The 72,089-nt window shown below is 31.6% G+C and overlaps 1 protein-coding gene across 1 annotated transcript; it reads left to right on the top strand.

The window, feature by feature from the left end:
- The first annotated feature begins 28,982 nt into the window (after window positions 1-28,982).
- On the top strand, window positions 28,983-40,299 carry LOC123660865 (kynurenine formamidase). The gene is made up of 4 exons (XM_045595895.1): window positions 28,983-29,100; window positions 30,829-30,930; window positions 35,624-35,837; window positions 39,568-40,299. The coding sequence occupies exons 1-4, from the start codon at window positions 28,983-28,985 to the stop codon at window positions 40,025-40,027; spliced, it is 894 nt and encodes a 297-aa protein (XP_045451851.1). The 3' UTR covers window positions 40,028-40,299.
- The last annotated feature ends 31,790 nt before the right edge of the window (window positions 40,300-72,089 follow it).

The raw sequence follows: 72,089 nt of genomic DNA on the forward strand, positions 1-72,089 counted from the left end.
TGCCATAGTGAATGATATTTTAGTAAACTAAGTTTATATTTAATTCAAATTAGTCAATCTAATTAGTAAGAAAAAGGTAGTACTATTTTATAACATTTTATTTTCATAATATCGTCTATCGTAAACAAAACAATATACAATAACATTGGTTTGTTCCAGTCTGTGTATTAATAGTCTGCCTTTTTATTTTTTCACCGTGGGATTTTCTGAATAGCTGACCAAAGATTAAATATTATTATTGTCATTTTTTACAAAGTTGAATATCAGGGGCCATCATGCATTGTATACAAGAGATGTGGAGAAGTAAACGGATTTAATAAAAGAAATATTTGTTTTCTATATTCAACTCTATTTCCATGTTAACCATATACCTATATAACTAAAAAATAGTATAGATTTAAAATGTCATTAAAAGCTTAACATTACTTGGCTGTATATGCCTACTTTCAATGGTGACAAAACATTATTTGACTCAATAATAAATTACGGAATCATATCTTAGTACTTACATCAATCGCAGATGTTTGTTGTCAACCCAACATATTTGTATGACATAAAAATACCCTTATCGTCCCTTTCTCTTTATGTAAGCTGGTTCTTGACATTGAAATTTTCATATATGTAAACAAAAGACGGAGTTACTCGCCAGCGTTTTCGTACCTATATCTACGAGTAGATTATTCTAAGAATTATGAAAAGAAAATATTTATGAACTCATCATTACAGCCTATACAGTCCAATGCTGGACATAGGGCTCCACAAGTTTACGCCAAAAATAACGTGAACTCATGTGTTTTGGCCATAGTCACCACGCTGGGCAGGCGAGTTGGATTTATGAACTCGTAAGCTCTAAAAATATTGAATTACTCAATATGCACTTACGACCGAGAACAAACTTAGGTATAAACTCATCACATTACAAACATAAAAATTAATTATAGATGAAGTTATGGAGTGGTCGACTTTTACTAAGTATATAGCTTATTTTGATATTTTTCTGATACAAAATGCCTGGCAATCAACGCAATACTTTTTATAAAAAAATGGAAAAACTTTTTACAAAAATATGGAATTCATAAAAGTAATTCCCTATCATGTTGGATATCGAATCTTCGGTACCAATAAAATTAATAAATATACAGTAGGTACCTACTTATTTGGAACTAGCTGTGCCAGCGACTTCGTCTGCGTGGAATTTAAAAAATAGTTATTATTGAGCATTTAAATTTTTATCATTTAAACGCCAATCAACCGTCAATTTTTAACGACGAAGAGATAGTGCAGTGGTCTCAAGTACGTATTGTTACCTAGTGATTACGAGTTTGGTTCTTACGAGAGACAAATCTCTGTATAGGAAATACAGATAGTTGTCGTGGTGCATACGACACTTGACTTGGACTTTGACATGTACCTACCATCATGTTACAATTTCATAACTCCTACTGGGGAGCATTTAATGTAAAGAGATTATTGAAGTAAAAGTTTTTTACGCTCGCTTGACTTGTGGAGTGGGCTGTGGCCTGTGTGATCAGGAGGAGTAAGAGTATGGCGGGCTGGCGTGTTCGGCGAAGCGAACGGAAGTTGAGTGGGAGATGTAAGTTAGTGAAGATAGAAAGAGAGAGAGAGAGAGTTAAGTTTCGTAAGTTTTTCTTAATTCGTGTGGTCTAAAGCACACTCGTTTTTTTTTTTTTGCTTAATTTCATGTGATATTGTTAATCGTGTGTGGTATATAACGCCAGTTTCTTAAAGTTTTATTAATTCCTAAGCTAATATTTCTAATTGATATAGCGCAAAATTATTATAGCATAATACTTTTCAAGTGCTAATAATTATTTCTTTAACGAAGTGCTTATCATTTTTTATTGTTAGTGAAGTTTCAGATAAGCAGCGTAATATATTTAATTAAATATAATATAATATATGTAATCATCATTACAACCTATACAGTCCACTGCTGGACATAGGCCTCCACAAGTTTACGCCAAAAATAACGTGAACTCATGTGTTTTGCCCATAGTCACCACGCTGGGCAGGCGGGTTGGTGACCGCAGTACTGGCTTTGTCGCACCGAAGACGCTGCTGCCCGTCTTCGGCCTGTGTATTTCAAAGCCAGCAGTTAGATGGTTATCCCGCCATCGGTCGGCTTCTTAAGTTCCAAGGTGGTTGTGGAACCTTGTTATCCCTTAGTCGCCTCTTACGACACCCACGGGAAGAGAGGGGGATAATATATGTAATATATTTAATTAAATATATTACGCCTGTCTTTTTAGTAAAAGATACCTTTGCCCAGCAATGGATTATTAACAGGTGATAACAATAGTATTATTATTTATTTCACTATCATTTTGTCTTTAATAAAAATAATTAAATGTTTCGTTCGTTTCGTGTATTAAGTAGCTTGACCAGTTACAGTACACCACTTATCACTCAGTAAGAACGGTACCCAGATACGAGTTTAAATTTAATAAATAATGCTCGATTCACACTACATGTACCTACAATCATCTGTAGGAAATATATATCTATCTGTTGATGGAAACATTACAGATAAATCATTATTTAATTATTTGTACAAAGCTTGGTTAAATCTCCTATAGTATAAAAACATCTCACTAATATGACGCTTAACTACATTGATAGTATAATATCTTAAGAGTTACTATATAACAGATGAATCACTAAACAGAATATTTTAATTTATGTTAAATTATGAATATTAGTCAAAAAACAAAAACCCGATTTTTTACGTCGCTTACGATTGCACGCAATAATGTTAGTTGCATATTTGAGCGCTTTGACTATCGCGTCGCTTTTGACGATGTGTTGGCGCAGCGGTCACAGCACAGCCTATTACGCAGGCGGTGGCGGGTTTGATACCCGCTCACGACAGACATTTGTATTGGTCATATAGACCTTTGAAGTGGTCTGGGTATTAATGCTATTCTAAAAAATGTATTGTTTTGTTTCTAGTTAACCGACATAGAAGAAAATACTCTACGCCGTTAAGTGTGAAGCGTTTAATTATTTATTTATTATTAATTATGAGCGGTCTTGCAGAAAAGCAAGACTACCCTTTTTGACTAAAGTTGTATACTTAATTCTAACCGACTTCAAAAAAGGTTGAGGTTTTCAACTTGATTGGTTTTTTGTATGTGTAAACATTGTTTGACTGATTAATTATGTTTGCTCGCAAACGAAAAAAAAACGACTTTAGTTACATTGACAAGTAATATAATGTAATACAAGAAATAGTCAAGTAAATACGCGTTTTCAAAGATTACTCAAAAATTAGTTATCAGATCCTGATCAAATTTAAATGGGACCATATGAGACGCACCACCTTCAATTAAAAAAAGTCATCGAAATCGGTCCACCCAGTCAAAAGTTCTGAGGTACCAAACATTTTAAAAAATACAATTAAATTGAGTACCTCCCCCTTTTTCGGAAGTTGGTTAAAATAATAAAAAAAATTGTCACAAAATTAGCTTAATGAAATTTACATTTCAAACTGTCGATATTTATGAGATTCCTACAACGACGAACCACAACGACATATCTACAAACGTTTTTAGATTTGTTTTATAATCTCGGTTCCCTATAGACTGACAATAATGTGTATCGAGCACGCTGCATGGAGTGGAGGCGTGGCTTCACGCACGTTCACGTTGTACAAGACTACAAGTCTCACTTCGACCAGCGGGAGAGGCGCGCGTGCGCATGTCCGAGCATTACTCTTTGTTTACAAACAACGCTTTTTATATTTAACTGTTGATTTTTTATCGCGCCCATTCACTAAAATTGTCATTGAACTGTGAATACGGATATTAAGAGGTAAGTGTTACTCTTTACTATCACAAAATATTTTTATCTAAATCAGGTTTTGGATTAAAAGTACACGGATTTAATGTCTAATTTATTCTATCACTTATTTATTTACACAGACAACATGTCAGGTTGAAATGTTTTTTACGCTTACAATATTACTTCCGATTTTATTGATGATCGAAATAATATACTACGAGTAGTTGCTCCCATTGGGTAACGGTGTACTCGGGTGCCAGGATTTTTTTATGATATAGGTATCAACGTCTAGTTATGTGTCTTCAGCTAGAATGCAAATAAATTAATAATGTAGTTACAATAACTTCTTTTCAAAATTTGTAAGTATGTGTGTGCTTAAATTGTTTAATTGAATAAAAATATAAGCATTGGTTAGTTTATTTAATGATAATACAATAATAGTATAAACAAAGTAACGGGCAAACTCTCGCTTAAATTACTGGATAGATTTTTTTTTTTGTTATTTTGTATTAATTTAATTTATTCGCACTCGTGTTTCTATCGACTTGTTACAATAGAAAGATGTAGAGGCTAAGCTCTAAACTAGGAAAAACCGAATTATGGGGTTTTTGGGGGTGTAGGGGAAGCTATACAAGTTAACACTGCCACACTTCAAAACCCCATGGTTATGGAGATATCCATGGTTTAAGTTTTGAGATTAGAGGAAGAATTTAAAGCTGTTATATTACCTTTGAGCTCCGCGTCTGACTTCACCTTAGCTCTGGTGCTATGGGGAGTGCCCCCCATGCACCGTTTCGCAACTTTATAATTTATTTTCGAACAGGAGTACGTAAAAACGATCTCGACTCCAAGATCAACAAACGATACAACTTGCGGTAACCATGCTTAGTTCCGTAGCTTTCAGATGTTATATTCACATTTCGCACTTGATATTAACATTTCAGACGTTAAGTTGTTGTTTTCACACGATTTTTTAACAAATGATATAACTGATGTTTAATGACTGAGTTATAGATGCTTTAAAAAAAAAATGGCGCGCCATTTATCGTTTCGCTCCAATGCAATGTAAGCATAAATTTATTATTTTTGTTTAAATAACTGTAAAGGCAAAGGTTTTTTTATTAAATATATTTTATTTTTATTTACTCATAAAATTACGTCGATAAACGGTGTAATTTTTAAATTAGATAGGTTAGGGTTTTTTTTGGCTAAGATCTAGACTAGGAAAAACCGAATTAGAAAAACCGAATTATGGGGTTTTTGGGTGTGGAGGGCGGAGGGTGTAGGGGAATCTATACAAGGTAACACTGTCACACCTCAAAACCCCATGGTTATGGAGATATCCATGGTTAAAGTTTTGAGGTTAGAAGAAGAATTTAAAGCTATATTAATACCTTTGAGCTCGTACTGTTTGCATTGTGTGACAAATCGACACTTTTAAACAAAATAACGCGTCAGACATAATATTCTAATAAAATTAGTAACATTGCGTGCTAGAATATAGGTTTAAAAATTCGAAAAATACCCAAAACCGAATCGGAGCACCCCACTGTCCACGTGGTCTTGGTCTGTCCTACCCCTAGAGTGTTTTTTTATGCCGCGGGTGGAAGGGCTGCACTTCCCGCAGCGCCGGAGCCAAGCGTTCCTCTAACTTTAAAGGTGGTAGATTAATTTGAAAAAACGCGTGTGAAATGTGAAAATAACGTGTGAAAGCTACGAAATTCTTCTTCTAACCTCAAAATTTTTAACCATGGATATCTCCATAACCCTGGGGTTCTGAGGAGTGACAGTGGTACCAGGGGTAGCGCGTCCCCCCCCCCCCCTTCCTTCCACGGTCCCGAAATTCGGTTTTTCCAAATCTAAAGCTTTACCGTTTTTTTTTAGTAACAAAACTGTCTATAAACAGTGTAATTTTTAAATTAGACAGGTTAGGGTTAATTTTTTTTTTGTAACAAAACTATGTCTATAAACGGTGTAATTTTTAAATTAGATAGGTTAGGGTTATTTTTTTTTAGTAACAAAACTATGTCTATAAACGGTGTAATTTTTAAATTAGATAGGTTAGGGTTATTTTTTTTTTTAGTAAGAAAACTATGTCTATAAACGGTGTAATTTTTAAATAAGATAGGTTAGGGTTATTTTTTGTAATGGAATTATGCCTATAAACGGCCCCTTTCTGAAGTCAGATAGATTATGGTAAAAAAAATTTATTCATGTCATGTTTTTCACTTCACTATATTTTTTATTTATTTATTTATTGTCATATAAAATGAACTAAAATATTGAGTATTTTTCGTATATAACAGTAAATAAATAAAAATAAAATATATTTCAGTAAAAAACATAACATGAAACAAGGCTGTATGGTCTTAGACCTTTGTCTTTACAGCTATTTAAACAAAAACAATGAATTTATGCTTACATTGTTTTGGAGCGAAACGATAAGTGGCCTGTCATTTTTTATTAAAACATCTATTTCTCAGTTGTTAAACATTAGTTGTATCTTTTGTTAAAAAACCGTGTGAAAACGTTAAATTAACGTGTGAAATGTTAAAATCATGTGCGAAATATGAAAATAACATGTGAAAACTACGGAACGGAGCATGAGTAACGTAAGTTGTATCGTTTGTTGATCTTGGAGTCGAGATCGTTTTTTTTTTTGACAATAACTTATGAAACGTTAAAAAACGTGTGAAATGTGAAAATAGCGTGTGAAATATGAAAAACGCGTGTGAAATGTGAAAATAACGTGTGAAAGCTACGAAATTCTTCTTCTAACCTCAAAACTTTAACCATGGATATCTCCATAATCATGGGGTTTCGAAGTTTGACAGTGGTACCAGGGGTAGCGTTTACTTTTTTTCGTTAAAAGTTTTAAAGTTTAAAAGTTTTTCGTAAAAGCGGTAATTTTTTCTGCAATAATTTAGTTACATCAATTTTGAAAACAGTAACCAACAAAACGACATAGCATAACATTCAAAAAACAAGTAATTATCACATATTATATTTTTGTGTCTGTTCGGTTGGCTATTTTTTCTTGGCGGAGCTTACGATAATAATGTGGGTACTGATTCTGGTCCGGAATATATTAGAAACAGCATCTCGACAACTTTGGGCTGTAGACGTAGATGTAACACCTTTGATGCCATTGTTATTTAAAGCTGAATTACCTCTTAACGAAACCTCTTCGAATTCAAGGTCGTAGATTTAGACAGTAGCAATTTCCTTCTTATTCTTTCGCAGCACGCACACAACTGTAGTAATTCCGTAACCGCTTCTCGTGTGACGGGCGGCGGCGACGACTTTTGTGGCAAGTAGGTAATGCAGCCCAAAAATGATAAACGAGTGTTGCTATCACGCTAAATATTATAAGTAGGGAGTAATCGTCTTTGTCAAAACTGTCCTCTGTCACAACTCACCTAGGTCTCCAGAACTCTAGTAATAAAATTTGATAAAAATATTTTTATTTAATAAAGCATTTCTTTTCCGGCTGTCGTAAAGATATTTTTTTTACCAATATAATAAGACACTTTCACCCAGTTAAAATTGCATTTAATTTAAATTTTTATGTTTTTTCCTTGGCTTAAATTATTGACAAAAATTATCAAGAATTAATAAAAACAAGTTATTTAAATGTTTGAAAACAACTTTCGATTTATATTTACGTCTTATTTCATTACTACCTATATTAGTTACGAATATACTGAATATAATTATGTAAGTAGGTACCACTGATATGACGCATGCGCACAAACAAAGCTCTTTATATTTTGTTTTATATTATCAAAACATTAAGATAATATGAACATAACTTACGAGTATAATAATTATGTTAAGTAGGTAGCACTTTTTTTTGGATTTTCAGTTTTTATGAACAGTTACGGTCTTTAACGTGTTAAGTGTATTTACGATAAACGAAGGCTTAGACCAGCCCCTCAATAAACTGGTTCACTATAAACAAACGGATCGCCACTTAGACGCCGCGTTGGCGCAACGGTCACAGCCATGGATTGTACCTGTTGCGCTGGCGATTGCGGGTTCGATCCCCGCACATGACAAACATTTGTATTAGCCATACAGGTGTTTGCTGTGGTCTGGGTGTTTGTACGGTCCTTGTGGGTCTCCCCTCCGTGCCTCGGAGAGCACATTAAGCCGTCAGTCCCGGTTATTATCATGTACACCTGATAGCGATCGTTACTCATAGAGTAGGTATATATCCGCCAACCCGCATTGGAGTAGCGTGGCGGATTAAGCTCTGATCCTTCTCCTACATGGGGAAAGAGGCCTATGCCCAGTAGCGGGATACTACAGGCTGAAGCGTAGGTAGCACTTGTCAGTTAGTTGCGTAGCTGCCTAGGAGATAGTTTCTTGATACATAATTGGAGTTCAATTTGACCCCTCGGAGTAAGGTACTAAAAAAATGTGTAGAAGATTATGTCCAAGGCTGCAACGCATCATGTCTGTACCTTTATTAACCGAAGTAGGGCACAACAAAAAAAAATTACTGCTCAAAATATGGAGGATCCCGACTGGGTTTGCACCTCGACCTTACAGAAAATCACAGCTAAATAAAACTGCTATCAAGCAGTGTTGTGTTGTTGTTGGTGAGTAAGGTGACCAGAGCTTCTGGGGATAAGTTCTGGTGTTGCAGACGTCTATAAGCTACGGTAATTGCTTACAATCAGGTCAGCTGTTCGCTTTTTTGCCAATCTAGTTATATATTTATAAAAAACTTGTAATTCTTTAGGTCATTTGGATAATGGATGAAACAGATAGGCGAAGGTTGTTTCTAGTTCAGATCTTAGACTATTACGAGTTAACTTTTCTAAAAAAAAACATAATTTTCCTATTCTTACCTCTATATTGATAAACACATTTTAGAGCAAAACTTGAACTCAATCGAAAGTAAATATAAAAGCGATACGAAAAATGAATCCAACAAATCCAAGCATTTGTTTAAAACATTTAAAAAATTGTAAACCGAAATTTAATAAAGTGAAATTATTTATATTAACAATTTTCTTATCTTTATATAATCGATAAAAACTTTGTTTTTGAACATCTAAACTTATATGTATATTTAAGTTATATTAAAATAGCTCCCACGAAACTTTTGACCTCACGTTTACGTGGAATTTAATTTGATTCAACTTTTGTTAAAATTGATAAACGATTTCTGTAATGACATGTTTAACGCTTAGGTACTGCCCCAAACTTACTCGTAAGATTACACATGTAATATTAGATTAGACATAGACTATGTTTACGTGCACGTACCTAAACAGTACATATAATACATTCATCAACAAATACAAATTTTTTTATAATAAAAATAACATATTATATAGTAATCAATTCGGTTTTCAGCCAAAAAAGTACTACACAACTTTTATCAATATTTTCAAATTCTGTAAATAAACACTTGAACGATAGAAAGGACATTTTAGTAATATTTATAGATTATAGCAAAGCATTTGATACTCTACAACATAACATTCTTCTTGAAAAATTAGAAAATAACGGAATCACTTCTAAATGGTGTTGTAATTATCTTTCAAATAGAATATATCGCGTTAAAATTACTGACTCCCTCAGTGACGAAATACCAGTAACAGAAGAGAATGCAGATGGTCCAGTTTTAGGACCCCTTCATTACCTCACATAATTATGTTAACGATCTTAAAAACGTTGTAAAAACCTGTGAAATGTATCAATATGCGGATGATACGTGTCTTCTGTCGGCCCATAATGATTTAAAACAAGCAATAAAAAAACTTCAATATGATTTTGACCAACTTTCAAAATGGTCCCATGATGTTGGCCTAGTATTAAATGGAAAAAAAACAAAAGCCACCTATATAAGCTTAACGTAAAATAGATTCTCTGGAGACATACAAATCACTGCACATAGCCATCAATGTTTTTATAATTCATATACTGGTACCTGTAACTGTAACACCATTGACTTTGTAAAAACTCAGCATTACCTTGGTATTACTATAGATACTAACCTCAATTGGAAGGAACATATAAACAATGTTTGCAACAAATTACGTGCCCTTTCAGCCAAATTAACCATAATTAGGCCAAAAATTCCATTCACAATACTATTAATGTTTTATAAATCTTTAGGTGAATCTATTAGATCTTATGGACTAAGCACCTCCTTCGGTCCTCTTCGGTCTTACATTTAAATCATATCTCGATAGAATCTATCATCTCCAATTACGAATTATAAAAACAATTGTACCCATATACATAAAAAATAAATACAAAAACAACTCCTTGAAATTATTTAACTACTGCAAAGTAATGCCAATACCTACTAAAATAAAATATACATTATTCATAGAACAATATTTTAATTCAAACATTCAAATAATTATTATTTTACCAATAAAAAAAAACCGACTTCAATTACATCGACGAGTAATACAACGTAGATCGACGAAAAAATAGTCAAGTAACTACGCGTTATCAAAGATTACTCAAAAAGTAGTTATCAGATCTCAGTAAAATTTATATGTGACATGACACATGATAACCATTAGCTTTCGTATTAATTAAAAATCATCAAAATCGGTACACCCAGTAAAAAGTTATTGCGGATTTTCAAGAGTTTCCCTCGATTTCTCTGGGATCCCATCATCAGATCCTGGTTTCCTTATCACGGTACCAAACTACGGATATCCTCTTTCCAACAAAAAAAGAATTATCAAAATCGGTACATCCAGTAGAAAGTTATGCTGTATAACGTACGTGTACGTATAAGTGTACGTAGGTCGACGAAAAAAGCGTCAAGTAAAAACGCATTATTAGATATAGCTCGAAAAGTAGTTGTTAGATCTCAAATAAATTTAAATGGGACCAATTAACATACATCACCTTTCGATTAAAAAAATTTGTCGAAATCGGTCCACCCGGTCAAAAGTTCTAATGTAACATACATTAAAAAAAAATACAGTCGAATTGAGAACCTCCTCCTTTTTTGGAAGTCGGTTAAAAATGAGTCACAATAAACTAACAAGACATATTACAAATCACACATTAAAAATACCTAGACATAGTAATTTTTATGGAAAACGAACGCTTGAATATATTATTCCTTTCTTAATAAATAATCTGCCATCAGATTTAAAAGAAAAAATTCAAAAAAACAACTATAAAAACATATTTAAAAAATTCTTTTTGACCAATATATAGAGAGAGAATGAAATGGCAGCATTTATTAGTTTTATTATAATTATTTTTATTCTTTAACCACTTGATATTTTTTTTCCAATAATATTCACACGTATAATCTATTATTTATATAGCTTAATGTCATATTTTATATTAGTATATAATATCGTGTGTACTTTTAATTGTTTTTGCTGCACTGATTATCACATAAATTGTATCTATTTTTTTTCTGTAAATAAATAAATAAATAAATAAATAAATAAATAAATAAATAAATAAATAAATATAGGATCTACTAAGCTGCGGTTTCCTTCAATAAGGCTGTCTGTAACAAGCTGTCTTCGGGATTTCCACTCCACAAACATTTTTATTATATGTCCGCAAAAATAAATATAAAAATTAAAGAAATGACAAAATTCACTTTTTTGTAATCAAAATATGTGTACAAAAATGTTATACCTACATTATACGATTGTACAGAACTTTCGAATATGTCAATACCGCCCTTAGCGCCTTGTTTACCTAAAGTGTACCAATGTAATTACTAAATTATTATTAAATTAATTATAATATATATTTTTTTTTCATTTAACTACGCCTTATTGTAGATACGAGTATAAAGTATAACGACACGAGTATAAAGTATACCTTAAAGCGCATGGTATTTTTTTTACAAAATTATTTTAATCCAAAACAATTAATCTATATATATTTACTACTAACGTACTGTTATCATTAGAAAAATTAAAAAAAATTTAAAAAAGAATTTATTTATTAACACTAATTAATTTATAATATAATTAATGTAGGACAACTTAGACATGAAAAATTCGGCAAGTGTTAATCCGCGATCAGATCCGATCTGAGCTTGAACTTACTAACTTAACTAACTACTTGGGATAAATCTATGGAGTTAAAGGTGCTGATGAAGCACTTACTCATTATTAATCCCTACAGTGCAGGTGTAACAGTAAGTACATTTCTAATTTCAAAATTTCGTGTAATAAAAAAACTTATTTATTTATTTATCCGATAATAATTATAGTAGCCGCTCTTTTCTTATAAAATGCACAGCTAGTCGTAATGGTACATAAATATACTCGTACATCACAAACATTTTTGGCTTCGTCTCTAATAATCGCCGTACGAAATGTTTACTCGCTTCTTTATGGCTATTACCAAGTGTGATATCCTGGTTAACCACTCATATTTAAGCTTTAGCAAATATGTAGAGCTAGATTATATTAAATCAGTTTTAATTAAATAATAATTAAAAAACCAAAATAGGGTAGGGGGAAAGATAATTATTGTTCTACATATATAGATACATTTCAGCTTTTAGTTATAGGTAGGTAACCTACATTTTCTTCAATCATAAATAATCTTTTCTAGTAAATATGTATAATCATCAATATTTATACATATTTTAGATGCCTGATGATGATCCAATAAAGGATCGAAACGTCGCATGAATTTGCAATTAGTGGTTTGATTGGCACCTTATGTCCACTTTCCTGCGAACCGTCAAAGAATACTTATAACAAATGGACACAACAATAAATAATATGTATAATATTGAAAAGTTAATTAAAAAAGTACGTGCCTACAAAGTACACATGTTAGAAGTGAAACTTTTTTTGGCAAACTAATTTTTAAGTCTAAAATTTCTAAGATTTTCGTTCCAGTGTCATCGACATAAACATTGCCGTAAAAAATTTACCCTCATGCGCCTGAGAAGTTTCACTTCAATATATTTTCGTGTATATTTTTATGGTTTGCGTACGTTGTTGATACCTCAAAATCTATAAACTGTCCTAGATAATAAACATTCAATTACCGGCATCGTGACGCCTAGTAAAAATCACTAGAGGTAAATTAGATGCTTATAATTTCAGTAAATTAATGTCTAAAACTCCTGCAATCAAGTAGAAGTAGACATAAAACTTAAAAGTTCCGGTTTTATAAAATTATTCTCTGTATCTTAAATTAAAGATAATTACGCCAAAAAAAAACAGAGACTTGTTGAGATTCTAACGTCTGCTGAGACGTACTAAAACAAAAAAATAAGGTGCATTTGAAATTTATATCGATAAGCTGAAAATATTTTTCTTGGTCTCTGTCATTTTTAATATAATTTGTTATGAAGGTTTTTATCCGCTAAAAACTTTTATAGATGTGCAGTATCCAGCATAAGCTTACAAAATATAACACAAAAGTTTATTATTATTCCTTCTCAAAAATGCATAAACGAGTTGCATTAGTGACATTTACATAAATTCTATGCTAGTGTTTTTTTAAGCACCAGTCGTGTATATGTAGGTCACTTTATTAATTTTAAATGAAATTAAATAAATTATTATTTTGGTAAAGAAAACATTAAAAAGGTTACTTGATGGGTCGATCAAGTATTTATTATGAGTAAGATAAAACAAGTTTATCATTGCATGATCTTTACGACCACAAAGCACCTTGTACACCACACACCACACCTTTGTAAACAAAGATATCAAGTCTGCAATTGCATCATAAGTAATAATAGATGTCAATGATCTTGAAAATACATACAGAATATATATAGATAACAAACTAAATAATTTATTAGATTAAGCTACAAACATAAATGCACACGCATAATTACGTGAATAAGTACGCGAACATCAAGATAAATTGAAACAACGAGGAAAGTAAGTCTAGGTAGTTTGTATCTGGCAAACCACAATCCAAAGTCCTTAAATTTATTTGAGCGTTTAATTGAATTGTCTAAGAACACCTGTTACCTGTTTCTCTAAATACAAAGTGAATTCTCCATACGGTTTAACTTGTTTGAATATGTTAGTTTGTGAATTGTTCCTAATCCGTTTTAAACTGTCAGGTTAGACTTTTAGTAATGATTATTATTAGTAACGAAATACATCACATCTTAATATTATTAATATAGTTAAAATAATTATAGTTCTAGACTTCTAGATCCCAAGCTCCAGTGTAAAACCCACTTTTCATACCTTTCTTTATAAGATGTCTCGTTTCCAAGGCGTTTTTGATTTTAAAAATGTGGTAGTGATATTGACACAGATTTCGTAGTTTTTGTAACTATTTTCACAATATTGTATCTTATGTTCTAGTAATGTTTGGCATATAGGTACACCATTTTCAATATCCAAAAAAGATATGTTCAATCTATTCCATCCACGGAGCTAGGGAATCCCTTCGGGATTTTTCTTATCGACGAAAAAGTTTGCTGACAGTTACAATTTAATATTTGTATAAGAGTATAATATTACAAATTCGCCATGATATTGATACTATTAAAAAGGCACAATGATAAAAAATTTGTATCATTACATAGTACAAAACAAAGTCGCTTCCCGCTGTCTGTATGCATGGATCTTTAAAACTATGAAACAGATTTTGATGCAATTTTCTTTAGTAAATAGAGTGATTTCAGAGGAAGGTTTATATGTATAATATAATATGCATAATATAGTAGAGGAACACTGATAGTTTTAGCAACAGTGCGAAGCCGGGGCGAGTCGCTAGTAAATAAATAACAATAAAAAATTGAAGTAAAAATTCTTTACGCGCGTTTGAATTGGAGAATAAGCTGATGAATGCGTGACGAGAGCGTTACGAAAAGTGTGATCGGGCGAGGCGAACGGAGCAAGAGAGAGGGGGGGGAGGTGCGAGCACACATTTTCGTTCTCTCTTTCTCTCCTAGCCAGTTAGGTTTATTTATTTTTATTTATTTATTTATTTCATAAGATACACCAGCGATATACTGTACATATAGTCATTATAACTATTATTACATTTTTCTCTAGTCCGATTACAGTTACCATTACAGGTGTACACAAAATTAGATACAATTTGTCCGGTAAAAGAGATAGATAAAAATTAGATAACAATAGATATCAATTATTAGATAGAAATTAGATACAATATGCAAGTTAAAACTAAAATAAAACAGTAAAATTGCATTGTTTAGATAATTTACATAATAATAAAAAACATAATAAATAGCAAAAAGTTAATCAAAAATTGTATACAGAATTGAAGATGAAATTATAATTTTATTACTTAAATATCATCTAAACGGATATGTATTGAACAATGATAGAAATAATTTAATTTGGAACACAAGTCATAACTTTACATGCAAATATAATTTTTTCTTAAAACTAAATAAAGTGTCATGAAAAATGTCAATGTCAATGCTCTGTCAATGTCAGGGTTAGTTAAGTTATTGTAAACATTAATCATTCTATTAATTGGGGAGAATTGGCCTAGATTAGTCTTAGAGAAATTTGAAATAAAGGGTTTTTGTTGAGAATTTCTAGGTGTACGGCATGGAACACTGATGCATATCTGGTAGAGCAAGTCGAGGGAATCCAAGTTATTTCGAACAATTTTAAACAGGGTTATGAGATCAGTTACTTGTCTTCGCTTTTCCAGGGGATGTAATTTAAAATGTTTTAAGCGAGCGGCGTAGTTGGCTCTGTAGGGACTTGTTTTTTTTTTTTTTTTTTATGTCACTAGGTCGGCGAACAAGCGTACGGCTCACCTGATGGTAAGCGATTATAGACACCTGCAACACCAGAAGCATCGCAAGCGCGTTGCCGACTCAATCCCCAATCCCCCCAGGAGCTCTGGTCACCTTACTCACCAGCAGGAACACAATACTGCTTGAAGACAGTATTATTTTGCTGTGATCTTCTGTAAGGTCGAGGTACTACCCCAGTCGGGCTGCTCCATATTTTGAGCAGGAAATTCCTGCTGTGCCCTACCTCAGTTACTTGTATTGTCTTTGAAGGCCAGTACTTGTATTGTCTTTGAAGGCCAGATACCTCGTAAAAGAGCGCTGCACCCGCTCTAGCCTGTTGACATGCGCTCTGTAGTGCGGGTTCCATGCCGAGACAGCGTATTCTAGAATGCTACGTACTAGTGCATTGTAGATCCTGGTGATGTAGTCGGTTCTTTTAAAATCGGCGGTGTTACGCCTGATAAAACCCAGCAATTTCCAGGCCTTGCTAGCAATATAATCAATGTGATCTTTAAATGTGAGCCGACTATCGAGGATAATGCCGAGATCTCTAATGACAGAGACCTCTTCGAGCTGCTGTTTTTGTATGAAGTACTTTGAGTGTACTATGTTCTTCTTGCGGGTGAATTTTATATGTGCACATTTTGAGGCATTTAATATCATTTTGTTTTTGGTGCACCAGTCTTGGATAGAGTTTAGGTCCTTCTGGAGTAAGCAACTATCTTCAGCGTTCTTTATAACCCGGTAGATTTTCAGGTCGTCAGCGAAAATGGAGCACTCACTATACTTTATGCTTTGGGTAATGTCATTAATGAAGAGCAAGAATAAGATTGGCCCCAAGTGTGAGCCTTGAGGCACTCCTGAAATAGCGATGAAGGGATCGGAAGTGTAGCCTTTTACAGTTACGCTAAGAGTTCTATTTACAAGATATGATCTAATCCACGAGAGCAATGGATCGTGGATCCCGTATGCCCCTAGCTTTAAGATTAAAATGGAGTGGTCTACTTTATCGAAGGCACTACTAAAATCGGTGTAGATAGAGTCGACTTGCTGCCTGTTATTAACGTTTTTACACAGGTCCGATACGTAAGCTACAAGGTTTGAGACTGTGGACCGATTGCGGCAGAAACCGTGCTGGCGAACTGACAACATATTGTTCGAATGATGAGACAAAATGGGACATAGAAGCTTTTCAAAGACTTTCGAGAATACGTTTAGTATGGAAATAGGTCGGTAATTTCGAAAGTTGTGCTTTGCTCCTTTCTTAAAGATAGGCAAGATATTTGCAGCCTTCCATGCATCAGGAAAAGTTGAAGATTCTAAAGATTTATTTAAGATTATTTTAAGAGGTAGGATTAAGGTTAGGTTTCGCATATCTAAGACACAGTGCAGGCCTATTGTGAAGTCCTGCACTGTGTCTTATATGACATGAATAAATGACTAATTGTATGCCTGTGACTAATTATGTGTACTGTTAATATGTATTGGTGATTTAATATAGCCTTACAACAAAATGAATTCATATTTTGGGCCGTATGACCTTCGTCAGATATATAAACTGTGCTCAAAATTTTACAACACGTAAAACAAAGTCTAATTTTCCCTAGCTTGTCTAAAATATACAAGTATATGATTAAGTGACAATAAAGATAAGTATAATAATATACCAGAGACATTGTTTACTTAAACTGATGTCTGTGTTTATGTAGGTTAGTATAAGATGTATAGTATAAGAACTGTACATATAGCTAACAAGCTACAAAACTAAAAGTTTGTGTTAGGTACACAAAGTACTTAATTAGTATTTAATTGTATTAGTATTTATAGTGCGTGTTGTCGGTTTAAATAAGATAGATTTAAGAAATGCTTTTAAAAACTTAGTTTCTTAACATCAATCAACATTTGTATCTGTAATATGTTCATATATGATATCTTATTTTACCCTATATATGTTTATATAAAAATAAAAATATAAACTAATTGTACCAGTATATACATCGAAATTATAAAAAAGAACGAATAAGAAAGTGATGATGTAATGATATACATTTTGTCTCTTTGTCTATGCAAATATTTAAAAGACAATTTTAAATATTGTATTAAAGCATAATCGTTCTACAATGCCTGCTAGCTTTTATAAATAAATGTAAATACATAACTTATTATTAGTCTTATCATTTTGTTTAATATTTACGTATAAGTGATAACATTAATGGTTTATTATATATTATTTGTATTATAATCAAGATTAAGTATTAGCAATATATGTTACTCTATATATTAATACGTGAAGCAAAAACTTTGTACTTTGTGTTTGTTGAGGTGTATGAAATTTCGCACACTGACAGTTTATATAGAGAAGGAGCGCAGAATGCTAATATTTCTTTAAAATTATGTATAAAGATACATTAAATCAATAAGAAACACACATACTACCATGTATCTGACACACACACGCATAAATATATCCTTTGTTAATTATTATAGAAGTATATTATTTGACAAAAGAAGTTTAATAATGTTCAAATTCATAATTTAAATTAATTACGGTCAAATTTCAACCCCTGGGCGATCACTAGTCATACTAAAATTATTATTTATTTTTTGATCATGGGTTCAGAAAATCAATATATTTTTCTTTTACTAGGACGCTTGAGACAATCAATTAAATTTGTATCTACGTGATTGACGCTGCAAATAATAATTATTTACAAGAACGGTTAATGAATTTACTATTGTGAATCATAATTTATAATAGTGAATTAAGGTCTATATATAATCAATAAAGTTCTAATTGATGTTAAGGACAGGTAGAATTGAAGGTGCAGGTTAATTGTTGACGATTAATTCTTGGGAAATTGTTTCTACTTTAACGATTTAAATACCACTGAGATAATTGTGTTTGCTCGCAAACGAAAAAAAAAACCGACTTCAATTACATCGACGAGTAGTACAACGTAGATCGACGAAAAAATAGTCAAGTAACTGCGCGTTATCAAAGATTACTCAAAAAGTAGTTATCAGATTTCAATAAAATTTATATGTGACCACATGACAAACATCAGCTTTCGATTAAATTAAAAATTATTAAAATCGGTACACCCAGTAAAAAGTTATTGCGGATTTTCAAGAAGTTCCCTCGATTTATCTGGGTTCCCATCATCAGATCTTGGTTTCCTTATCATGGTACCAAACTAGGAATATCTTCTTTCCAACAAAAAAAAGAATTATCAAAATCGGTACACCCAGTAAAAAGTTATTGTGGATTTTCAAGAAGTTCCCTCGATTTCTCTGGGATCCCATCATCAGATCCTGGTTTCCTTATCATGGTATCAAACTAGGGATATCCCCTTTCCAACAAAAAAAGAATTATCAAGATCGGTACATCCAGTAGAAAGTAATGTGGTATAATACAACGTAGATCGATGAAAAAAGCGTCAAGTAAAAACGCATTATTAGATATAGCTCGAAAAGTAGTTGTTAGATCTCAAATAAATTTAAATGGGACCAATTGGCACACAGCACCTTTCGATTAAAAGAAAATTTGTCGAAATCGCTCCACCCAGTCAAAAGTTCTGATGTAACATACATAAAAAAAAAATAAAGTCGAATTGAGAACCTCCTCCTTTTTTGGAAGTCGGTTAAAAAAAATCATTGACGCGACTGTCGAAACTGCTCAGTTGTGCTGCAATGGCATTTGTCAGTACTTAAAAAATAATAACAATCGTTTAATAATGTACATGTATTTTTTAAAAAGTGGAAAGTAAAAAGTTTAATCAACTTTACTGCTCCACTGTTGGGGGATGTAATATTTCTTTCTAGTCAAAATATGGAGCTCAAAATATGGAGCAGCCCGAGCTTACAGAAGATCACAGCTAAATAATACTCTTTTAAGCAGTGTTGTGTTCCAGTTGGTGAGTAAGGTGACCAGAGCTCATGGGGGGATTTGGCGATAAAGTCAGCAGCGCGCTTGCGATGCTTCTAGTGTTGCAAACGTCTATAAGCTACGGTAATCATTTACTATTAGGTGAGCTACACGCTTGTTTAGCGACCTCGTTATTAAAAAAATTCATGTCGATTCCTGTTGGAAAATCTTATATTCGATGTATATTATTTTTTTTTTTTACTTTAAAGATTTATTTATTAATTTAAGAAACTCAGTGCCCGTCCAATTTTTACCTAACCACTTTTTAGTATCATCTGACTTGTTATGTCTATTAGACCAAGTTGGATTGTGATCCTGTAACTAAAATGAAAAGATACGGACTGGACCGGAAACGGCAGGCGGCGGCCAACCGGGAAATGTCTTGTTATTCCCTAAGGCCGCACCGACGCTGACCTACAAACGAAATGTCGGACAACATCGCTATTATTATTTATGAAAGTTGGTATATAATTTCCTCCTTTGGTTTACTTAATATTGATTACGATAAGACGTGTTGATTACCATGTTGTTCTAGAATTTTATATATCAACACTAAAAGTATTTTTACACTGTTTTATTTGATTGTAACTTTGATCTCACCCGTGGTAGTCGCACTACATATTAGTGATAATTTGCTAATAAAAAGAAACTTATCTGAAATAGTTATTTCCTACCTAAACATAAACCTCTAAATTTGACAATTTTTCTACATTAAACTCATCACATCATTTATAACTATACTATCATTACAGCCTATACAGTCCACTGCTGGACATAGGCCTCCACAAGTTTACGCCAAAAATAACGTGAACTCATGTGTTTTGCCCATAGTCACCACGCTGGGCAGGCGGGTTGGTGACCGCAGTACTGGCTTTGTCGCACCGAAGACGCTGCTGCCCATCTTCGGCATAGTATAGCTTTATAACTATACTATACCTAGTATTATTACTATCAAAAGCTTTGATGACAATTTTCTAATCTATCTCTAGAAGTGGGTACTCATAATCTCCATCCTGTAATTCAACTTCTTAGATCTAGTGATTTTTCAAAATTCCACAGTTAGTCAGTAGAAGATTAACTTATCTATTTATAAATAATGCTTATATATAAAGATTACATTAATTTAATTTTATTAAAGGTAACTGTTCCTCTTGAGAAGTACCGTGATATTTGCAGTCGTATTAATGATCTAAACTAATTACTAAAAATCATGGTTTGACAGTTTATTTCGAATCCACAATTCTGTCTTAATATCAAAAGTAGCACGAGTTTATAAAACTTACAGCTAAGTAAAAGTTAAAAAAATACAAGCTTTAATACATTCGTAATTATGTATAAAATTATGATTATACTTATATATATATTACAATATTTTGTATAATTATTCGCGTGAATATTTTAGAGTCACCTCCATAATACCAGCTGTCAAAACGTCGATCATGCGCGGTAAAAGCTTTTTATTATCTATTTATATGATGACAAAATAAATGTCAGTATAAAAATCGTAAGAGGAAGAACCTTTTTCAAATTAATATACGCTATAAAAATAATTAATGTTATCTAGAATAAGGAACTATAATATATACAAATAGAAATAATACAAAGTATAGGAGCAGATCACCCCTCAACTATATTGTCTAGCTTCAATATGGGAAAAGTCAATACACAAATTCCTTTTTTGTTTTGTTACACTCATATTAAAGGGATCAATATCAACCCTCCAGCACACTATTGAACATACGACAAGCTCTGATCAAAAATGAATTCTGCCTGTAGGTGCTAAGAAGGGCAGGACTGTAAAGAAGGTTATGTCTTCGTAACAGTGATGATACGCCAAGCCAATTTTGTTCACCAGCTCGATTACATCCGTCGACAGTTTTGTAATTTTATATCAAAAGGTAATATCTGATATTTTCCTTCGCGATGCAAGGTAAGTAAGTGAAACTTACGGCATCGGCTAAAATAATCCGGCAAATAAATTCTAGAATGATACTGGAAATACGTCAGAAGCTTGAACACACTTAGAAAGCGAATTTGAAGTGACTACGGCACAATATTAAATTTTGAATTGTTTAATATGTGTATATAACACCTGTTATAACACCACCCGCGCATGAGCCGAATCCAACAAATACTCAAACCATTTGGTTGGACGTCCATTAATCTTCTGGGAAAAGTCAGAAATATAAGCATAGAAATATGGTCAAAATAGTAAAAATGTTAATTGATCTCAATTTAGGGTTTTATGTATGTAGTGTCAAATGTTATCATTTTTATAACTTTTTGACAATGGTTAATAATTGTTTATAAGTAAGTATTTATTAACTTATAGTTATCTAATATATTATATCCTTTTTTAATGCTAATTTCTCACTGCTATATGCACGTGGTTCTTGTCTACATAAAGTTGACAAACCTTTAAACAGAAAGTAAAAAATAAAAATATATGCTTTTATACCACAATTTCATAGCAAAATATGATTTAAAAAGCAAAACTACATTATTATGTCGTAATAATGAACACATATAAAGTAAACATTGATTACACCACGTTCTCTACGGCAGATATCCTAATATCTTTAAACTTTACGTAATATATAATAACAATAGCAAATAAGTAATAAACTTTTAACCCCTGATAAAAATAACTATTGACGAACCTATTGCGATATAGTTTGACAGATTATAAGTAATATTAATATATTATTTAAATGAACCAAATGCGACAATTTGTTATTCTTACTAGAACATTGAATACAAATTTTTTTTCTATTTTTTAAATAAACGTTAACAATTGACGTTGATGCAAGGAAACATGAGTACGCACATGGTATACGCTATATTTAGGAATTTGCTGACAATAGACATTAAGCAATAGCCTATAAAATTGCACTGTAAGATGGCTCTCTTTGAAGTAGGTCAATGTCCTTGAATAATAAGGTGTAATTTCTATATTTATAAAACCGGCTTGAAGCTAGTTGAACAAGTTGTCAGTTTAGTACGTACTTATTATTATAAATGACACAATGTAACTGCCCTAAAACATAAAGTATGTTAAGAAGCGCAAAAGCTGTCATTAAAAAGTTAAGACTGATAAATTCGAAGAAAAACCTTTTTTAAGAACAAGCTTTTAAAATAAAGTAAACTTTTACTTCTAAAACTTTTACTACTAACATATAACGCCATTACACAATTTATATAATATAAAAGCTTCCATAATTATTTTTAGCCATCGGTTCTACTCTAAAAAAATTATTATATGTAATGGTTAGAAACGTAGGTATCTACTAATATACCAATTTCTAACTAGATAATTTAATTTGTAGCTTCATTCATATCAGTCAGACAGAACTAATATAAATATGTTATAATTACACCCAGACTCAGGTGGGAATCGAACCCGCAATCGTGCTTCTCCTTTCAGCTCGTACATGATGATTCTTTACCTCAACAGCCATAAGAAAGCAGTTTCACCAAATTGTTAACAGCATATAGCGATCCTCACGCGCCGTCGTGCAACTATTTATTCCTGGTCTTCGAAGAACAATAAAACTAAAACAAGCGCGAAACAATTAATTTGAATGTTTTGGTACTAAATTTAAAAACGACCATTATTTTGCAATTTCACTTTTTATATAATTATCAAAAATAAGTAAAAAGCTTTTATATTTATGTGGCATTAAATATTCTTAAATTTAGTCTATAATTTATAAAGCACTTTACAGGTACTTTTGAAGATATTGATTTTCTAACCGAACTTTTTTCTTTGCGGTCCAGTGTATTTTTATGTTACAAACTTGTGACGTGTAAAGCGTATGAAACCAAACGAAGTATGTTTAACACAGTTGCTCATCATAGAAAAATACAATCAGGTATATTTATGAACATAATAATATTATTGTAAAAACTAAATACATAGTAACAAATAACTACGCAAATTACATCCACATGCTCAGAATGGTATAAACTCATATTAATTGTGTTTGCTCGCAAACGAAAAGAAAACCGACTTCAATTACATCGACAAGTATTACAACGTAAGTAGTCGAAAAACTAGTCAAGTAAAAACACATTATTAGATATAACTCGAAAAGTACTTGTTAGATCTCAAATAAATTTAAATGGGACCAAATGACATGCACCACCTTTCAATTAGATTTTTTTTTTATCGAAATCGGTTCACCCAGTCAAAAGTTCTGAAGTAATATACATTAAAAAGAAATACAGTCGAATTGAGAATCTCCTCCTTTTTTGGAAGTCGGTAAAAAGATATTAATGCCTACATCAAATGATGTTATGAAAATTTTATATAGAGCTAAAATATATATAATACTGACCACATAAATTGCTTAAAACGATAAGTATTATATTTCATACATTCTCTGAATGAATATTCAGAAAAAAATCTTTACTTTTAAGACAATAAAAAATGGAATCTTAGTTACAAATTAAACAAAGTGCGAACAAAGCGCACGCGGTAGGAGGTAGGTACGTATTGTAATATCGACGATTATTTATTTTTAGAGACCATAAATAATGACAGTTGGTGATAGATAGCCTTTGTTCACTCCAATTACAATGTTTAAATTGTGGTCATAGTCAATATAACAATCATTTCTTCTTAAAGCACTTATTGGTTTGATAAAATATTGAGTTACTTTTATTACGACTTACTTAATGATACATTAATTTCATAAATATTCATTGAATGTGAACATTTGAAATTACATTTCTATATGTCTCACTATTAGAATTTTTCCAAAATGGACTTTTAAAAACAACAGCTGGGTAAAATTTATAAATTACAATACTCTCTTTTACGCCGTAACGTACGTACGTAAGCGGTGCGGGTAAATTCTTATATGAGTAACGATAGGGTAAAACCGGGATAGTTGCCGCACTTTTTGAAATAGCCACCTAATTTTAAAAATATGATTTTTATACGAATAATTTTTATTAATGTAGCTAGCTCAATCCTTTATGTTGAATTATGACTATTTTTTTTCAACCTAGCCAATGCAGATTAAGCAGAAATTAGCTTTTCGTGAACCCTTTTTTTGAGGATAGATGCCTACCTATATGGATAGTTGCCCCACCATGAAAATAGTGAGTAGGATAGATGCTCTTTAAACCGTGTAAACGAAAAACCCAAACCAAATGTTAGGTTAGGTTAGTTCTACTCTGCGAAGAGGTAATGACGCAGAAGGAGACCGCGGAGCGGGCCAGAGAGGAAGACGCCTCTGCTGGCCCACTCCGGCGCAGACGTACGGGGGCAAGGAGAAGGCGGTTTGCCCCCCTCCTCCCCCCTCGTAATAGTGGGGTCGGCGGCCGATAGTCGGGGGACTTCGGCCGGCCGGACGACACGACCCCATACGTCTGAGGGGTGGCCTTGTTGTGAGCGAGGCCACCCCACCATCATGCCGGGGCCCGGAAGCTTTGTCCGGGCCTACCGCTGAGGCGAGGTGGCGAATGCTAGCGCGACCCCTCTCGCCCCACCCAGGCGGATGACTGCTAACACGTGGTGGTTTTTAGTCAGTGACATAACCCTCTGGCGCCCCCGCGCTGGAGGGTATCCATGATGGATTTTCCCCACGTAAAAAAAAGGGTTAGTTCTACTCCTAAAACATCGATTGTCTCCAAGAAACATGGGCCATAGCAATGAAAAAAATTTGTGTTTTTTTATATCTTTTAATTGTAATAATTAGAATATAATTTTTTAAACCCCAAACAGATTACTATACCTAATTAAATTTTAAGAGCTTTTGTTTAACTAAAATATAAATTTTTAAGTTTCAACATGATATATATATATATATAAATTTAATTAAATTTTACAAGCATTTATGCAACAAAAGTATAAATTCTTAATTGTTGGTCTAAAATATTCATATCAAGTGTCAACATGCACATTGCACAATTATACTTTCTCATCGAAAGCTGACTGTAGGTTTTCTATAGTCCAAGAACATACTCGAGCTCGCATTTCCTCCTTTCTTTTATATTTTCGTGGCATAGTTCTGATAGAATCAGTAAAACATCCAAACATAAATATACGTAAATACATAAAAAGTATAACAGACACAAAAAAATTATACATATAAACTTACTCTGTATATGGTGAATGAAGGGATAGATGGGCACCTATACCTCAAAAAATCAGGGCAACTATCCTTTGTGATTGGGATAGATGCCCACGTATTTTTTAAATAAATTATCAACAAAATAGCATCTATTTACAACTATATGCAGACTCAATGACCCAGTATATAGACGTGATAAAAATATAACGGAATTTATTACTATTTATAAAATTATACAACCTTAAATACTAACCTTTAAAACTTTGACGTGTTTGTAAATTTTGCCACGGAGAAAATTACACATACGATCCAAACGCGTCCTTGCCACACGAATATCTGTGGATATCTGAGGTACGGGGTGACTTCGACTCCTGCTTATGCGATTAATTTTTATTTGTGAGTTAGGGATGTTAGGTTTTTAGAACATGAGGCATCTATCCCACTGCGGCATCTCTCCCGGTTTTACCATATGCCAAAGCACATTTAGAAGACCCAAAGGAAAGATAAAAGAAAACAATGTAGACAACTCCCTACATACTACTTTAAATAGCGTTATAAGATTCATCATCATCATCACTTCAGCCTATCGCAATTCACTGCTGGACATAGGCCTCCACAAGTTATAAGATTAATTATATTATTTATTATACAAAGATTCAGGTGATGTAACACGATATGAATTTTGCTAACGTGGCGAACTTCGTATCGCCATATTTTTTTTTCTTTCGTTTATTTCGATTTTTTTTTTTTAATTTTTTTTTATACAAACTTTCTCTAAACATCGAACACAAAAAAATGAATTAACCATTTTTTGCGGTCGTTCGGAAATTAAGCGCGTACACATTCTTGTATATAAGTATAATTGAATTGCTATAATTGTTATTAATCGTTAAACTCCAGAACGACTACAACAGTTCTAGATTTTTTTTTTTCATTTTTAATTTAATGCTTCTAGAATGTTTTTACGGACCTTAAATTTAAAAATTGCGCCTTAAATTTGAATATTTCAGTAAAGATTATTTTAACTTTACGTGTTATTATTGTTGTTTATATTATTTTATTGTTGGGTCAGCTAGTGTTCAAACAAAACCGAATGAAAAAATATATTTGGTTATTCATGTTTCTAAACATCAGATTCAGATTATTGTGTAGACGTGTAGAAAACTTTCGCCAAAACATCCATTCCATCCATGGGCGTATCAGAGTAGGGCAAGGTCGAACTCTGACTCGAAGGCCTTAATTGATATTTTAGATTATAATAAAAAAAAATAGTCAAAACCTCCGCGAGCAATTTTTGTAGTAGTGTTGATAGTGAAAATAAACGAAAAGTTGCAGGAAATAAAAATAGTTTAATTTTCTATTACTTATCGGTTTTGGCCCTCCAACCAGATGGACTGACCCTGGATTCACAGGGCACAGGAGATAATGGAGTGGCGAGCATTAGAGGAGGCATAAAGGCTGATAGATGGATAAATTGACCGATCGACTTTTACACTTATTTGTTTTTGCCCAACCCTAATAAAATTCTGGGTATGCCTGTGATTCCATCCATCATCCATCTTTAATACCAACTAAAGAGATCGTGTTCGTTCCGCCACTTTTTTCATTGATATACCGATTTTATTTTAATTTCCTTTCATACAAATCTTATCCTCTCAATAACGAACATCAAAAATAAGAATTATACAATCCAGGGCAGTCGTTTGGAAGGTATGCACTTACATTACTATTTATATTTCTTTACTTTTCTATTTCTTATTTGAAAAGCCTTACGTTGATATTTACTTTTTGTCACAGTGCGATCAGTATGCTAAGTGGTCCGGGGTGGTGCGAGCCTAATGACCTGTAATACAGGTATTTCCATACCTAGCATAGGTTTAACTGAGGACTTAGGCGTTAACTGAGGTAGGGCACAGCACGAAATTTCCTGCTCAAAATATGGAGCAACCCGACTAGGGTAGTACCTCGACCTTACAGAAGATCACAGATAAATAACACTGCTTTCAAGCAGTGTTGTGTTCCTGTGGTGAGTAAGGTGACCAGAGCTCCTGGGGGAACTGGGGATGAGGTCGGCAAAGCGCTTGCGATGCTTCTGGTGTTGCAGACGTCTATAAGCTACAGTAATCGCTTACCATCGGGTGTGCCGTACGCTTCTTTGCCAATATAGTTACAAAAAAAAGGGCATCAGACTCACACCAACATTATTGACTAGGTTCGATTTTAGGTAAACGATAGTTATTTCTTGAAGAACGTATTGAGTTAACTTTGATTAATGTAAACGAATAAAAAAACATGTATATGTGTATGTATTTATGTTTGTATCTGATTATGTATGTGTGTATATATGTATGTATTTGTATAGTATGTATATGAATTATTTGCATATAATATAACCATTGATACTAACATTACCTTTCTCTTAATGTGAATATTAGTAATACCCAATTCTGCACACCTACAAACATCCGCTCTTGTACGTCCTGAGGTTGGTTGGTAGAGAATGCTTTTAACCCCGCCTTTTGTACAATTCTTTAATATATTGTGTAATAAAGTATCAATAAATAAATAAATAAATAAATAACCTTAACAATAAAACTGTAAACCTGTCATTTGCTTTAACTGTAAAATTGTTATTTTCTGTGTAATGCTTTGTAAATAAATAAATAAATACGTTTTGGTGATTAATTTTAATGTTTTAGATAGATAAATATTTTTTTAAAATCTAAAACGCTTCACACTTGAGTTAAGGATAGAAGTTTGTACGTATTAATTGACATCATTTCCGTTATAATCTTCTAGTTTATCTTCTTGTTTGCGAGTGTACTCGTATTTTATTCTTAGAACTAAATTTTGTGTGCGAAGTGCGATTTAACTTTATAGAGAAATCATTAAATTTTTTTAACCACTAATAAATGTGGCTAGGAACTATTTGGTACGCGTTATAAAGATAACAAGTCAATTATGAGTTTTTAACTATCGTGTTCACTTTTGGTCGTGGCTTCGTAGTTGAGAGTACATACTATAATACATTTTTTTTTTGTGACGCTGCAAAGGAAACATGGGTTACAGAAGATAATTTTTTTGTAGTAAAGTAGTGTATAAATTCTTCACATACTTCGTTTACAAGGTAAAAAACTGATAAGATAACGAACAATTTAAGTGCATTTTTTTATTATTAAGTGTTTACCGTTGTGTCGCAACGTTATCACCTCGCGTTTCTTTTTGACAATTATTTTAACAAATGAACAATTATTTCGTTGAAATGTCAATAAAATATTTAACAAGAAAGTTCAATAACAATCTTGCAAAATTTTGTAAATACATGTATTTCTCACAAAATTACAAAAAATTCAAATTAGTCACAAAAGAGGTTAGATTTTTATAATGTTTTAGTTAAGAAAAGATTTAAGAAATCTACATTGAATTATTTTTAAAACAGGTCAGTGGTAGGAATAAAATGTCGCTAATAACAGATGATATGGATCTGGAGAAGGAGTACTCTCCCAGCATGTGGTCAACGAGGTTCCCATCGGCGCGGGACGTTCTTCAGCATCATGTTAACTTTGTTACAACAGGTAAGGCTTACATTTTTTGCTATATTTTCTGTAATAAATTCACTGAACTTCCTGACTGACTCAATGAATTAAGTAAAATTGAGAAACTTATTTGAAATGGTTTGTGCGTGTACTTATTTGAGATTTATGTCTGACAGTGAGACTAATTAAGCTTTTGGCCATAGGTTCAATTGAGCTCAGAGTGTGTATGAGTGGATGTTACCTTATAAGTACTAAGCCACTGTCTCAATAGACGGTTTTAATAGATAAATTAATAATGTATTAATGGTTTTTACCCGATTTTGTAAATTCTTTTAAAATTATTCTTCACTTAATTACTTACCTCGTTAATGTCAATCGTCATCTCAATCGTGGTATGTTTAAATGCATCATCTAAACAATTTAAAATAAATTACAAAAAGGTTTTGATATTTCAGTAAATCTCTCTATAAACTCGAAAATGTTTGAATCAATTGGGCGTATTTTTCATAAGTTGTGTAATAATTTGTAGTAGGTACACGTATCATAAACCGACGAAACCGACTAATTTATTTATATTCTACTAGCTGACCCGGCGAACTTCGTATCGCCTAACACAAACTTTATCGTATGGTATTAAAGTTCAAATTGACTTTTAAGTATTATCACAAATCTTTTGTATGGGAGTATAGAAAAGTGTTGTTTTTAGACCTTTTCAGAAAATTTTAAATTTTTTTTTTAGAATTTTTCTCTCCATAAGAACCATCCTCGTACTTCAAGGAATATTTAAAAAAAATAACTAGCGAAATCGGTCCAACCGTTCTCGAGTTTTGCGCTTAGCAACACATTCAGCGACTCATTTTTATATTATAGAAGATACACGATTTGTCTTTACATAAAACAGACCATAAATGCTGGTCAATTTGTTTTTAATATAAAATCCATTATATAAAAAAAACATTAAATTACGTTATACTAATATCCGGTCATAAACAAATCCTCTTATTAAAAAGCAATTAACATATCAATAGATCATTTTTAATTCTGTCAGATTGTTACTCTCATTATTGTATCACGACACTTGTCATTTTATAAAATAAATTTAAAATTGTATATGATACAAGCCGACCCGGCGAACTGCCGGTAATTTTTTTCTTCGTATATCGTTTTTGTTTTCTTTTATACAAACCTTGTTGTATCAATAAAGAACACAAAAAGAAAAAAAAGACCCAATTTGGTGCAATCGTTCGGAAACTATGCGCCTAAGTACATACCCTTCGTTGATTATTATTTTTTTCTTTATAAAGACAAGGAGAAGACATACAAGGTAAAGTAAGTAAAAGTAATAAAGTAACTTAACAAACAGATAATATAACAAGTTGTTTACTTGTCTCGTAATTAACATGTTGGTACTTGTAGGTTTTTGCTACTCAATAGCTTATATAGCTAAGCTGCTAAATAGCTAATACTGGATAATAAATAGTGCAGATGACTCAGTAGATTTGATAAGTACATTGCCACTAGGCGGTTGGAGCTCAAATCAGGGTGAATGCGAAACACAGTATGAGGATACTGGAATATCTCTAAAAAAAATTTAATATGAATGTCACGAAAATTTTTAATACAATAGAATATGCAAAATTGAAAAATGACATCATTTTCACCAGAATAAGAATTAAAATTAAGAAAATGGAATTTTACATAGAGGCCATAGTTATTCTTCATTCATTTTATATTACAATATAAAAAAATACAATTTTTATATTCCAGAAAGTGAAGCTGCCACTAACAATATACCGCACAAGTTAGAAATAGAGTACGGTTCAACACCAGGACAGAAGTTGGATATATTGGGGACGGATCTTCCAGATGGTATGTTTACTATTGTTAATATTCAGGTGTTCGTTTTTTTTATATCCAATGAGGTCGGCAAACAAGCGTACGGCTCATCTGATGGTAACCAATTACCGTAACTTATAGACGATTGCAACACCATAAACATTGCAAACGCGTTGCCATCCCCTCTTCTCCAGGAGCTCTGATCGTCTTACGCACCATAGGATTACAAAACTGCTTGAAAGCAGTATTATTTAGCTGAGATCTTCTGTAAGGTCGAGGTACTTCCCCAGTCGGACTAGTCCAGATTATGAGCAGGATATTTCTTGCTGTAGCCTACTCACATGGACTATATATAATTTTGAATGTTTTGATTTCTCTCGTCAAAATGTAGCCTATGTTATAATTGTCCAGTAGTTTTTGATTTTACAAATTATAAATAAACAATAATTAAAATCTTTCCCCTTTATAATACAACTTCACATATATTACATACTAGCTGCTGCCCGCGACGTCGTCTGCGTAAACGCTATACAGCACCAAAAATACCTACGATTATTATACCTTTTAAAATAACATTCATTTACCCGTTTCTTCTTTACATTTCATATCTACAGAAAAATCTTATAGATGGCGCTGCTTTAAAATTGTCTTGTCTACTTATATTCATTTAATTATGTTTATCGGCTTAGTTACTTATATTGCGTGATTTTTATAGTCTGAAGCTAGCTTATATAGCATGGTTATTAACATAATAACAACAACATTCAAATATGCGTCGTTAGATTACACGTTGTTACAGAATGCGTTGAGGAAATAAAGGTTCACTGCTCGTTCCCGGTAGGGGATAGCATGATAATAATATGTAACCTATATGTTGACCCGACTTCTTAATAATATTCGTGCCAAATTTGAAGTTATTCCATGCAGTACTTTTTGAGTTTATCCCGGACATACATACAGACAAACAGACAAAAATTCTAAAAACTATATTTTTGGCTTCGGTATCGATTGTAGATCACACCCCAAGTATTCTTTTAAAAAAAATATTCAATGTACAGTTTTGACTTTCCTACCATTTTATTATATGTATAGATTGACGTTCATAAGTAACAATTATTGGAAATATTTTTTTAGACTATTGAAACAAATCTAAAACCAACCCACCCTAGGAAAAATCAAAAATTTATTTAAATTGGTGATCTCGAGTCTCTAACAATAAAAATTATGTTTTGAAAAAAAAAAAACATTTTTAAGCTATTTGTAGTAAGGTAGTATTACGTAGTCAGCACAGTACTTGCATGGAAAAGATACTGTAACACCATAGAATGCTTAACAAGACACAGACAGATGCATTTTTTGATATCGAGCTGCCAATGGCAAAAAAATTACTTAAACTGCTTCAGTCAGTCAGTCAATTCAGCCTATTGCAGTCCACTGCTGCAATACACTGCTTTCCCAAGTTCGCGCCAGTAATCCCGGTTTTCAACAACCCTCATCCAGCCTACATCGGCAATCTTACGTAGATCGTCGATCCAGCGGGCCGAATGACGTCCCACCCTGCGTTTTTCAACACGCGGTCTCCACTCCAGACACGTATAAGTACTGCATATTTACGTACATACTCTAACGGCCATCGGTCCTGCGACACAGATGACTAGCCCACTGCCACTTCGACTTGCTAATTCTTTGGTCTATGTCGGTTACTTTCGTTCTTTCGCGGATAGTCATATTTCTAACCCTATATTTAAGAGAAACTCCAAGCATAGCCCGTTCCATTGCACGTTGAGCGATTTTAAGCTTGTAGACCAGTCCATTTGTCAATGTCCACGTTTTGGCTCCGTATGTTAACACAGACAGGACGCATTGCTCGAAGACTTTTGTCTTCAACCACTCCGAAATCTTCGAAGTAAAGGCCTGACGAAGGCTGTCAAACGCCACCCAGCTTAACCGAATTATCTTATCAACCTCCTTCTCGAAGTTGTTGCGGCCTATTTGCATGGTTTGGCCTTCAAACTTCCCTCCCCCTAAAATGGTCCCTTAATTGCAGTGTTGTGGGCGAACTAGCTAGCTACGCCTCGAATAACTCGCCTACTCTCTAGTCGGGTATAGCCTTTTTTCAATATATTGTGCAATAAAAGTTAAGCTTGAGGGAACTTTTCTTCAATAACTTCACAATATTGTAAAATTGTCCTAAACAATCAAAACTATTCTTATAACCGGTCAAATGTTTATTTATTTCTTTATTTAAATCAACTGAAACACTTTTTAGAAGTATCTAAGTTATGTTTCATTTTCATTCTAATTGCAAATTATATACGTCTCAAGGTTAACTACGCTATTAACCTTGTTCAAATTATTGTATAATTGTATTAACAAAAGGATAAAATGTACAATATTTGTGTGATACAAAATAAAGCCTCATTTAATATATCGGGGCTATAACACTGGGTATTTTATTTATTTTTATCCCATTTTCAATTTACCCAACGTACTAAGGATATTGATAATGGAGGCATGATCATACCGATTACATTAATATTTTATCCCTAACGAAACCTTCGACTAATTTTTGAATAATCGTACCTAATAATTAAATAAACTAAAATAAACTCTTCTTCATTTATAATAAGTAAATAAATATATACATAATACACACACGGTCGTCTGTTTCTAAAGTACTTAAGCAACTTAATGCTTGTGATATACGTAACAGCTGACTGGTATAGCTACATATTTCTTTTCGATAAACATAATTTTAACTAATACATATTTAAATAATACACCCACTCTCGGGGTCTGAATCGAATCCACAACCCACGGAGCAGAAAGCAGGTCACTACAAACGGCGCCAACAGGCTAGTCAAAAAAAATTTTATAAACTTTTCATGTACCTATAGACTGACGATTAGATATATACTACGTACAACATTTAAACTAACAATACATTAGTTATCTTAAGTAAAATTTTAGGTCAATGTCATATAAGCATTGAGTTGATATTCTATATTCGTAATTAATAACAATAGATATTTTTTATTTATCTCACACCGAATACATTGTATGGGTTATTATACAACTTATTTTCCTCATTAAAATGCTAATTATACAAAAAATGAAATAAAATTCATATATGAGTTTCTGACTTGCGTCACAAACATATCAATAAAATACATATATCTAATACAATCGTACATAATACGTCCTTTTAAGGTTATATTTATAAAAATAAATTGACAATTTGTATAAATTTTTATAATTAAAGTTACTTATAACAATTATTTTATTTATAACAAAGTAAACAATAATAGATTCCCCTTATGCCCTTGTATTATAACTTAAGAGATACATTGCGATAACCCAAAACGCATTCATTATCGAATTTGACTAACAAACATAATATCATACGAATCGATAATTCGAGAATTTTATTATCTCACATTATACCCTTAGTCGCCTTAGACCTAAGCTCTCAATATGGCCTCAATTATTTGTCCATTACTTATTTTAATTAATCAATTTAGCATGTACTGACGATCAACCGCGACTTGTGTACACCAAAATTTTTATTTTATTTGAAAGTAAAAACTTTGGAAACAATTTGTTTTATTTAATAGTATATATAAAAAAGGATAAAACGTCTTCATTACATAATTATGTGCATTATTTACTTACTTTATACATTATGAGACAGGGTCTTTAAACACACAGGTCTTTAAACTTCAAACATGTCTAAAATAAGTGTTCATAGGCTATAGCCTATTCGTTAGACCATGGATACATAACATAAAGTCAAACGGTTACTCGTATAAAATCGTATAGTTTTACAAAAAATATAAAACAAATAAATTTTGTAAAATATAGACCTATTAAATCATGGATTCCCCTTATGCCCTTGTATTATAAAGTATACAGTTGATTACTTTTAATAAGTTTTTTATTTACTAAATTTACCCCACCAATTTTTAAGACAGATTTATTTATTTTTTATTATTAAATAATAAATACATATATGTATATGTGTATATTTTATTTCGCTTCGTAACTTGATTAATCGATATCATATTATGTATCTAAGGTAAGCACTTGGCTCCATCGAAATATTCTTTGGGCTTTCACTTACGGATTCGATTATTTCTTGGTCCCATTTTAGCGTGAGTGCGGGTGAGAACATACATTTATAATCTTGAATTTTTCGCGAAAATGGATGTAAAAAAGCCGAAAATAACATTTTTTTTTTTATTTAACTCGATCTTCTAATAGGCGTTGTCAAATATTTTAAAACGCTGTTACGGAGCCTTTCGTTGTGGGATTCAATTTGCACTTTTTTTATACAATCTTACTTCATTTTATGCATCAATATAACATTATATAAATAAAGTGACTTATACAAGATACATCTAATATATATTTAATATATTTAAAATTTGATACTTTAAAAGACTATCGTTTAATATTTTACTAACGTTGTTTTAATATTTCTTATCAACTACTGTTATTTTATTATTATATTCATAATTTCTCATTCTGCGCTACGCTTGCTACGAATACGAGTATTTCAATGAGATTTATAACATGGGATAATATTGGAATGAATTAATTAATGAATAAATTCCTGAAGAATGATATGGATTAATAATATAAAAGAATATAGGTATAAGAATAACATACACATAAACAAAACTTTTTGTAAATTATTTACTTTAAGAAATGCTTTTCTCGTACACAGATTCACCAATTCTGGCGTACATTCATGGTGGCTACTGGCAAGAACTGTCGCGAGAGATATCCCGGTACCCTGCACAGCCGCTCCACAAGTCCAAAGTGAAAACTATAGTGATTGGCTACGACTTGTGTCCAGTCGCCACATTGCCTGAAATTGTCAATCAAATATTAAATGCAGCAAAGTTTGTCTTCGAATATGCTGAGAAGATGGGTTCGAGGTAATTTGCCTTTGAATGGCTCTACCTTTTCTGCTAAGTAGAAATAAGACCTTAATCCTACACTAACTAAATGTTACATTACGGTTATAAATACTGTCGTAAATGTCCTAGGATTACTATTAAAACAATGCAGGCTACTTACCAAGCTTACTCTGTAATTCATTTGAGTTTCACAATTACTTAAAATTCAAAAATCAATTTTTCCGCAAAAACTCGACCAAAACATCAAAAACTATATAATATACATTATGATTGTGCAATGATGACAATTAATAAACTAAGAAATATTAAAAATATTGTAAATTCATTCATTTTAATTAAAGTATAAAATTTTAATTTAATCTAAATCGTATAACATAAAATCATTGTAAAAAGCAGTCGTAATTCTATAGGGGTCGTTTTCGATTCATCTAAATGTCACTAATAATTCACTTAAATTCCTACTGAACATCACACTGTCAATTTTATTAATCCAAATAATCTTTTAACTGAATCTAATGCAATAAATTCTGGTACCATTTTAAATTTATTCCAGAACATTTGTCTTTCTTCTTCTTTATTTAATAATCGATTTCAAAACTAGAGCTCATTTTGAATTATATCTATTATAATTATTTAAACTCTATCTTATATGTTACATAATCGCGAATTGTAAACTGATTTGAGACTTATTAAAAGGTACGATTAACAGTGATCGAACCTTTAATCGTGATCTTGAGAAAATTCGTCACGTTGCAGAACCAAATTATTTAACCGAAGATCTCGTATCGTTAGTAACCAAAGTAAAAGTACATACTTCACAATGAACAAAAGATTTATTGGAATCGGCTACAATTTTAGGAAAAACAAACTTTTGTATTAAAGGTACCAGAAGAATATAATCAAATAAAGATTCGTAAATGATTGTTTTTTTACAATATTTCTAATACCGCTATTCTATATACCTTAATAAGATATTAACAGATTTTAGGTAGGGAATATACACTAATATTATCTAATGGTGAATCTTATTGTATCGTTTCACGAACTTTCATAGTTAGACAATGTTATCTGTAAATATTTATCTTTGTTATATAAAACAATGCTCCAAATAAACAATAGCTTCTACAACATTGATCTGTTTATCATCTCCCGAAAATTGTCACATTTTCACTACATATTTATTACATTATAATATCGTTCTGTTCTTGGACATAAATGCCACTAAAAATATCTTTGTATGTACGCAAAAAAGAGATAATTTATAAAATATTCCACATTTTGTCTTTAGTTCTAGAAACAAAACATATCTAGAAGTCATTCAATGTCATAAGTTATATAAAAATGCCTTAAATGAAACTCTTGTATAGTTACAACAATAGTAATTTGCCTTTTAGTAAATTTTTTCTCTACAATCTACAGAAAATGTCAAATATAATTATTGTTAGCTAATTAATAATCGTGAAATAAGTCCATATTGAAGGTTGAGACAGTTGTCTACTTATTAATATTAATAGAAATATACAATTTTAATAATTTCAATATCAAGCTACATGTAAATATATTTTAATTTTATACAAACCTTAAATCATAATTTATCGGTTTTGTATCACTCACACCCACTTTCTTCAGTCTATCGCAGTCCACTGCTGGACATAAGTCTCCATAAGTTCTTGCCAAAAATGACGTGAACTCATGTGTATTGCCCGTAGTCACCAAACTAGGCAGGCGTGTTTGTGATCGCAGGGCTGGCTTTGTCGCACCGATTTAGAGTTTAGGACTTAACAAATAACTCTTTATAGCTTCGCCATGTCCCTCCATTCCGTGTAATCGTGGATTAGTTTTTGTTACTAGAAAACTGTTTGGCATAGTTTTCAAGTGTGTTGAACTGTACAAAATTGGTGAGTTCTTGTATATCACTTCAGCCTATCGTGTTCCACTGCTGAACATAAGCCGCTACAAGTTCGCGGCAAAAACGGCGGGAATTCATGTGTGTTGCCCACTGTCACCACGCTGGTCAGGCGGGTAGGTGACCGAAGAGCTAGCTTTGTTGCACCGAAGACGCTGCTGCACGTCTTCGGCCTCTGTATTTCAAAGCCAGCAGTTGGATGGTTATCCCGCCATCGGTAGTCTTTTTAAGTTCTAAGTTGGTAGTGGAACTGTGTTATCACCTAGTCGCCAGTACCACACAGCTAATTTTGTATCATTCACAGCTAATATTTAATAAAACTATAAAGAACAAGAAAAATGTGGTGTCATGGGACACCAGGTAAGAATGAAGTTCCTTCGGATAGTATAGAAGCAACAAAATTTTTAAAAAAAAAATGTTGAATTTTATATAATTATATTTTCTAGTTCTTGTTTTTTTTTTTAAGTTGATTGGTTTTTAATTAAGTACAAAAAAGTATTTAGGAAATTTGGTATCTTAGAAAATAACAAATACCGTAAAATAAAATAAATCAAACCAAAATAATAATAATAATATTTCAAACTATTAAGTGAAATAAAAAAACATATGGCTTTATTTCTTTTTGTCGACAGTATAAAATTACATAAATAATTTTAAAAAGTTTACTAGTAATATTTTTGTTTTACAAACGTCATATTATACAGTCGTGTGACTGATATTACATCACTTCCGTTATATATTTTTCTTATGGTTTTAGTATCACATTTTTTTCAGTTCGCTCGCCTAGCCAAATGTCAAGCCTGCCGTAAGGGACTTCGTTCTAATTATTGTTTTATAAATTATAATGCCATAACTGTGTATTAATTGTGCTGAAAATGGTTTAATTATAATTAAATGTGAAACCATACGAGTATTTTCGCTTCACTTGAAATTAAAGAATATTTACAGAGAAATTTAATAGGCAAAAATTGTTGATCATTTTCAGAAAGTGCCCACTAATTAGCAGTCACGATAGGCCTGTTGTAGCCGCGACCTTGTTTAGTGTCCTGACAGTGGTCTATTCTTTGAAATATTATTGACGCGTGCTATGTTTTTAATTGTCCCTAAAATTAATTGGAGGTCGTCTTGATAATTTATTGAGAAAATAACAACAGTCAAAACGGAACCTCATTGTGTTCTGAAGCATAATATTTCTTGCCACGCTACTATGAAGAATTTAATCAACGCTACATAGTATTGTTGTTTACGAAAACTGTTGTTGCATAAAAAGCTATGAGGGGACATGTTTTATTATAAAATGTACTTTCAATATCCAAAACCTTCGAAGATATAATTTAATAAGTGAGAAAATTATGAGAGACAGTAATTTTTTGTAGTTTTCGTAGAGATTTGGAAGTATGTATATACCTACGCCTACTGCGTAATCGAATATACCAGATTAAATTAAAGCTATTTTTACTGAATAAATATTTCTCATTACTGTTTTAAAAAGTTCGGTAAATGTTAAAGAGAGACGCGTAACTTAGAAGTATTAAAACAAAATACTAAAGTTACACTTAAGTACGTTTTCTTAATAAAGAATTTAAATATAATAGTACAGTAAATAATTTCTTTTTATTTGGGCATATTTTATATAGTTCATTGATAGAAGGATATAATTTTAGTATTGTTAATGTTTAATTCAGTATTGTCATTAATTTACCCAAGATAAATATCTATTGATCAACCCAGGTCCCATTGTCATTATACAGACAATAATAACCTTTCCAAAAGCACCGATATAACTGATTCTTCACAATAATTGTATTTTAACATGCATTATTCGTTTTTTATTGCTTTCAGAGGTGTATACTTCGCTGGTCATTCTGCTGGTGCACATCTAGTCACAAAATTATTATCAAATGCAGACTTCCTAGAACAGACATCAGGATCACATAGGCTTCAAGGGGCCTTCCTCATCTCTGGCGTTTATGACTTAAGGGAATTAATACACACATCTGTAAATAATGCTGTACAGTTACCTCAGGAATGGGCCGTCCCACTTTCACCTCTATTCGACTGCTTCAACCATCTCCAAGCTAGAAAAGTAAGGTTATATATTTTAGCGGGGCAGAACGATAGCCCGAAATTCAAGAAACAATCGAGAGAGTTCTATGAACTTCTTTACAATACATGTTTAATGCAAAATATGTACTTAGAATTAAAGGATAATATGGATCATTTCGATATTGTGGAATGTTTTGCCAACGACGATAATTATCTCAAGAATCTATTAGTACACGATATCCGTAAACATTTATAAGGCGCTCAATAACAAAAGAAATAGATTAATGAAATTTTATCATTATGTAAGTTTAGATACGCTAGATTATTACTTACATATATATTTGTAAGAGAAGTGTTCATATGCGCTATTATATATAAGTGTTCATGTGCTATTTTCATAATAATATATAATATAATATAATAATTATTTTAAGCTACTTAATATAAACTTTGTTTTCATGTTATCGAAGTGTTGTTGTCTGTGTTGTAGTTTTATAAGGAAGATCGTAAATAAATTTATGAAATAAGGAAGTGTTTCTTTATTTAGAAAATAGTACAACCTTGGTTTTTATTTTTTACATAAATAATTAAAACGATGATTAATAATGAAGTGATTTATATTCACCTCGTTTGTTTTAATTAAAAATTTATTACTTTTTGTGTTATAGAAATAAGCAATATAACAATTGTTCATAAGAGCTAGAATCGCAATGCGTGAAAATTACATAAATATTTTTTGTTTTTCGTATTCCCCTAAATTATTCATATTTATCATATTAAATATCACAGTGGTTGTTGTTATATTGAAAACTTCCAATATAAACTAATAGCGACCCGCCCCGTCTTCGTTAAAATATTAAATTAAATAAATATAATAGGTATACACGCAAAAAAAATGTATTTATTTACGAATCACATTAGAAAGCCCTAAAACTATCAATGTTTCTCTACTGTGGTAAAACCGGGAGAGATGCCGCAGTGGGATAGATGCCTCATGTTCTAAAAACCTAACATCCCGAACTCACAAATAAAAATTAATCGCATAAGTAGGAGTCGAAGACACCCCGTACCTCGGATATTCACAGATATTCGTGTGGCAAGGACGCGTTTGGATCGTGTGTGTAATTTTCTCCGTGGCCAAATTTAAAAACACGTCAAAGTTTTAAAGGTTAGTATTTAAGGTTGTATAATTTTATAAATAGTAATAAATTCCGTTATATTTTTTATCACGTCTATATACTGGGTCATTGAGTCTGCATATAGTTGTAAATAGATGCTTTTTTTTATAATTTATTTAAAAAATACGTGGGCATCTATCCCAATCACAAAGGATAGTTGCCCTGATTTTTTGAGGTATAGGTGCCCTTAGACTTGACACAGAGTGATGAAAGGTACAGAAAGGGCTCTGAAATTAACTTTTCATAAATAAAAAATTCATCATATATTTGTACGAGTATTTTTTATTTTATGTTCTTAAATTCGTTTTTTTTTTTGGGGGGGGTTGTATATTCTATTACAACCTCTCAGTGGCTCATGCAGCCATGTATGCTCCTAAACATCGAGAGTTTGCTAGTTCGATTCCCGCCCGGAAGGGGTGCTTGCATTTGTACAAATATTTCTTTCCAGTTTGTAAGTCTATTCTTTAGGGTCTCCCCACTGTGCCTCGTAGATTACGTTAAGCTGTCTGTCCCGGCTGTTTTCATATACATCTGGTAGCGATCGTTACTATCTATCCCTTCATTCACCATATACAGAGTAAGTTTATATGTATAATTTTTTTGTGTCTGTTATATTTTTTATGTATTTAGGTATATTTATGATTGGATGTTTTACTGATTCTAGCAGAACTATGCCACGAAAATATAAAAGAAAGGAAGAAATGCGAACTCGAGTATGTTCTTGGACTATAGAAAACCTACAGTCAGCTTTCGATGAGAAAGTATGATTGTGCAATGTGCATGTTGACACTTGATATGAATATTTTAGACCAACAATTAAGAATTTATACTTTTGTTGAATAAATGCTTGTAAAATTTAATTAAATTTATATATATATATATATATATATATATATATATATATATATATATATATATAGCATAATCTGTGTGATATAAAAATTATATTCTAATTATAACAATTAAAAGATATAAAAAAACACAAAATTTTTTTCATTGCTATGGCCCATGTTTCTTGGAGACAATCGATGTTTTAGGAGTAGAACTAACCTAACCTAACCTAACATTTGGTTTGGGTTTTTCGTTTACACGGTTTAAAGGGCATCTATCCTACTCACTATTTTCATGGTGAGGCAACTATCCATATAGGTAGGCATCTATCCTCAAAAAAAAGGGTTCACGAAAAGCTAATTTCTACTTAATCTGCATTGGCTTGATTAAAAAAAAAATAGTTATAATTCAACATAAAGGATTGAGCTAGCTACATTAATAAAAATTATTCGTATAAAAATCATATTTTTAAAATTAGGTGGCTATTTCAAAAAGTGAGGCATCTATCCCGGTTTTACCCTATATTATACATACAACCTTCCTGTGTAATCACTCTATTTACTAAAGAAAACCGCATCAAAATCTGTTGCGTAGTTTTCAAGATGTATTAGAGTAGCTGATGTCAATGTTTTTGTGTGCGGTGAAGTGAATCATGTCTACATGTAAATTAATGTTGCAATGTATTTACCTATATTTATATAATAAATAGAAAGATTTGATTTTTTGTGTGTCTATAATGGATAATCTACTGAACCGATTTTAAACATTCTTTCCGCAGCAGAATGCTACGTTTTTACTGGGTAGCATAGGCCATAACATGTTATATGTTCACCATTCCACACGGGCAATGCCGTAGGCGGAAAGCTAGTTTATTTTTCAACCCCTTAAAATGTTGTCAAGCAAGTTTTTAAATATCTACTGTATATATTTGTTGAAATAATCAGTTTGTATATAAATTAGCAAAAAGTATTTTAAGCGCTATGAAAGCACCAAGAGCTGGAAATGTAATTAATTTTCTCCGAGAAGTATGAAATTTATTGTTTTATAAATAAAAAGTACTAAAAGTATTTACGAGGGCATACATCTAAGTTATCTAGTTATTTGTAATAATGTTTAATACAATTTTAAATGAATTATAATTTACCAATGCAATTTACCTACAGTGCAATTAATTGAGATCCCTCTTATTTATATTCTAACTTCTAAGATTAATTAATAATTACCGGAAAAAAACTTTTTTACACTAAAGTTATACTTGTGATATGTTTTTGTTTTTTAAACGAAAACAAAGTTCGTCTTTAACTGTTTTGTTTTTCACTAACCAAAACAATTTACAAGTTATTTGCAAATGGCCTTATCAATCATCGCACTTACACAATTCTTCAAAGGAAACGGAACAACGCAAAAACATGATCAAATGATAAACATCTTTACATACTTGATACCTTCATTGTAGTTATATTAGCAATACCAGCGCTATAAATTGAGTTATGAATTTTACGTTGAAATGCGATTTTATATTCAATTTTTCTTTATTTATATATATTTCCTTATAATACTGAAATTCTGAGGCTAATTGTTCGTTATTTATTCTATTACGAGCTATGTATATGATATCAGTTTTAACATATTAATGTTTAGTAGCATCTGAAATATTTGTTTTTGTAGAATGTTTGCCTCCTATCTACTTTAACAAAAACTTTTTGTAATCAAGGCTAATGGGCATAAAGCATTCAAATTCCGACTTTTTTAACAGAGTTGTGACAAAAGAGTCATTGTCTGGGCAGACGTTGGACGGTTTTTACGTAATTAGCCCCCAAGAATCCACTCCCTGAATGGGATATTATGAAAGTTTTTTGCGTCTCATACCCATCACATAACTAAAACGGGAAAGTTTTTATTCCTTAAAGAAAAAAGAAAATGTAACCGGACATAAAGTCTATGTCTTCTCTATTATATACAACTACTTAACCCGGATAACTTTGTACCGACACAAATTGTTTTTATGTTTAGTGAATATGTCATTTTTTTTTAAATTTCTTTCATACAATCAAAAAAATCTTATTTGATGCAGTCGTTCGAAAGCTATTGACAGAACATATAATTATAAAGAATAATGATAACTAAACAATATCCCATTTGGATATAATAAATTTTTTGATTTATTTATAGTAACAATACTTTAAAGCTTATGAAATAAATTTTGATGAAATTAAAATAGCCTTACTAACTTAACTAACTTAATAGCTTACCATCATGCGAGTCGTACGCTTGTTTGTGTTAAGTGAAAGTAAGAGAGTCTTGTTGTAGATAAGTGCTATAGAGAACTAAAACTCTTGAACAGATGGGTAACTTTTATCACCTCAGCCTATAGCGGTCCACTGCTGGACAAAGGCCTCCCCAAGTTCGCGTCAAACACCCCGTTTTCCTCATTCAGCCACCACCGGCAATCTTACGTAGATTGTCGGTCCAGCGGACCGGAGGACGTCCTACGCTGCGTTTACCAACACGCGGTCTCCACCCCAGGACATGTTTTCTGCAACGGCCGTCGGTCCTGCGACATAGGCGACCAGCCCACTTCAACGTCAACCTGCTAATTATGTGGGCTATGTGGGTTAATTTCGTTTCCTCGCGAATATTCTCGTTTCTAATCCTATATTTGAGAAAGACCTAGTACTTGTTGGGATTTTAACTACGCATTTGCTTCGACTCACTGGACCCTATTGAAACACCGCGAAATTTTACTAAGCCAAAAGTTATATTAAAGCATAAATGATACAGTAGAATAGTGCTAAAATATTCCATGGACTGAAAGATAAATTAACAGCAATTTCATAAATTGATAAAACTTTTGATGTTAACTATCCAACCGTTTAGAATTAAGACTTAAATAATTTAACGAAAATCATTCATAGGCTTAAATTAATAGGAGGCTGCGCGAGACATTATAATTAAATTTCATCAACGATACGAGAATTCAATTAAGCAAACAGCCGTATGTCATTGTATTTACATTACCACCAACGGCTGTGTAATCATGCTGAATTAACCTCGATAAATTTATTAACTAGTTGTAATAATTACAAGTAGTATAACTGTATTCATCTGAGTTTGTCGATACCCCGTACCACTTGTTCGAAACACCTAACAGCAACAACCTACAGGTGACAATTTGACGAAAAAATACTGCTAGTCCTCTCATTACATATTCATACGGAGATTACTTGCACTTATCTCTGTGAATAAATATTACTTCTTTATTTAATTCTTTATTAATATTATTATTCATTTTTTTAAACATGAACACGAGATTTTTGGAAAGTTTCCATTAAAAGATTTTAGGTTATTGATGAAACCTGGATGATTTTCTATATTGAATTAAAAAAAATATTAAGGTATCCAATAAAAAAAGATGAAAAAGAGAAAAGTGATGTGGAAAGTATCTAAGCTACGAATTATCAACGAATGTCTCGTTCACGAGACCCCGTTTTTGAATAATTTTAGTAAATTAGTAATAAATTCAAATTGATTCTAAATATTAGGAGCAAATAGTTTAACCACTATAATATAAATAAAAGTTATTTAAAAGTTTGGATTGGTAAATAGATAGATATATATTAATTTTTTTTAGTTAAAACTAGTATTTTTAAATTTTTTAGACCAGTATTAACATATATCACCAATACTTATAACGCTACTGGCATTTAAAAATACCAGTATAAGCTTACCTCAAATAACGCCATGACAACAATCATTACTTAGCCTTAAAATTGATACAAATGACATAATAATAATGATAATTTAACACAGTTAAATTGAGTTTTTACTGGGAAAGTTTGGGGTAGTTCTGATTTCGTTCATTCTATATTGCGAGTAATCAGTCAATTTGTACTCGTAAAGGCCGCTAGTGGGAAAGTTTTGGGGTAGTTATGATTTCTTTCATTCTACATATATTTTCGGGTGCTGAATCCAAATCTGAGGTTTGCTGACAAAATTTCTTGACACATTGAAAAACTCGCAACAAAAGCAAAAATAATCTGTATTTTTCCGGTTTTTTGCCTAAAACTCGAAAACTATTAAATTTTAGTGAATGGTTTGTTTACAGAAATGAAAGAACTTAAAATTCTTCACAAATATCATTTGTTATTTTTTTCTTTCAGACCAACCATTCGATCTCAAATACGAGTTGAAAATTGGCAATTTTCAGCGGTTTCAGCAAAACCCACTTTTTACATTCCAAAACTTATTTTTTTATTAGAATGCTGTTATTTGTTAAATTTCTCCTAGTTTACTGTACAAGTAATTACAGATAAAAAAGGATCGAAATTATTAAAATTCAGTATCAAAAAAGGTAGCATTCTAACAAAATAAAACTTAAAATATCGTTACATATGTTGTAATATTAATAACATTACAAATTATAATATGCAAAAATTATATGAGCCGTTGCCTTTTAGAAGGTCCTGGCTGAGGTTTTTCGGTGGCGATGGGTCCTGGTACATATTCTGCTTGTTCTGGAATTGAAAGAGGTAGTGTCATTTCTCAAGCATAGATGAGGATTGCAAAATAGATCGTGAGATTAAGCATACCCATCTCGCTGCAATCTTACGCCTCCCCAAGTTCGCATCAAACACACCGGTTTCCTCATCCAGCCTACACCAGCAATCTTACGTAAACCGTTGGTCCAGCGGGCCGGAGGGCGTCCCACACTGCATTTATATATATATATAGATATTTAAGTTATGACAGTTACATGTTAAGCGAAATTTAATACTTTAAACCTGTACTAGGAGCACGTCTTATTGGAAGCGAAAGACAATTCCAAAGTTTTAGTAGCGAAGGAATTAGAATAAAAAGAGAATGTGTGAGAAGTAATTTTTAGAAGTAAATTGGAGTTTAAGATTAGTTTTTTTACCAAAAAACTTTATTCGAGTACGATTATTAATAAAATTGGCAACAAAAAATTTTGTGGCACTTTAAAAACTTTGTAAATTGTAATTTTTGGCTCTCCTGACTCAAAAGGTTGCCGTACCCCTGCTCTAAGGGAACGTTCATGGGAATCACAATCCCGACTAGAAAAAAGTTCAGGCTCAACCAGATCATGTATCTGGACCGGATCAGGATAGAATGAGGCATGCCAGATCCGGCAAGCTCTATCAGGACCAGGTCTGGTCCAGACAAGGATAGCCTGATGTAAAATATAATCAAGTATGGTAAGGCATACTGGATCAGGACCCGTTCCGGTCCAGATCAGATAGCCTGATGTAAAATATAATCAAGTATGATAAGGCATACTGGATCAGGACCCGGTCCGGTCCAGATTAGGATAGCCTGATGGAAAATATAATCAAGTATGGCAAGGCATACTGGATCAGGACCCGGCCCGGTCATGATCAGGATAGTCTGAAAGAAATTACGCGAACTGAGCCTGAATCGCGCTATTAATGTTTTTAAGCGCTTAGTATATATACAGCTATTAGGACAGTCTAGCAGGGAGTCCATTTCTACAGAGTGGAGCAGTCGTGAGTAATAGGAAATAGTTAATTAGTAGTTAATTATTAGAAGTTAATAAATAAAATTTAATGAATTAATAACATAAAAATAAATAGAAATAATTAATATTTAAAGTAAAACATAAATTAATAATACATTGGAAAAAATAAACGGAAATAAGTATCATAATAATTATGTAAACTAACAGATTTATAATATCAATTCGTTTTTTTTTTGTTAAATAATTTTTTCAAGAATATACATTTATATCTTTTAAAAGGACCGGACCAAAGCGGCTGATCGGGATGAGATGAGATTTCCTGATCTGGACCGTAAATGCGTGTATTAAAATATAAAATTAAAAACATTCATTGCTTTCACATGCAGCTTGTAACATCCCACTGCTGGGCATTAACCTCTTTCTTCATGTAGGAGACGAGTTTCTTTAAAAAACAATATGATTCTCATTTAATTTTAGGGATTAGTTTATTTACTTTTAATATGTCAAATATTTCTATTGTATAAAATAATTTTAATATAATTGCAGTCGCTTAAAATTATAAGGTAGCTCATAAAAATACAATCGGATTCACACTCAACGAATTGACACCCTCCTACTTTTCTTGAAGTCAGCTAAAAACATATTACTCTATTCAGTATAAGCAAAATTTATCTCTTGTACAAGAACAATTGAAAGTTGTTATTTTTATCATTTGATATCACCGTCGAAATAAAAATAGAACACCAGATTGCTGCGGTGAATAATTATTAATTCAAAAACAAAAATAAACGTAAACGTAACACTTAAAATATTTTTCTTTCCACGATCTACACCATCTTTTTCAATCCTCAAGTGTCCTTTTTCCCTTGTTCCTATTTTATACAGCCTAATGGAAATAATTCTAAGTAAATATAAAATTGTTGTTTAATTTCTTTTTTAATATGAATTGTAAATATTTACGAAATAGTAAGTACCTATCCAGCAAAAAGATCTTTTTTATTAGTTAAACAACACCAACATCTATTATACGTACGTTATGAACTTATAACTGAACTGTTATGCATATGCTGTATGTACTCTCACAGATACAGTTTGTTTTGAGTCTGTTATAGCACAATAAAGTAAGATAATTCGGAAATTTTAGAGTATCTTTTAATGCTTAGGTACAAAGCCATAATAGGTAAACATGTGTATTTGAGGAATTGAATCGGGTGAGATTTCGTTTACCTAAAAAGTTCAAAAACTTACTCCATGATGTTAATTTTACAGATATAGTTTTATTCTACTGTAACTTTGAAGTGAGATGTTTTTCCGTTGAGTGTGAAGCATTTATTTACTTAAGTGCAATTAAAATGTAATGATTACGCATTTTTAACCGGCTTCAAAAAAGGAGGAGGTTACTCAATTTGACCGTATATATATATATATATATATATATATTGTATGTTCGGGGATAACTTCGTCGTTTATGAACCGATTTTGATAATTCTTTTTTGTTGGAAAGGAAATATCCTAAGTGTTGTACCATGATAAGGAAACCAGGATCTGATGATGGGATCCCAGATAAATCGAGGGAAACTTTCGAAAATCCACATAACTTTTTACTGGGTTTACCGATTTTGATGATTTTTAATTTAATCGAAAGCTGATGTTTATCAGGTCACATTTAAATTTCATCGAGATCTGATTACAACTTTTGGAGTAATCTTTGATAATAAGTATTTATTTGACTATTTTTTGTCTATCTACGTTGTATTACTTGTCGATGTAATTGAAGTCGGTTTTTTTTTCGTTTGTCAGCAAACACAATCACGTTAGTAATACCTTCAACTTTTTCTCCTTGAAACTAATGATGCCAAAATGTTTCCTTAAGAAAATCTCAACAATCGAATTTATCGTCGTAAACACACGCCTACGTGACGTAAAAAATGCTTAAAATTAATACGCACAAGTGAAAAAGAAATAAGAGGGAACGTACATGACGGAGGCAAGATTTTCGCCATTCAAAGTGCAGGTTGTTTTAGGGCGGGCGGGCGGCGCGACTGCCTGCAGATCGCCTCGCGCAGCCGATCCGGTCACACCACCACACAATGTGACTCGCTGTATTGTAACTGCGATCGCGAACATGCTACGATACTAACTTGTAAACTTACCTCCGACTGAGAGGCACTAAAGCAATATCATCAATAATCTTTATAGATTTAGAAGTAGATTTTAGACACTTTAGATACGTATCGACGAACTTAACGACAAAGTTCCTGTGCTTTCGTCGAAAATGCTTAAGGTGAGTTGTAGATTCAAATTTTTACTAATTTTCTATGGAAAATATAGTTTTTAGTAAAGTAACTTTTTGAGTTCTCAATTTAAAAAAGAAAAAAAACGCCTTTTGGCTTCGAACGTATGAAAATATTCTTGTAATAATTGTGAGACATAACATTTTATTGTTTCGGAGAACAATCACCCAAACGTGATTTTATCGTATTATTATTTAAAAAAAATAAACACAAGCATGTAGTTCATAGCTGGCTTGTAAAATATTGTCGTAAAAAGTTAAAAGAAAAAGTTTCATAACGTTTTATGATTCTGAATATAAATTATTAATCTTCTCTTTTTAGCGCGTGTTTTGTGTTTACTATGCTCATGTGGTCTCTTATCTATTTTTTTTAATATCTACATTATTATGTAAATTATATCACCAATATTATACTATTTGTATTAATGTTAATGCCGGTACATTCTCTAATATATATATAAAATTCTAATGATATATCAAAAGTCTAAATCTAAATACATAATCGTATTTAACAGGCAATGGAGTCTAAAATATTCATCGAACAAACAAGTGTGCAGTTTTGTAAAAATAAATTTTGTCACAATTTTTTTTAAATTAAAACCAAATGTTACATATGTCTCCAGACAACTGAAACTTAACATGTAATTACCACAATTTAGATAATATATTTAATGTGTTCGAGTTAAGCGAACAGCCTACTATTATCGATGCTAAGAAAAGTATCTTTTTTAAGGCATGCATTTTATTTTTTTTAAGTTTATATAATGTTTATATTTCAATAACTAGAATCGCAAAACCACATGGTTTTTGTAATAATATGGTTTTTGTAATATCTATAATGATTTATAACTTTAATAATACATAACTATAACACTAGGAATAATATATTTTATTTTTATTATAGAATTAATAAAATCATGCTAACAGATATGTAATAAACAAACCACTATAAAGAAATCTTATAAAAAGTAATGTTTGAGTCTCCATTACGTTTTACGTCTGACGAAAATATATGTCTTTAAAAGCGGTTTTGTTATCTGTATGAAATAAAAAAGCTACAAAAGTAATCAACATTTAAATAAAATGTTACAATGTTTATATATTAATAATAATAATAATTTCCTTTTTTATTTAATTTATTACAACACAACTTTCAATAAAAAAATATTAGAGTTTCTTGTTTAATATTTTAGCCGACTTCAAAAAAGGAGGAGGTTCTCAATTTGATTGTATTGTATGTATATGTATGTATGTTACTTCAGAACCTTTGTCTGGGTGGACCGATTTCGATAAAAAAAATTTGATCTAAAGGTCATGCGGTCATTTGGTCCCATTTAAATTTATTTGAGATCTAACAACTACTTTTCGAGTTATATCTAATAATGCGTTTTTAATTGACTATTTCTTCGCCGCCCTACGTTGTACTATACCGCATAACTTTTTACTGGGTATTTTGATGATTTTTAATTTAATCTAAATCTGATGTTTATCATGTGGTTACATTTAAATTCCATCAAGATCTGATCACAACTTTTTGAGTAATCTTTGATGACGCACCTTTACTTGACTATTTTTTCGTCAACCTACGTTGTATTACTTGTCGATGTAATTGAAGTCGGCTTTTTTTTTTGTTTGCGAGCAAACACAATTGTTAGTATGGCGTTGTTTAAGAACGTTTTTTTCTGTTGTGTTATAATGCGTTCAAATGTTTTGTGAACTTAGAGTGTGAAAGTACATACTTTACATTACTGCAATAATAATAATATTCTATCGCCAATTTATTTTTGTTTAAAATCTAAACAAAAAAATACCGTATTTAAATGTATAAATCGAAAAATGTTTTAAAATGAACATGTCAACTTTTATGTGCCTTTTTGTTCACACGAAACTGTACATTGAGAAAAGATTCATTGCTTTTTTTGTGAGCACCTACTCTTTAAAAACTGAAGGAATTTTTTAAATTTGTGTTTGGCAGTTTAGGCACATATCACGTCAAAACAAATGAATAAGTTTAAATGAAACTGGCCACAAGTTCAATTCATACCGGATAGTATTTGTTTTGAAATTCAGTTCTCATGTTCTCTCGGGTTGTATCAAAGTCAAAACGTTTTTTTTGTGATTCATATTGGACTTGGCCTTTTTCTCCATGTGGAAGAATGGCTTAGTATTTCAAAACGTATACGATATGTTCCATGGAGGAGAAGTCTGGCCTTTTCGCCGAGGCCAGCCGGTCGCTGGACCTGGTTCCTGTTGCCTGCAGATCCGGGACTCTCCAATTAAAGCGGCGGAAGGCTCCCGCAGCGGTTTGGTCGGTATTGGCACCCCCAAGTGCTGAAGCCGACATACGGTCTAGGACTGCCTACCCGGGCGATCTGGATATCACCCGTGAATGGGTTCCCCTGCGATACCAAAAAAAAAATACGATTTGTTAATTCAATTGAGCAATTTTTTAACCAAATAAAAAAAGTATTATTTTAAAGAATAACATTACAATATAGTATAAAACAAAGTCGCTTCCCGCTGTGTGTATGCTTAGATCTTTAAAACTACGCAACGGGTTTTGATGCGGTTTCCTTTAACAATTAGAGTGATTCCAGAGGAAGGTTTATATGTATATACGTGCATAATATAGTAGAGGAACACTGATAGTTCTTGCAACCGTGCGAAGCCGGGGCAGGTCGCTAGTTATATAAAATAAAAATAAAAGTTAACATAATAATTGAATATTTTAAAATAATGAATATTTCACGGTATTTAGTCACTTTTAATAAATGGGGCAAATATCTTTTAAAAAAGTTTGTCTTATTTTTACGAAACTTATATTTGCAAAAAAACTTAAAAAAAGCAGTGGGTATTTCGAGTCCACTACATATTTTATTCACCTTTTTAAACGAGGTCGAAAAAAGGAATAGGTTCTAAATTTTTTCGACTATCTTTTTTTGTATTGTTTATGTATTTCTGCATCAAATATATTACATTTTTTTATGATATGAATATTCATTTCCATATTAACTCATGTTAATTAAAAAAATATTTACTTATTTTAAATTCATTTCAAAGTGTCCTCAAACACTTAATTGTGAAAAAAATACATTAGTCGAATCAGAAATAAGTTATTCAGACGAAAGAGGATTTAATAAAATTCCTATGTATGAATTTAGGTTCATATCTAAAAATTAAACCCTTTTGAAAAAATCTTAATACTATGGTTCTGCTGTCGGTTCGTACATGAAGAGTTGTATCATCCTTAGTATATATTAAATGAATAATTGAAATCTTAACATTATACCTTATAATTATTATAATAAATAATTAAAAATATATTTTGTAAAACATCACATTTATACAAAATTCGTTGCAAGTGTTGCAAGGTTTGCAATTAGTAAGTTTTTTCATTGAAAGCGTTAATATCTTAATACTAATCCGTTTAAAATAAGTTACAGTACAAATATGAATGATTTGACAGTTGTGACAATTGCCGACATAGTGAGGTTAAGTTAAGAAGTCACTCCCAGGAGTTGTCATAATCTCTTATAACCAAATAACTTTTGATTAGGAAACTATTCTTATGTATAGCACTAGCTCTCAAGTATTGTACAGATCACTGCACTAATATATATCATTAATGCGAAGGTTCGTGAGAATGGATGTTTCTTACACTTACACGCAAAACTGAACAGATTTTAACAAATAATTAAAGAAATTGTTAAACATACACACGTTCATCTATCCCTGAGGTAAGTAACTTAATGCTTGCGGTTTTGATATTAGAATGCTAATAAAGATATATTTTTTGCTTGTAATAAAATATTTGTATTGAATAATAAATGTGTGTATTGAACTTTACATGTCGATACCTGAAGATCATTCATTAATCATTCATTGGCCTTAATCCGTCTATTGCAGACGATTTAGACAGTGTCAGACAGACACTCTGTCGCCTAGGCCACTCTTCAGGAAAACGCAGAGTTGCCTAGGCTCTGCGCCACCCTCTCGACCTCACTGGCTAGGCCAACAGGAACGAGTCGATACGTGTAGAGCCAGTTCGGCTACAGGAGAATTTCACATTTTAGAGCTATGTCACGAATGCTTGTCAGAGATCCCATTCCGGGTTTCAAATGAAGTTTTCCTTCTCCAGGACCCTGATATATTTGAGCTAAGTTTATCCCTCTTTCGCCTTTTACGACCCCCACAGGAAGAAAGGGGGTGGTGCTATTCTACTCGACCGACACCAAATTGTATAAAAAATAGGCTACTTTTTATCCAGACATTCCTACGGGATCGGAAATTACGGGAGAAAACCCACGAGACGAAACTAGAATTACTCTGTATAAAAATCATTGACTATTCCGAATAACTTAAATTATAAGACCGCTTAAAAATAGTGAATATATGCTGTAATTAAGAAGTTATACCTGAAATTAATATTTGGAACTACATATATACTTATTAAAGATATATCATAATAATTCCGGTCTTGAAAATCGACGTGACATTTAAAACTAGAATGTGTATTTGTTAACTTTTCGAAGGTGAAATATGTATAAAAATATTTTTGATAATGTTATTTTTAATCCCAATGGACTGAGTAGAATTGGAAACATCAAAGAAATGATATTTGTAATCATACGTTACGCACAGTAAATATTAAAGAAAAATAAATTTACAACAATATTTATTTTCCCTGTCCGAGCGCTTTGATTTATTAAAACGTAAATAATTACAAACAAATATTGCGTAATAAAAATAAAAATTGGTCTTGTATTGGTTCCAATATTGGCGGATGTTAATTACTTTGAAAACGATGTTGTGTTAGATAATAATTGGTAGTGCTTTTATTCCAAAATTCATACAATTAATACACGATAAGTCGGCTACCACTTTTCAAATTAAGGTTACTACTAGCTATTTTTACTTTTATTTATCTAGTGCATTTAGCACGTGTTGCCAGTGTTATAGTTATCGACTAATTAGTTTCATTTTTGTATTTAGTTTTGTGTACATGAGGCTTTATTTAAATATAGATAGTCATATTATATTATAAACATACCTATGGAGTAACTGAAATTCGTACTGAATCATTATTACCTACTACGTATAAGTACGTTTAGTGCTACGTAGGTTGCGTTCTTGTAAAGTAGTAATAATTATTCAATAAACAAAGTTACGTGTGTAATCGTCTTAATCAGTCCTGGATTAGCCTATAAACAGTTTAAGCAATTGCTTAAGGCATCCCGTGTAGGAGGGCTCCGGAGACGACCGAGAAAGAAAAAACGAAAGTTAAAGCAATTTCAATTAATTCTTTGTAGTTAATTTAGGATAGGGGGCCCAGAGAGGTAGATTGCTTTGGGCATCAAGTTACCTTAATCCGGTACTGGTCTTAATCAATAATAATGTAAAAGCATTCAATACGTTTTATCATAAATGTATTTGGTAGACTTTATAAGACAAGAAAAAATAACTTGAGAGTTACTATTGTAAACCTATAACACAGATTGAGAATATAGTTAACTTCGTGATGTGTAGTTAGTGTTTTAATTACGACTATTTACTGAAGTGAATCAGTCTTAATTGGCGACTGTGACTTTTGCGAAGATTTAGAGTTTAGGACTTAACAAATAACTCTTTATAGCTTCGCCGTGTCCCTCTATTCCGTGTATTCGTGGTTTAGTTTTTGTTACTAGAAAGCTATTCGGCATAGTTTTTAAGTGTGTTGAACTGTACAAAATTGGTGAGTTCTTGTATATCACTTTAGCCTATCGCAGTCCACTGCTGAACATACGCCTCTACAAGTTCGCGGCATAATCGGCGTGAACTCATGTGTGTTGCCCATTGTCACCACGCTGGGCAGGCGGATAGGTAACCGAAGAGCTGGCTTTGTTGCACCGAAGACGCTGCTGCCCGTCTTCGGCTTGTGTATTTCAAAGCCAGCAGCTAGATGGTTATTCCGCCATCGATCGGCTTTTTAATTTCCAAGTGGTAGTGGAAATGTGTTATCCCTTAGTTGCCTCTTACGACACCCACGGGAAGAGAGGGGGTGGCTACATTATTTACTGCCGTAACTACACATCATCTTAATGCTAACTTACCTTCAAATATGCAATGTTATCCTTATGCATTTTATGTAAATCAAACATAATAGAAATACTTGTTCAGGGCATTTTTTGTCAATACAATCTGATGTAAAATAATTCATTCGCTTAATGCCTATTATTAATAACGCATTACCAACACCTACGAGTAGGTGCTTCGGTTGATATATTTGTATTCCCTAAGTAGTTCAACACCTGCGTCTCCTGACGGGGACATTAATAACAAACCACGTGGAACGTACTACATATACTAAACTGTATACCGACTGACTATATAATAAACGCTTGTTTGTTTGTAGGGTTGTAAAGAAAACTTTTTATAAAGAAATTAATTGATTAATATATTTAATTTTTCAGTTTGCATAAATAGCCAAAGATGGTAAACACAACTGTCTAGCATTTTTACAATTTACAACTTAAAAACTTAATATTTACAGATAGTTATGGTACAAATTATGTCCGCGTGGAATGGTGCCAAGAATGCTGGCAACATTTTTTTAAATGTAACTAGGTTGGCCAACAATCGTACGGCTCACATGATGGTAAATGATTACCATAGCTTATAGACGTCTGCAACACCAGAAGCATGGCAAACGCGTTGCCGACCCTATCCCCAATTCCCCCAGGAGCTCTCTCACCTTACTCACCAACAGGAACACAACACTGCTTGGAAACAGTATTATTTAGTTGTGATCTTCTGTAAGGTTGAGGTATTACCCCAGTCGGGCTGCTCCACATTTTGAGCAGGAAATTTTTAACCGACTTCAAAAAAAGGAGGATATATATATATATATGTTCGGGGATTACTCCGTCGTTTATGAACTGATTTTGATAATTCTTTTTTTGTTGAAAAAGAGATATCCCTAGTTTGGTACTATGATAAGGAAACCAGGATCTGATGATGGGATCCCAGAGAAATCGAGGGAAATTCTCAAAAATCCGCATAACTTTTTACTGGGTGTACCGATTTTGTTGATTTTAAATCTAATCGAAAGCCGATGTTTATCATGTGGTCACATTTAAATTTCATCGAGATCTGATTACAACTTTTGGAGTAATCTTTGATAATGCGTATTTACTTGACTATTTATCATCTACCTACGTTGTATTACTTGTCGATATAATTGAAGTCGGTTTTTATTCGTTTGCCTGCAAACACAATTATTTGCTGTACCTCAGTTCAATTTTCCCGGTGAATCACAATGCCGATTCTTTAGGCAATCGATAGATTGTCTAGTTATAATTTAATCCATTCCATGCATTTATTTAGAAAAATAGTACTTGTAATCAATTACATATTTAGCAAGCTGCGATTTATTTGAATAAAGTTCCTTACGGCAGGCTTGAAGGAGATAAAGATCAACTTAATTGATATCTTACCTGCAAAAAGATATACTTTTTTTATGTTGTTATTTTTCTTTTTTATTATATATTTTTTTTATTATATTGCGTTTTATCTTAATTAAAAGATTGAGAGTAATTGCTTCTCAAAAACTGATAGGCGCTCTAACAAATCGTGTTTTTAGGAAATCATATTTAAATACGAATTACATATTTATAAAATATGTATAATATTTTTTTTGACCAACAATAATTAAAACAGATATAAATAAACATAAAAAATCAAATATAAAAAATAATTTAAAAAAATCATAATAAAATATGAATAATGTTTTTCGATTTTACCGAGATAATAATAAAAAATAAGAACTGCCTAATTAAATAAAAAATAACGAGTGCAATTAGAAAAAAAGAAAAAAATAATTGATCAGGGACATGGAACTTGAACCATGATCTTCTCGGTTCATCCCGACCGGCCGATTTCCCACCGAGCTATTACAACTTTATTTACAGTTGCGAAATTTACCTTCGTATTCTAACGATATTTTTTCACTCCCTAAAAACAGGCATAAAAGACATTTTCTGAAAATGAATCCTAGCTAGATGGATTTATCTCCCCCGAAACCTCCTATATACTAAATTTCATGAAAATCGTCGGAGCCGTTTCCGAGATTTAGATTATATATATATACAAGAATTGCTCGTTTAATAGTATTAGATAATATTTTGTAAGCATTTTGTTTCGATCAACGAAAAAAAAAACAATATTTAACCACTTAATGTTATGGCCGATCAGTTTTTTCATAGGTAGGTATGTTGGTTTAGGGAATCAAATTTTTTTCTTGTGTATTAACTATAGTCCTCTAGTCTTGTGTTAGCGCATTAGTGCACGTGTCTGTCCTATATTTAAGTTTACTTGTATACCTATATGTGGAAACTTTTAATTGGCCTTTATGTACCTATTTGTATATTTAAATCCATGTTATTTAGCTGTAAGTTTTCCTATAAAATAAATAAAAAAATAAACTTAACAACAAATCGGCTTACGGTAACATTGTTTTATAACTTAATAACAAATTGTAGTTCGTGAAAATTTAAAATATAGGTAAAGGACACTGCCTATTTTATCGTTCATTTTGTTCGTTCACTTATACTAATTCACCTCTAAAAATATAAGGGGGCGTTCATAAAATACGTGATATGTTTAAGGGGGGGAGGGGGTCGAGTCAAATCTCATCTAATCTTACATTGGAGAGGGGGGGCCTCGGCAAATGTCACGCAATTTTTTTTCTGATTGTAACAAAAAAAATTATACTATTTTGGTCCATTTAATCCAGATTGTACATGCTTAAGATTTAATCTTAAGCGTAATCGTAATACGATTAAGATCATTCACTAATTCGTTCGAAAGAAAATAATTTCAATAACAAGCCAACGCGTTTACGTAAGAAACCCACATTTTGAAAAATCTCACGTTTGATTGGGGGATGGGAGAGGGGGTTGAAAATCTCACGACATCTCACCCTGGGGGGGGGACATAAAGGGACATAAATTTAAAAAAAACACCTCACGTAATTTATGGATGCCCCCTAATCACTACATTCCTATTTGCATTATAAAAAAAAAGATGTTGAAATGACATAACTGACACATTAAAATTTTTTTAAATACTTATTAATTAAACTAAAAGCTATTAATCACAGAACTGAACTGAAGTTAATAATAATTACTAAACAAGTTTATCTATAATATAAAAATGAGTCGCTGAATGTGTTGCTAAGCGCAAAACTCGAGAACGGTTGGACCGATTTCGCTAATTCTTTTTTTTAAAATATTCCTTGAAGTACGAGGATGGTTCTTACGGAGAGAAAAAATCTGAAAAAAAAAATAAAATTTCCTGAAAAAGTCTAAAAACAACACTTTTCTATACTCCAATACAAAATATTTGTGATAATACTTAAAAGTCACTGTTAGGCGATACGAAGTTCGCCGGGTCAGCTAGTTTTCATATATTTTTTAAATCTTGAAATGAAATAACAAGTGACATAAATGAAACTGCCAGTGATAATAGTTGAAAATTAATTAGCGCAAAATTAAATACGTAAGTATTCGTTTATAAATATAGTTAATGTACATGGTTAATAATTCATATTGTACAACTCTGCCCTATAATTGTACTTGAATTGTAGACCAATAGATTTTGGAAGCTGACTACATATTTTTAATTAAAATTATGCCGTACCTGCTACGTTTACTGTTTATTCATTTAGCATATAACTTTTTTGCAATAAATACTAACTAAAGCCAAATGCCATACTATATTTTTAGTAGTATTAAATGTTCCTGAAGCATAGATTATGAGACTGATTACATTAATAATTAACAATGAATCCATCTTAATCGTAATAATAACTCAAATATATAATTTAGTTTCGATACTATAATTTAGAATTGTAGACCAATAAATAGATTTTGGAAGTTTACTGCATATTTTTAATTTCATTTATGTTTCTATAAAAATGTTTTAAATAGTTTTTTGTTGAGACTGTATATTACAAAAGAATGATAACTTGATTAGTGGTATATATTTAAAAATATAAAATATTTAATGATAATAAAAATTATAATAATATATTTTGAAATTTAAAAATAAATAAATTAAAAATAAAATAAAATAATTTAATTATCTTAATATATTTAAAAACTATACTAAAAGTTGTTTCTGAAACAAGTCTTGTAGGTTGATTATAAATACGAATTAAAAACAAAAATTTGATTGTGATAATAATATTAAGAAATATGTTTATCGCGTTTATCTCCAAACCACCGTTTTGCAAGGACTGCATTTACCCGCTTCAGCCTGTAATATCCCACTACTGGTCATAGGCAGGCATCAGATGTCGGTGGGGAGACCCACAAGGACTGCACAAACACCCAGACCACGGCAAACACCTGTATGGAGAATACAAATGTTTGTCATGTGCGAGGATCGAACCCGCAACCGCCAGCGCAACAGGTACAATCTCAATCAAGGACTGCATTTGCAATAAGGATACTGTAAGATTACTGTAATATAATGTGTACATAATAATGTATGTAAATGTGTACATAATAATGTATTCTACACTCTCAATACAGTATTTATTTTATTTTTATCATTATAATATTAATAATTATATTATAACGTTTAATAATTTTTGGAACCGAGAAATTTCCAAAAACTAATGCACGGCATCATAAAGAATTCCAGCAACGAAAGAGAAATCAACAAGCTACTAATATTTTAGACACCAAATATGGACATAATCTTAAAAAATACTGACAATATAAATGTTAGACGTACAGGACTTGTAGACTGTTACGCAATGTGTAAAACGAACAATGGGGTTCAAATTGTCATGGTTATAATCTACATATCACCAAATATGAAAATTGACAATTTAAAACATTTCATCCATCGAGCACTGAAAGAATATACTGAAGAGGTTTCTGAATACTTGGTGAAAAGTTTCATCAGCTTCCGATGATTTTGTCTGGTGACTTTAACGTCGATTTTGCAGATGAAAAATCAGAACTACTAAACATTTTTTTTAGAAAAATTTAACTACGTATTAACAACAATCCAAAAGAATCGACAAGGAAATAACTATGGCACTAGTATTGATATTATTTTTTCAAGATATTTGTGCAAAATAGAATCGCAAAGCATATATATCTTAAATATTTTATATAGTTACCACAAGCCAATAGTTTCAGTAATAGAATCTAATGATGAGAATTAATAATTAAATTTACCTATATTACTAATATATTTTTTTTAATTATTTATGTAATTTTATACTTGCTGTCGACAAAAATAAATAAAGACGCATGTTTTTCATTTCACTTCAGTTTGAATTATTGTTATTTTTTTTTTGTTTGCTTTATTTTATTTTACGGTATTTGTTATTTTCTAAAATACTAAATTTCCTAAATACTTTTATGCACTTAATTAAAAACCAATCAAGAAATTTACAAAAATAAATCTAGAACTAGGAAGTATATATTAAATTAAACATTTTTTTTTCAAATTGTATTGCTTCTATACTATCCGAAGGAATTTCGTTCCTACCTGGTGTCCCATGACACCACATAATTTTTGTTTTCCTTATCGCGCAGTACACGCACTGAGTGGGACGGGAGTGAGATCGAAAAAAGTGTAACAATACTTTTTCTCGACACTTCTTAGTATGGTATAAAATTACATCGCAAACATATGGGTTATGATTTAAAAAAGAAAAGTATATTATGTAAGCCACAAAAGAAAACTCAAAATAAAATCTAATTTGAAGTAGATATTTTAGTTAAAACATAAACGACAGCGTTTTAAGTTTTTACTATGATAGAACTCCTATATGAAGAAAGAGGCCCAGTAGTGGGATATGACAGGCTGAAGCGTAAGCGTAAAGATAGAACTAGAGATTAAGTTTTATTTAACTACTTTAAAATAATTTAAAGACCTTCAATTTATTTATTTTGAAACTTTCGTGTTACACTATTAATACCGTAGAGTTGCGATGTTTCTCAGAATCGTCTGCTAATAGTTTCTCTTTAAGTAAGTTAATCATGTGCGTAATCATATGATCCGTTCAACCCTTGATGCATTGAAGCGTAACTAACTTGAAGAGAAATAGAGTAACGATTGGTTCCACTGATATTCAGAGACTGATTACCACCTAATCCTGCGGCTTATTATTAAAATCGCCGTTTGGTAAGTGCAGTAAATCGGATTACTTCTTCAAAACATGTTTATCTTATATATATATATTTTTTTTATATTTTTAGTTTATGAATTGAGATATATTAACATCTAAATATGGTTAATATTATAATTAGTATATTTAAAATATTTAAAAAACGGAATATATACTTTTGTTATTTTTTTATACGATGAGTTCGCCAAACTAGCGTACGGCACACCAAGATTACCGTAGCCTAATTAATTGACGTTTGCAACATAAGAAGTATAGTAAGTATGCTGCCGACCCTTTGTTGTTTTTTTTTCTCCCCACGTCTGACCAGTCGTCCGCCTATGTTAGTTGGGGTAAAATGGGGTCGCACTAGCATTCACCACCTTACCTCAGCGGTAGACACGAACGAAACATCCGGACCCCGGCACTAAGAGAAGAGGCACCCACAGAGCCACCCCTCCAACGTATAAGGTCTTAAGCCGGCCGAAGGATCCCCGACCCCCAGCCAGCCACCCCACTTAAGGAACGCTTAACCGGACCAGTCTACCATCTGCAGAATAGGGACATAGAGTCCAGGAGCATCCCATCTAGTTACCGTTTTTCTTGCCGATTCTTCCCTGCAGAATCTACAATCCGTAAATTAAAACAAATATAATTTTAGTTTGTAAAATGGTGCTTCAAAAGTGTTGTTGAAGTCCACTTTAATCAAGTCTTATTATTTTTTTCAATTTTGATTGTAATATTAGTATTGAGGTGAACCAATCAATTTCAACCTTTTTTATAGGTATATATGAGTTTATTAATTTATTTTATTCAACAAAACCTTTAACTAAAATGAAATAAGTTTCTGGTGAAGACCCTAATCCACGAATTTTAGAGTCTAATATTGGTTTTCATTAAAGTTTCAGCCTTTCTTATCATGTCATTTTTTTTCATCGATGAATTGTAAAGAAGATTACAAATTTTAATATGGACAAAAAATACACAATGCGACTTCTGAATGGTGAGAGTATGAATGAATACAAAAAATATTTCATTTTACTTCGTACACAATAATTCTAGAAAATTCGTCATGTAATTTTATAAAGTGTTTGATTTACGAAATAATTGTATTTATAAGAAAACCATTTAAAAAGAAAGAAAGAAAAAAGAAAGAAAGACATTTATTTGTGACACATACACTGCTAATAGACATACAACTAACACAATGAGAGCACAAATACAATAAAAAATAAAGTAAAAATTAAGTAAAAATGTAAGTAAAAATTTCAATAATTAATGTAAAAATTATCTAATATATAAAATTCTCGTGTCACGGTGTTTGTAGTTAAACTCCTCCGAAACGGCTTGACCGATTCTCATGAAATTTTGTGTGCATATCGGGTAGGTCTGAGAATCGAACTAAATCTATTTTTCATTCCCCTAAGTTATGGAGGGGGGATTGAGAAGGTTAATAAAATATATGGGAAAACAACGTCTGCAAACGTTGAAAAAAAAAACAATACGCAAATTTCTTTTCTTTAAAAATATCGAGATACATATGAATAAAAAATACTAGCTATATTTAAGATTTTCCGTGATTATATTATCAGAATCATATCTTCATTTAGTGATTATAATTATTATTATTAATCACTTTTGCACTTCTGTACCCCGCGGTACCATTAATTCTCAACACCATGAGTAGACTGGTAGAGGTCTCTTATAGAGATAAGTTCGCCCTTGCCAACTTTCTTTGTAAATATGATTATTATTTATTTTTTAAGTGCAATATAGAATATTATATCTATTTCGTTCTACTCGACTCTATTCTGTTCTGTTCTGGTCTATTCTTACAATTAAATGAAATCGGAGTGTTTACTCAATGCATATAGATGTATACACGGTACACATATCAAAACGACATTTTTTTATATTTTTTGTCGGTCTGTCTGTCTGTTTGTTCTGGCTAATCTCTGAAATGGTTGGACCGTTTTGATGGGACTTTCACTAGTAGACAACTGATGTAATATAAAATATAAATTTATTTAATTTATAACTCTACGAGCTGAACAATAACTTTTTTATTAATTCCACGCGGATGAAGTCGCGGTCACAGCTAGTAAGTTATTTAAAAATCGTCTCTCACTCGACAAAATACACACAGCATAAATACAAACGCCCACATATACAAATATACGATTCAGCCTGTAACATCCCACTGTTGGGCATGGGCTTCTTTCTCCATGTAGAAGAAGGATTGGAGCTTAATCCACCACACTGCTCTACTGAGGTTGGTGGATTCCCTATTATGAGTAACGATCGCTATCGGGTATTTATGATAACAACCGAAATTGACGGCTTAACTTGATCTCTGAGATACAATGAGGAGACCCACATATACAAATAAATGGGTATCTTATATAAACACATATCATGACTGGAGATCGAATACGTGACCACTAGTGCCACAGTCATTAATGCGATCACATATAACCAATTATATAAAAAAATCAATATTTTTCCCCAAAAGTATAACGTTCCGTTTCAGATTTAAAAAAAATATACTAGCATATTAATTAATTATATCACGTATTATTTCACGTCACGTTATTATTCCACGTCAATAAATTGAATATTAATTACCAAGAAGCTCGAGAGAAGAAATTCGACCATCGGCAATTAGTAGACGCTAATGACTAGTCATAAATTACAAAATAAATTCGCGAATTTACGACTTATTAAGGCGCTACGAATAATTCCGCTAGCTTTATTCGTTTTATTAAATCATAATATATATAAATTACGCGTCACGTTGTTTGTCCGCGATGGACTCCTAAACTACCTAATCGGTTTTAATCAAATTTGCACGCCGTGTGCAGTTTGATCCTTAATCATTACATTCAAGAAAAAAAAAATTCGGCTATACGAAGTTCCCCAGGTTGGCTAATGAAATAAATATTACTAATTAGCATGAGATTAGGTTCTAAAAATTTCGATACTAAATGGCTGTTATCGTAATTCTAAGAATATACATAGTACCTATATGTATGCGTCTTGTAAGTACCTTACTGTCACGTTCCAAAGGAGAAAAGCTTTTCTTTGCGAAGGATATATATATATATATATATATATATATATATATATATATAGTATATAAAGCTTGTAATATTTACTACTTAATGATTTGAAAAGTATAATTTAATTACAAACCTCGGCATTATGATGTAGTACGACTTCATTTAATTTTTTAAACAAATTAAATAAGTTTATTACCTACATAGATTTGTCGAAATATTCTATATTTGTTTCATCATACTCTTTCCATTTCATCAAGCAATACCCGAAATAGCTGGTCATAGGTTTTCCTAAGTTTCTTAATTTAAAAGCAAAGTTTGACGCCAATGACAATTTTTAATGATATTACGAATTTACTAGTAAGTTAATTTGCAAACAAAACATAATAAACGCATCGTAGGCCTCGGTACCTTAGTAACCTTTTAATTATTTTCCCATCACTAGGTAAAGTTTTTTTTTTTTGGTTTTTCAAAGCTGTTTTTTTCTTCCGCTTTTTTCTACGGTTCATGACATGATTATAACTTATATTTTACCTTTCTGAATATATAAATCTTAATTTTAAAAATAATTTATTTCTGAAGTTTGTTATACAACTTTTAAAATCCTACATTTAAAATTAGCTCGTGAACATGATTGACATCAATAAAAAAAAAAAAAACATTTTTATATTTGACTGTATAATAAACTATTCAACTTTTCATCTCGACACTTTTTCTCTGTAAATTCTCGAACCTTCTATTCGTAGTACATTTAGGTATTAATAAATAATACAAAAAACAATAATTCATAGCGAAACAAAAATATTCTTAGAAAAAAAATGAAAGACCACAACAGTGATCCAATTGTCGTGGTTATTATCCAATTCAAACAAGTAAACCACTCAAAGGCGTGCGTAAAAGACAATATATCCATTCTCTTTTATACGTCCAAATTGCGTCGACCTTTATGTTACCATTAACTTGCATTATTATGAAAGCTTTTAGGTTTTGTCGTTTTACTTTGAATATGGTAACACTGTTTTTATTCATAACGCCTTTTGTTTAATAAAATTCCTTAAAAATTGACTGTTTCAGTTCAGAATTTAGGACGTACTGCTTTTAATTGTTACACACGAGGTACCTGAAAAACATTCCTCAACTTAATTACTTTCTTGAACACGCCACCGAGTTTATGGAGGTTGTCACAACACTGTTACGAAGGCCGTGCAAAAACTCATTCGCACTTTCGTATTTTTATTACTTGCTAATTCTTACGAAGTGTGGAATAATTTTGGTTGTTTAGTGCGTCCTTTTCCTATATGTGTAACTTGTTAATGTCACTGAAAAAAGCAACTGTTTATGATACAGTTATTATAATCAGGCTTTTTCAAAATTTAAAACATCGTGCGGTTTTTAATTTTGATTCTTATATTGTTTTTGTCGTATTTAATCATGTTAATAATAGGTACATTTTGTTATCAAAATCATAAATATACCCGTCTACTGAACAAAGCTTTATCTGCTTTATAGACTAAATGATTACTTCACAATATTGCTTAAATATGAAATACAGACAGCTATAAACAAAAATGTTGATAGATAATTTTATAATTCTTCATAACAAAAAGATAAAGCCCGTATTGTGAGAAGGGGCATTTTATTTTCGGCATGGTCGCCTCATAATTTGCTCCATTTAGATAGCACAGAATACAAGCTTGTTTTTGTTATATAAAACTGAAACCTTTTTTAATGATCTTAAAAAGGCAAGCAACTTTTTTTTAAACAAGATAATTGTGGTATAGCGGTGAATAATGTGCAATTAACTATTGACAATATTGCTTCTAAGCTTTTACGCCACTATCAACATTTTTAAATAAACGGAACTAATCGCAATCAAAACTCGCATTTTGTAACTTTTCTATTTCGGCGTCGTTCTAGAAATCCAAGGTCGCAGGAAACCCCGCGTGATTCGGGAGCAAGTAATAGTGTTGACTATTGATGTTTAGACTTAAAGGACACCATACCATTCTTCTAAGTTCTTCATGCTAGTGTGGATTCATAGTCTTAAGTCGCCCACTGTACTTTTATAATATGTTATCATATCTTTAAGATTTGCTTGTAATGTATTTCTGGTGTACAATAAAGTATGAAAATATAAAATAGAATAAAACCGTGAGTCTCAATTCTTTTCATAAAAACCTGTTAATAATCATTACTCTTAGTGTAGAGATTATCTGATAACGATACTCATGTACGTGTGTACATACGAGTAGTGTACATGAGCATATTTTTTGTTTATCACAATAACAATCAATTTATTTGATTTCAGAATAATATAAACGAAAATAAACAATTTTGTTTCAAGCAAAGATCTGACTCAAAAGAACAATATACTTCAAGCAATTGTTGCCAATAAAGCTTTTGCGACTTTTAAATAATTTTCTAACCACACAATAATCATTAGATTAAAATACAAAGTGGCGTAATTCGCTCAACGTGAATGATAACTTTTCATGTTATTTTCTCAAATGAAAACACTTAAATTACTCGTTTCTAATTTTATTTCGCAGACAAAATTCGAGATGATCTTTGCAATTCTAATTTATAATCCAGAAAATCTAATTTTCATTTTGAACATTTCGAGCGCAGCTCATTCAGTCCTCGTGAAATTGAGATGCTTCTTGCGAAGATAAAAAAGTATTTTCAAAAATGTCACAAGTCAACTTGTTAACTATGGAGCTGATTAAAATTGTCATAATGTATTATATTTCAGGGTAACTATTTAAGTAGGTAATGGTAAACTTTTCTGTTATTTTTTTTTTGCAGTTACAACTTACATCAAGTCCTTTTCGAAATATATATCTGGAAATATTATAAGAAAATCTTATGATATTTAAATTTATATTTGTTCTTGTGGTTACCGCATTTTTGTTTTGTTGCGATCCTATTTTTCGGCAATTTTTCAATCGCCGTGATCATGGGGAGACTGACACATACGTTGCTTGTAGATTGCGACAGATCAGAAAAATCTGTCTACCCTCTTTCTTCTTAATAGTAAGCCGCCAAACAAATAAAAGTTTGAATATGATAAATTATAGTTTAAAAAAAAACTAAAAAACCACGCTTTTATAGCTAATCGAACTAAAAAGTAGAATACTATTTACAAAGAGTTTAAATTACAGTAGTAGAAGATCGAACAATCAATCATAATTAAGTACTTCAAAATAAAATTATAATAAAATTTAAGTTATTGAGGGAATAAGTCAATACAGAGTAAAAAACGTGGGATGCATTTTACTATATTTTCATAACTTTTTACTATGTTTTTATAACTCTCCGCACATAGATAGTTGCAAGTAGAATTATTATTACATTTAATATATCAAGCACCCCACGCTTTTTACTTTGCGTAAGTCCGAAACTGCAGGCATGCGCAGATCGCGCGCTAGCTTTATCTCTCTTACTTCCTTACAGAGGATCCACGAAAGAATTTTTTAATCCTGGCGATCCTAATAAGGATATTGGGAAACTGTTATTGAATTATTTCATTGTCATCGCTCCTTGACACGTGTGCAAAGATTCAAATTAATCAAACTTCTGGAAATTGTTTAAGTACATTACATAGATACACGTGGAATTAATCTACAATTCAATGAACACTTATACGCTTAAATAAGCAAACTACACAAACAATGGAGACGTAAAGATATATAAACACTATAGAAATAAGTTTAAAATTTACAAATAACAGAAATACTTTTGTTTAACAAAAATAACTGTGTCGATCTTATAAAATTTGTGTTGTTCCATCATCCACAAAAACAGTTAATGCTCTACACTATAAAACTAAAATATTAAATATGCGTCTATAATAGTCCAAATAATAATTTTGCGAAAATGGTTTTAGAGCACGAAAATTCGTAATGAATTTGAATCTGAAATCTCAGTGTAAATTTACATTGTTATATAGGTACTTAATAGAGAAGATAACTGTCTTGGTGAACAGAATAAGTTAATACTATCTGAAACATCGCTTGAAAAAGGTCCTGAATGTTTTACTACTTCAGTAGTTGCTTCTATCATAAGTTCATGACGAAAACTCGCAGTAACGCACGAACCATTTATAACGTCACAATAATTAATGTTCATCATGATGGTTCCGCGGTGAATTCGGACAAACGTAAGTCAATCAGTTATATCAAGCGAAATTACTGTTTAGATATCACAAATGTGTTTTAACGATACATTATCATCTATTAATTGTCATTCTGTAATAAAATTTAGTAACCTTTAGAAGAGCAAATGTATATTTTATTGTATTGTTATTAAGTATGGGACCTATTTAACCGACTAAAATAAGTTTTCTTGTGAACTTCCTACTAAAGAAAAATGTTTAATAGGATGTAAAGAACCATACAAAAACATAAACAGGTCATAGTCAGACATTAAAAAATTTATTTCATATTAACAAAGCTTTAAAGAGCTAAATGAGCTGAATAAAATCAGTACAGGAATAAGTACTTAAACCATTTATGCAACAGAAATTCGACAAAAGATATTTTCTTAGTTTATTAATTAATCCATTACATTAAATTCAATAGAACATCTTCACGATTACGCTCAGTTCAAGCGGGAAGCTGCGAAGTTTGATCATTTGTAATTGCACTTTGTATTTTCATACTAAGTCATAAATTAATTATTACATTAGAATATACTATTATTTGTGTATGTATTCGCTCGCATGAATAGTAATAGCTCACAGATAACAGAGCACCGTTTCTATGAATGACGTTGTACATCTTTCGGCACTTTGTGTAATGTTCCTTGGTGATAGTGAGAGAATTATTGAACACAATTACACGTATACGCCATAAGCTATATTATTAAATTGGGTATTTTTAAGTTTACCTATAAAAAGTCATTATAGTATAAGTATGTATATTTTATATATATTTAAAAAGAGATATTTTATTGTTCTATGTATAAAATTAAAGATAAATTTCCCTTCAATGATACAAGAATATAAAACTAACGAGGGAAAACGGATTCATTAAGAGCGGTCACCAGTAGATCTGTTTTAGAAGCATCGCTAGGAAGTCAGGGAGTGCACAAATAAGTTACAGATCAGATTTGTCGGAACCGCATTTCCGTGATTGCATCTAACTGCATTTAAGATTAAATGAGAGCTATCATCTTGCAAGTTCTCAAAGTGATACTCTTAGGAATAAAATACGTTTTCGCAGTTATTTTAAAATGTACTTCTTTTTTTAAAATTATACGTAATTAGATTCGATAGAACACTTAAATCAAAATGTCTCCATAGTAATGTTCCGTAATTATACATTTAAAAAATTCTTTCACTCTAAAGCAAAATTCGTAGAATCGCGTTAAGTGATTTCGCAATTTAGGCAAAGATTAGTAACTCATTTAAGTAGACTCGAATTGTACATAGTTCAATATAAAATCAATAGCATTGGGAAACTTTTATACCTGAATTAAGAATTTTTACTGTAGTACACACGTTGAGATTTTGGATAAAACTATGGATGACCATTCTAGTATAGCGGTGAATACAATATCCATTTACAACCACGATCTCGTGTTTGATTCTAGCTGAAAACGGATGATAGTGAATATAAAATAATATTTTCATTAAAAAATTAAAAAACGTCTCTTGTTCCTTGTATTAAATTAAATAGTTTTCAAACGCGCTAATCTGAAGAGCTACAGATATTTTATTTAAATATATTTTATTGGAAAAGGTTGCGAATCACCTTTCATACAAATAGGAACCGGAACTACTAATAGAATATCTTATATATAAAATTCTCGTGTCACTGTTAGTTAACATACTCTTCCCAAACGGCTGGACCGATTTTCATGAATTTTGTGTGCATATCGGGTATTTGTCGGGGATTTGTTGTAAACGCGACACTCCCGATTTTAAATATTTATTTAAATTTAAGGCGCAATTATTTTATTCTTTATTAATAAATAAACTTACATAACTTTCTGAATTTTTTATAGTGGACTGATGAAAATTATTTCAGTGAAAAATTAAATATTAATATTTATTTTTATGTATTATATATTTCTCTTATGACATAACTAAAGTATTCCATACAAAATACTATCCAAAGTTCACAGTTTGTTTTCAATAGAAATATGCTTTTTTCCCCTCTTTTCTTTGTGCTCAACTACTACGATGTGTAGTGTGAATCAGGTCAGGTCACTCTTCCCGATATCGGCCAGAGACGTCTTAAAAACTACGAAGATTTATGTGTATGTACCTACACCGTTCAACATTATTTAGGCGCGGCAACTACGTAAGTCTGATAAAGTATCAATCGAAATTGACTCGTTAAATTCGTCAAAAACTTCTCATCAATCTATATAAATCAAAATATATCGCCGAAATAAATGTACGCGCATAATTTGCGAACTTAATTTGACAAATCTTTTTATGTCGTTGTTTCGTATTTTTTTCTTTCTTTTTTTTTTAATAAACGTTGCTTCACACTCAATGGTCATTATTAGGACAATGTTCGTATAAAATAAATAAATAAATATCTTTGACGTACACACACAGCCGTCTGTTCCTAAGCTAAGCAACTTAATGCTTGTGTTATAGGTAAAAGCCGACTGACATAGAAATATTTTTTACGTTTTTTTTTTTTTGTACAAAAGAGAATTAATAACAATAAAAACGTAGGTTTATAAGTGTCTGTTCTTACAAAAGTCTATAATTGTGTTTGCTCGCAAATAAAAAAAAAACAACTTTAATTACATCGACAAGTAAAATTAGATGAAAAAATAGTCAAGCAAATACTCACTATCAAAAATTACTTAAAAAATAGTCAACAGATCTCGATCAAATTTAAATGGCACCACAAGACAAGCATCTGCTTTCGATTAAAACAAATAACAGCTACCCTAGCTAATACAGCTTTTTACGTTATAGTAGATGTACCTAGTCATGTAACATCTTTTGATTGATATTCATTGAAATAGTTTTACTTATTCAGATAGATTGCGTTGTAACAAAATATGTACCGTCTCATAAATACGCGTCATCAAAGATTACTCAAAAAGTGCTCATTTTATCTCGATCATGTTTAAATGGGACCACATGACAAGTATAAGCTTTGGATTTTTGGTGCACCCAGTAAAAAGATATTAGGTATACTACAAAAAAAAAGCCAAGTAAATACGCGTTATCAGGGATTACTCAAGAAACTTGAAATCGGATCTCGATAAAATTTGAATAAAACTACATGACAAACATTAACTTTCGACTAAAGTAAGAATCATTGCAATCAGTAAA

The sequence above is a fragment of the Melitaea cinxia genome, chromosome 2 (assembly GCF_905220565.1).
Source record: "Melitaea cinxia chromosome 2, ilMelCinx1.1, whole genome shotgun sequence".
Taxonomy (NCBI): Eukaryota; Metazoa; Arthropoda; class Insecta; order Lepidoptera; family Nymphalidae; genus Melitaea; species Melitaea cinxia.

Coding starts and splice junctions, on each gene's coding strand:
- LOC123660865 (XM_045595895.1), top strand. CDS start 28,983: ATGTCGCTAATAACAGATGATATGGATCTGGAGAAGGAGTACTCTCCC. Junction 29,101..30,828: donor TGTTAACTTTGTTACAACAG/GTAAGGCTTACA, acceptor TTTATATTCCAG/AAAGTGAAGCTGCCACTAAC. Junction 30,931..35,623: donor GGGGACGGATCTTCCAGATG/GTATGTTTACTA, acceptor TCTCGTACACAG/ATTCACCAATTCTGGCGTAC.